This window comes from Ambystoma mexicanum, chromosome 4q (assembly GCF_040938575.1).
Source record: "Ambystoma mexicanum isolate Mex_15411 chromosome 4q, UKY_AmexF1_1, whole genome shotgun sequence".
Taxonomy (NCBI): Eukaryota; Metazoa; Chordata; class Amphibia; order Caudata; family Ambystomatidae; genus Ambystoma; species Ambystoma mexicanum.
The window spans coordinates 757,311,254-757,383,342 of NC_090928.1; positions in this window are offsets into that span (position 1 = coordinate 757,311,254).

Below are 72,089 nucleotides of genomic sequence, written 5' to 3' on the forward strand. Positions count from 1 at the left end.
GGGCCTTGCAGGACACGTGGAAAGGACCCTTCAAGATTGGGGGGAAACTTGGAGAGGTGAACTATCTGGTAGACTTAGGCAATCCTAAGGAGGCTCCCAGAGTCTTTCACACCAACCGTCTAAAAGCTTATGTCTCAAGACCAGAACTGGGAGCTTTGCTTCTAGCTTCAGCTCAAGAGGAGGAGGAGAGTGAACCTCGGCCTCAGTCAGAAGGAGTCTTCTAATCTGACTTCTGAACAACAGGAGGAGTGTAAGGTTTTGTTGAATCAATTTTCCCCCTTGTTTTCACTGTCACCAGGCTTGACACCTTGGGGCCAGCATGACATAAACACTGGTGACTGTCTACCTGTCAAAAGCAGGGGTTACAGAATATCAGGGAATGTAAGAACCCACATCAAAGGAGAGGTCAACAAGATGCTTGATCTCGGGGTAATAGAACACTCTACTAGTCCATGGTCTAGCCCAGTTGTGTTAGTACCAAAGGCAGGATCCAATGAGTTGAGATTCTGTGTGGACTATAGAGCTCTAAATGCAGTCACTAAGACTGATGCCCATCCTTTGCCAAGGACAGATGAGCTGGTGGATAGACTTGGTTCAGCCAAGTTCCTCAGCACATTTGATCTCACGTCAGGCTATTGGCAAATAGCCCTGACAGACCATGCCAAGGAGGAAACTGCATTCTCCACCCCAGTTGGCTTATACCTGTTTAAGGTTATGCCTTTTGGACTAAAGAATACACCTGCGACATTCCAAAGGATGGTTAATCAGGTTCTGAATCTGATGGAGGACTTCTGCATGGCATACTTGGATGACATTGCAGTGTTCAGCCCTACTTGGAAAGAACATGTTGACCACCTAGGCTATGTTTTGCAGGCTCTTGAGCAGGCCCAATTGATCATAAAGGCAAGCAAATGTCAAATTGGTCAGAGTAAAGTGGTCTACCTTGATCGTGAGGTAGGGGGTGGTGAAATAAGGACATTGCTCAGCAAAATAGAAGCTGTGCAAAATTTGACAACACATACTACTCAAACCCAGGTGAGAGCCTTCTTAGGTCTCACTGGGTATTACAGGAATTTCATTGAGAACTATGGGACCATAGTTTCTCCACTGAATGTAATCTCCTCTCCAAAATTCCCCAAAATGGTCAAATGGAATGAGGCGTGCAATCAGGCCTTTGAAAGCCTGAAAAGAACCCTTTGTCAAGCTCCAGTTCTAGGAGCTCCTGGCTACCACCAACCCTTCATTGGGCAAACAGATGCTTCCAATACAGGTATAGGTACAGTCCTTAGTCAACTGGATGAAAAAGGTAGGGAACAACCCATTTGCTTCATCAGTAGGAAACTGAAGGAACCGGAGACAAGGTGGGCAAGTATTGAGAGAGAATGTTTTACCATTATGTGGTCTCTGAAGAAGTTTAGGCCATACTTGTATGGTTCTACTTTCACCATTCAGACTGACCACCAACCCTTGAGATGGTTGATGCAAATGAAAGGGGAGAACCCAAAACTGTTAAGATGGTCAATCTGCCTCCAAGGGTTTGAGTTTACCATTGAGCACAGGTCAGGATGTCACCACCAAAATGCTGATGGTCTCTCTAGGATGTTTTTAACCGACTAGAGGTAAGAGACTCATCCAGGAGTGGATTAGATCCTCCTGTCCCTTAGTCTTGGGGGGGCGAGTGTTAGGGAGAATTCTCTTCTAGGGCTAATTTCCCTTACATATAGAGTCCCCCAGCAGCTTTGCTGGATTTGAAGGGATTTATTTCTTTCTCCTGCTAAGAGTGACATTCTTTTTCCCACTCTTAGACAGATTGCTGATTTGTGTTTTAGGCTATTTTTGTGCTTATGGACTATGGGGTTTTTCTCACCCTCATAGGTATCATCTTTTTACATGTGTGTTATACAGCACCCTCAGTGCAGTAACACAGGGGTGTCACAGTGACCCCCAAACATAGACTCCATACCCTGGGACTGACTACTGTCTCCCATGGCATGTAAAGTCCCCATTAACTTTACTAGTCAATACTTATGAACAAAACCAGTACAACCCATCTTACTATGGAAGTACTGGAAAGGGTTAATAGTTTTTCCTAGTGTTCATTTTCGAGAGGGTACCTTCCAGTCCCTCTCTCCCAAGTTTCTGGTTGGTGGCAGTGGTTACTACCGTAAATATTCGACCGCTAATATTTCCCTATGGGATTTTCCCATTGTTCGAGGCTACCACTTTTACTGACAGCCTCTAACAAACCGCTGGTTTATTTTATTATTAACTTTAATCTGGTGTTTTTTTTTTGCCAGAACTTTAATAATATTTCTTTCTCGTGTCTTTCTCTTAAATCCTAATCCAGGTCGGGGATCCTTTGTTCGTCCTTTTGGCGGGCTTCTGCACAGAAGCCATCCTTTCGGCGCCACTGAGTCTGGGGTAGACAGGATGTGTGGCAGGGGGAATAGGCACCCTGAACAGGGTTGCCTACGCAATCCAAGTCGCACTCGGCCTTGATAGGCTGGGGGGTTCTCCCGCCAGCAGAGCCACCCCACTGTGTGAGTGACAGCTAGGCTGTATGAATGGAACTACTGCCACCGCAGGAGCCTCTTCCACTTTCAAGGTACATTGTTCCGCCAAGCCTTCCGTTTCGTTGGATACTGCTAAAGGTGTTTTAAATCCTTTACTTACTGGGTTGGCCGTCCCTATCATCTAAAATTATCTTTTACCTTCTGCAACAGCCTTTTCAAATTGTTAAACAAAGACTTGACTGCAGCTACTAGAACATTTTGATACTGGGCACTTTGCCTTGTACCACTGACTCTGACACAGGCCTATTGACTCTGACTAAATCTGTTACAACTGCCTTCTCTAGATTGCTTCTCACCTAGAAATGTGTTGGTGCACCCAACTCTTATAACAACCTTTTTCTTCCCCCTTTTTAATATTGTGAAGTGCCATTTTGCTCGGTTTTCACCTAAGTATTGCTTATGCTGAAGTACTGCCTTGCCTAACTTGTTCACAATCTACTTGGAAAGTGTTGCTAGTGTGTTACAGAGTCTAAAGCTATATAACTTGTCCTTTCCCTCCCCTTTGAGAAATTGTTAGAGTGCCATTTCTGCTTCGTTTTCACTGTGACATCTTGCTCAGTTTTCACTCTTGCTCAAACTTGTCTACAATTTAAATAGGAGTTGTGTATACTTTTCTTGGCTGTTTTAACTGGCTTTGATAATAGTGATTTGTGTGTTGAACTTAAGAGTGTGTAAAATAAATATATATATTCCTTTTTTCTTAATACAAAACCTTGCCCATTGTTTCCTTGCTCCATAGCACTGAAGCCCTATTGTGTAAACCCTGAATACTGCTCATCTCCCTCTTGAGACAAGTCTGACTGCTCAGCCACAGCTACCAACTAAATCTGTGTGGTACAGACTGATACCAAACAGGATTTATTGCATATACCTGTAGTCCTAATCTTCTGTAGTGCTCCCTAAGGGAACTGCATAGGATTCTGCCTAACATATCACATACACGGCCTACCCACGACCGCAACACTGGCGACGAGGCGGGCGGCCTTGTGAGAGGCGCAGAGCCTGTGGGGACATTGGCACGGGTGGTTGCCTGGAAGCATCGCTCTCTGACAGTGACGCACAGCGTGGCATGACTGCTCACCCGGGGCGCGAGATCACCAAGTGGAACCACTCACCTGATCAGGAGGGCATGGAGCCGGCCCGGGCCGCGGCAGTGAGTGACACCACAAGAAATAGAGAAGCCGTTCTCATCCCCGGGCCGCAGCAGTGAAATTAAGTCAGCCGCGCATAATCAGCGAGGCAGCTGGGAGCCCCGTCCAGAGGCAGGGAAACAGGAGACATACACAGCAGAGGCGCCCCGGGGCTGCAGGCCCCTGCATTCTTAGTTTTCACAACGGATGGTGCTTGTGCCTGGGGAAAGGCGGCCATCCCTTTGAGCTGAGAGTGTGGAGGTGCTCTCAGACACATACAGCACCCTAAGGTGGATGCTCCCAGGAGCAGAAGGCCACACTAACCCTGTCATCCACAACAGATGGTGCTCGTGCCTAGGAAAGGTGGCCATCCCTTTATACTGTAAGCGCAGGTGCTCAGAGTCAAGCAGCACCCATACCCTCATGTAGGCGTCAGGGGAAGAGCCAGCGAGGTCAAGATGTCAGGTCAAGATAACAACCAGGGGGCACAGGCCCAGGGGCAAGGACAACCAGTACAGGGTCCACAGGCAATGGATCAGGTCACACACAGGCTACCGGACACGCTGGCAGCCCAGATGCCAGGCGCACTTGATGTTACTGACACCAGCAACATGGGTCCCAGATGGACCAAATGGATTAGAGACTTTGATCTATACATGGTGGCCACAGGGCCCATAGAGGACACACTCCAAATATGTCTTTTGAAGCTAGCAGTGGGCTCTGCCACACGCAACATCATCGACGAGATGCCAGCGGACTCCATTGACTCCATCCGGGACTTGAAAGACGTGATGGCAGGATACTTAACCCCACACACCAACATGGACTTGTGAGAGGCATCTCTTCCATAGCACCAAGCAAATCAAAGGTGAGACCATGGACGCCTATGTCATGCGATTACGCACAAAAATGAAACATTGTGATTTCGCCAATTATTCTAACACTGAGGCGTTACGATCTCAAATCATAGCGGGATGTGAGTCTCAGACATTTAGGAGGAAGTTGCTACAAAAGCAACGCACTTTGGACGAGATACTTGCGCTGGCCTGCACCGAGTGGGCCATTGACTGACAAGTGGAGAGCTTCAACAATCCTGCACCAGTTGAAAACATTCATAGACTGTAGCTCGAGAGGAAGTCAGAGGAGCTCTTTTGCTACAAATGTAGGTTTGAATACCCTCACGACGGTGTCTGCCCAGCCATCAGCCAGCGCTGCGCCATCTTGAGATAAGTCTATAATAATAATTATTATTATATTATTATTATTATTAAATTATTATTATTATTATTATTATGTGTGGCGAAGAAGATCACTTCAAATCGGTCTGCAGACTCTTCCGGGACAAAGGGAGAGATCGAGCTAGAGACACGCCACCCAGACCCAAGGCAAGGACCAACCCTCCCCCAGGGAGCCACCCTGGCACCCCATCGCAAGGATCATCTGGTCAAACACTCCCCGAAACAAGAGAAAGAGTCTCGGGAGAGGAGAGACAAAGAAGGGAGAGAAGAGATAGGAGGAGGTACATCATGCGCTCGAGGCCAGAGCGAAGGTCAAGGTGCCATGCATGCCATCTAGTGGAACAATTGCCATTTGAGTCAGACCCCAGCTCATCGGGAAGTTACCAAAAGAAAAAGGCATATGTCTATGCACTAGGAAATCCCACCGCCACGGCGCATAGTCCCACCCTGATCATAAAATTGAATGAGCAACGCACGGAATTCCTCATCGATACAGGGGCCACAGTTAATGTGGTCAGCAAAAACTTCTTCAAGGAGCTGCCCCAAAAGCAAAAACGGAGCCCTGCAACAGTGGACATATACGCCTATGGCGCTAAGACAGCCCTGAAGTGCCTAGGACAATTTGCCGGCATTTGCCGATACAAGGGACATGAGAAGAAGATACCCATCCACATCCTGGTGACTGAAACCAACAGTGGGTGTTTCTTAAGTTTCAAGGCAGCTGCCAACATGGGACTCATCCACATTCTGTACAATGTCATGGTCCACAAGTACGTTGACCCCGTGCATATTCAGGGGCATCGGAAAACTAAAAAACAGACAGATAAAACTACACATCGATGAGTCCATACGCCTTGTAGCACAACACTACCGAGGGATCCCTGTTAACATCCAGAAAAAAGTGGAAGATGAGTTGCACAAATTGCTCGAGCAGGACATCATTGAGCCGGCCACCGGCCCTACGACCTGGGTGTCCCCAATAGTGCTAGTTCCCAAGAAAGGATCGGAAGCAATTCAGTTATGCGTGGATAGGAGGCGGCCCAAACATGTCATTCAGAGAGAGAGACACTTGGCTCTGCGTATTACAGACATGATCCACCTCCTGAACGGGTCCAAAGTGTTCTCTAAAGGGTTATCATCAACTAGTACTGAGCCCCGAAAGCAGGAACATCACCACATTTGTCACTCATCTGGGCCTCTTTCGCTATAAGAGGCTAAGTTTCGCCGTGTCCTCGGCCGCAGAAATATTTCAAGCCGAGGTGCACAATGTTATTAGACACATACTGAACTGCCTCCTCTATAGCGACGATATCCTAATTTTCGGCATGGATGTCAACAAACATGATGGGGCTCTAATGAAGGTATGCAAGGCACTAGAGGCAGCCTAATCTCACGCTAAGCCGCGAGAAGTGCGAGTTCCAGAAGAGCACATTGAGATTTTTTCGGACATATCTTCTCGGAGTCGGGCATGACACCAGATCCCGAAAAGGTGGCTGCATTGAATAAAACCGCACCTCCGGCAAACGTATCAGAGCTGTGCTCCTTCCTGGGGATAGCCAACTACTGTAAGCACTTCATCAAGGACTTTGCAACAGTGAGTGAGCCACTAAGATGTCTAACCAGACAGGACGCCACCTTCCACTGGACCGTCAAGTGCCAGAAGGCATTTGAAATCATTAGAGAAAGGGGTGCCAAGGCAGACAACATGTCGTATTACAACCCAGCCGCCAGACAGAACTAACGGTGGATGCCAGCCCTGAAGGATTGGGGGCTATACTGGCTCAAGTGGTCCCGGGAGACCCTTCCCAAATGCATGTTGTCACATATGCCAGCAGGAGCCTGTTCGCCACCGAGCTGGCGTACTGCCAGGCCGAAAAGGAGGGTCTCGCTGTGGTATGAGCGTGTGAGCACTTCCACCTTTTCTTGTATGGCGAACCATTTCGGGTCATCACTGATCATCAGGCCTTACTATTCCTATATGGCAATCCACAGGCAAACATGCCACCTCGAATAGCCCGATGGGGGCTACGGCTGCATGATTATGCCTTCAAGATCGTTCATCAGCCAAGAAAAGGGGAAAACATGGCAGACTTTCTTTCCAGAAGGCCCCGGGAGGGGTGCACACCAGAACCCTCAGTGACGGACAGGTACCTTCGGTACCTCATACATCAGACCACCCCGGAGGGAATAGACACCGAAATTATAGCGCGGGACACGGAAAATGACACAGCTTGTCAAATCATCTGAGAGGGACTCGAATCTGGCATGTGGAGGAGGGCCAGAGAGAGGGGGAGAGCTGCCGGGGACCCGGTACATACTGAGGTAGAACGACTGGTGCAGGTGAAAGATGAACTGGCGCTCTTGGACACCTTCTCCTGAAGGACTGCAATCTGGTGATTCCACCATCGTTAAGGGCGAAAATCATCAAACTCGCCCATGAGAATCATAGAGGAATGGTGTTGACCAAGCACCTGCTTCGCCCGAAAGTCTGGTTCCCCAATATGGACTCCATGGTGGAATAAGCCCTGAAGTCCTGCCCCAAATGTAGCCTCATCACGCCCAACCGACACCCGGAGCCCTTAAACATGTCAGAGCTTCCTCAACGAATATGGAAAGTGGTGGCTGCAGATATCTTCAGGCCCATTGAAGGAGGGAAGTACGTGCTAGTGGTAATGGACGAATACTCCCGATATCGGGAGGCACAACTTATATCCTCGATAGCCGCTCGTCACGTCATCCCAGCCCCAGACCGCATATTCTATGCCTATGGAATTCCAAGAGTGCTCAAGACAGACAATGGACCCCCCTTCAATGGGCATCAGTTCAAACAATTTGCGAACTACATGCTGTTCCACCATCGGAAAGTAACCCCCTTGTGGCCTCAGGACAATGGGATGATAGAGCGCTTCATGGCCAACTTAAAAAGGGTGCTCAAAAATGCTAAGCTCACGGGACGGCCATATGAGCAGGTTCTGAACCAATTGAGGAGAGATTACAGGGGCACTCCCCATGGCACCACCGGGAGGACACCCGCTGAAGTGATGTTCGGAAGAGACATCCAAACGAGAATCCGGGAGGCCAAGAAGGGTGACCAGGCACCGGACCTGGACAGGGAAATGAGGGAACGAAACAATGCCGCCAAGGAACGCATGAAGGAGTATGTGGACCGGCGTAGAAGGGCGAGGGTGCCCCAGATCGAGGTGAGAGACGTTGTAGCTGTAAAGCAACCACAGACTCACAAGCACACCTCTCTCTTCCAGAAGGAACTGTTGCTAGTCACTCAGAAGAAGGGATCCATGATCACGGCTCAAGGCACGGGAGGTCCCGTCACCCGAAAATCATCCCACTTCAAGGGAATCCCACTGTTGGGGTCACGATGACTAAGTGGGCGAGTGATTGTCCCCATTCACTTTGCCTCAGATGATCCTTATCAAGGAGATCAGGGAGACACAGAGGACTCGGACCCCGAAAGTCCTGCAGAGTGCGAAGCCATTGGAAGTCCTCCAGAGTTCATCAGTTCACGTCCGCAGCAGGCTCAGAACAAGCCGCGCCGCTGGATTGAAAAGATGGACTAGATGGACTAGAGACCCACACCAGATGCCCACCTGTTGTGAAAGCCTGGTGACTGTTTAAAAAGAGGGGAGATGTCACGTTGATGTTTCTATGGGCACAGGGAGGCGGGTGGTCGGGGCAAGGAAAGTGATGCATGTCAACGCTCCGTGTCCGGGGTTTATTGCAGGTGCGTCATATCACATACATGGTTTAACCACGACCGCAACACAGGCACACTTAGAAACACAGTCAATATGTGCATGTTAAGCGCTGTGCTTTGGATTTTTAAACACCCCACATGGTAGCACACCTATTCTCCAGCCGATCTAGTGGAGGTCACAGTTTTTAATTCACGGCACCACTGACCAAAGTACGCTCTGCAAGACTGCAGACACATTCAGAAACACACTTGATGTGGGCGTGCTACGTTCTGTACTTTGGATTTTAAACACTCCACATGGGCAGGCAAGTGAGTAGCAAACCGATCTTCCAGCCGTTCTAGTTGACCTCAGTGTCCTACATTCACAGCACCACTGACCAAAGTCGGCTCTGCAAGACTGCACACACACTTAGAAACACACTTGATACGCCTAAGGTTTTGGTGGCTAGCTAATCAGGCGGACCCTAGAAAATCACTGAATACCCAAATCCACTGACACAGCATGTGTGTTGGCCTGTCTAGTTCCAGGGACCACTCTAAACCAGCCCAAACTTCAACAGTTGGTGCAAGGATGGGCTCAAAATGAGCATGTGTTTGCACAACCGATATTTGAGGCCTGCCTTGTGGTTCCCCAAACAGAGGAAAGGCCCAAAAATGATATGTAAGAGAACAAGACTTTAAAAAAATACATTAGTACCTTAATGGCTACCAAAAGGTTACATTGAACTACTAATGTGATAAATCAGGCAGCGTCCCAGTTAAGCCACAGCTAAATTACAGCTGGTACCAGCCTGCTCTCTAAAACCAATGTAGGTTGCTATAGCCACCCTAAAGCCAAACTGAAGTGCTTAAAAATCACCCCTCTCTTAGGAGCCAAATTGGTAACCATAGGACCATATACTAGAAAAGGATAGCAGTGTCACAGGGACTTCAGTAGAAGTCCCTCTGACCACAGAAATAAGGCAGAGTTTGTAGATGCCAAAGGGGAAAAAATGAAAAATGTTATGGGTCCCATGAAATGGGTACAGCAGAACCCCCAAAATATGGAATTAATTCTGCCCTAACACTTTACATGCACAATATTTACTTCAGCATTTCTGTATATACAAAGTCTAGGGAATACATTGTTTGAATGGCTGTATAATGTCATATGAATCCTTCACTTTCACATTGATAGGCCGATTCATGGAATTAATGTGCGCCGAAAAAACGGCGCACGCGTGCGAAAACGTGCGATTTGCAGTGAAATAGCGAAAATCGCAGTGCAAGTGCGATTATCGCACAGAAAACATTGCACATCAATTCATGGAAGTCCGTGCACGCGCAAAATGTGGGATGTGCGCTGAAAAAGTGCACGGCGCACGCTGGCGCACGCTGGCGCACAGGTCATCGAACGCTGTGCGATAAGGCCACAGCGAATTCACACATAGCGCGGCGCACATAACAAACGTAGGCGTAACACGGGGCGTCACACGCACAATGGGGAACAACTCGTGAAAATGTGGGCGTCACGGGGGAAGTACAGGAGGCAAGTGCGCAGAACGCCCACACGCTCGCCTGCAACACGTATTCATGGAATCGAATAGGGAAAAACAGCGCATGGCCAAAGACGCGCACAGGCCCATACATGTCCGCCACACGAAAGCAGGCGGTAGCGTCCCTGCGCAGGAAAAAAATGTGCGCCAGAGAAGGCCCACACGCGATCGGGCCTGGGGGAGCGTGTGCGTATGTTTCAGAGGTGTGCGAGAAGTTTCACACGCGATCGGGCCTGGGGGAGCGTGTACGTGTATTCCAGAGGTGTGCGAGAAGTTTCTCACACGCGATTCGCCTGGGCGTGTGTATTTCAGGGGTGCGCGAGAAGTACCACACGCGATTGGCCTGGGCGCGTGTCTTTCAGAGGTGCGCGAGAAGTTCCACACGCGATTTGCCTGGGCGCGTGTATTTCAGGGGTGCGCGAGAAGTTTCACACGCGATTGGCCTGGGCGCGTGTATTTCAGAGGTGCGCGAGAAGTTCCACACGCGCTTGGCCTGGGCGCGTGTATTCCAGGGGTGCGCGAGAAGTTTCACACGCGAATGGCCTGGGCACATGTATTTCAGGGGCTCGCGGGTGTTTACACACGCGATCGTGCCTGGGGGAGCGTGCGCGTGTATCTCAGAGGTGCGCGAGAAGTTTCACACCCGATTGGCCTGGGCGCGTGTATTCCAGGGGTGCGCGAGAAGTTCCACACGCGATTGGCCTGGGCGCGTGTATTTCAGAGGTGCGCGAGAAGTTCCAAACGCGATTTGCCTGGCCGCGTGTATTCCAGGGGTGCGCGAGAAGTTTCACACGCGAATGGCCTGGGCGCATGTATTTCAGGGGCTCGCGGGTGTTTACACACGCGATCGTGCCTGGGGGAGCGTGTGCGTGTATCTCAGAGGTGCGCGAGAAGTTTCACACGCGATCGGGCCTGGGGGAGCGTGTGCGTGTATTCCAGAGGTGCGCAAGAAGTTCCACACGCGATTGGCCTTTGTACGCGATTCCATTGGACCAAAGGCCCTGACAGCGCAGGCGCGTCTGTGACGTGACACGCGCGGGCGTGTCCCTGTACCCGGGGGAATGTTACAAGACCAAAAACTGCACGTCCGAGTGTCAGCCCGCGTAATTGGAGGATAGTGCCTCAGTGCGTATACGCGGAAGTGACGTTGGACGTGTGGTGCGGTTTAAAAGGTGCGTGTAGTACGTCATTTCCTTGTACGTGCTTCCCGTGGAGAGCGAGTGGGTGAAATCAGTACTTCTTGTCGGTTCACACGCGATTTACTTCACAGCGTTTCTAGTTTGTACTCCCTGTTACCTCTGTCAGTATTTTTCTGATTTTCTCTTCGACCTGTTTCCTCAAACAGCATTGACTTCTCCTTTTGTCCTGTCTCCTCAGACAGTGTACAATTCTTCTTTTGGCGGGGGTGTTGCCAACGCGCACACGTGCGTATTTTTCACGCTCTTTTCCCAGGCAGATGGTGAGTCGCGCACGTATTTACCAACTGTGCTAGCCCCGTGTGTAGCGTACCCCTTCAGAGGTCATTGTAGGCTGCGTGTGACACGCATACGTTCATTTTTGTGTTTCTGGGTGCCACAGCGTAGTGCAGGTTCCTTTTCCCACGCACGTGGTCTACGAGGGGTCGCGTGCACGTCATTTTCTGTTTTAGGGGTGCCTGTGCGTTGCGTGACCCGTCATCTTTCCCCAGGGGTTCCATACAGCCTTGCTAGAGCACTTGGGTACGAATTCCATCTAGCACCCTACCCCTTTGACCCCCAATTGCCCAGGACAATTGTCCACTGCAACTCCCATACGCACAACTCCATCAGTGCCATGGCTGGGAGGCGAGCAAGTGGTAAGGGTGGCAAAGGTGGCCGAGCCTCAAGAGGTGGGCGCGGTAGGGGACGTGGCCAGGATTTGCAGACTCCCCCTAGCCCCTCACGTGTGGAGGACCAGTCAGGGACACACATCCTCCCCCCCATGGTTGAGGGAAACGTGGCTGACACCATCCCTGCTCAGCCCTTGTTGGACCGGCCCGTTGTGGCACCTGACCTAGCACAGGGTGACTCCCAGGCTGACTTCCAGGTCGCCAAGTCTAGGCCACGGGTGGCGGCGCAAGCTAGTGTCACCAGGCCACGTGGTACAGGGGCAGCCATGTCATCTGCTGCCCCGAGTAGGCGGGGTGGGGAGGCTGCAGGGGCAGCTGCAGCTCCGTCCACCCCAGCTTTGACTCTCCCAGCAAGGACAGTGTTGGTCCCGGTACATCAGACTGAGGTTCCCCCTGCCATCATCACACTTCAGCTAATGCCTGCAGAAAGTCATGTGGTCAGTGTGCCATCACAACTACTACTACACAGTCCACCGGTGCTCCTGCCTCTAGTGTCCAGAGCGGCGTAGGGCACTCCGGATCCCCACCACCCACAAAAAGAAAGAGGAAGAGTGCTCGTCCAGTACAGGCTGATGACTCCGACACGGCTACACGGTCCGGCACGCCAAGGAAGCCTAGCTTCAATGATGCCGAACTGGATGCACTTGTGCAGTATGTGTCCGAACATGACGCCGAAATGTTGGTCACTTCAGGCTGTAGGATTACACCTGCTCGACGTCAGGCACACTGGCAGTCCATCGCGGACAGCATAAGTGCCCTTGGGTTTATGAGGCGCACAGCTGTTAAGCGCTGGAACGACCTTAAGCGTAGGGCAAAGAAAAAGCTGGCCTCAAGTCATGCCGCATCTCTGGTGACTGGAGGTGGGTCTCCACAAGAGGACATAGAAATCACTCTACATGAGCATGTTGCTGGGACCTACGTCACAGAGGAGCAGATCCAAGGTGTGGGAGAACTGCCAGATTACGAGGCATTGTCCGGTGAGTGCACATGCATGTGTGTGTGATCGATGTGTATGTTGTTTGTGGGAGGGGTTCTGGTTGAGTGCCAGGTCAGGGTGTGTGTGCCTGAGTGTTTTGGCCCACCCATGTGCTTCATCCAATGCATTTGGCGCCCCGGGATTTGGGTATTACAGTATCCCTTCTGGCCACAGTAGGCGTCTTGCACTACATCGCGCCAGTTGCCCTTGAAGTGGCATCTTGCTACAACATTGTTCCGTATTTAGCTGTGTTCATTCAGGCTGATTGTAGGAATTCACCTGGTTCTACTGCGCATCACTCTGCCCTATTGTCACATATATGACATGCCTATGGTACATGCCATCTGTGTGATGGCATGTGTCATGTATGTGTATTGGACATGCCACTCACAGGCCAATGTGTGATGGCACTGCTAGCCAGCATGCAGCTGATGTGTTGCTCTCCCATTTTGGTGTCATCAGTGTCTGACATTTTCCTCCCCTTCCAACTCATTGACAGTGCATGCATGGGAGGGTTATAGTCATGTGGGACATGTGTAAATCAAGTACTGGTACTGTAGCTTGTCTGGCCTAATAGCGTGCCATGGTGCTAATGCCTGTTTCCATTTTTTTCTTTCATGTTTTTGCAGAGGATGACGCACCTGATGCTGTTGAGGGAGAGGAGATGGTGCAGGCCCAGGAGGGATCTGAAGCACGACCAGGCACCAGTGGGGGACGTGGTTTGGTGGTGGGGGAGAACCCTCTCTTGCTGCAGGCCATACTGTCCAGGGGTGTCCCTGGCTGCACCTCCCCAGAACTCTTTTCAGGTGTTGATTCGGATGAGGCCTATGTGGATTCGCAGGTATGTGTTCATGGAAGGGATACTGTTCTGTCCGACCCACCTGCACCAGGGGTAGAGCCCACTATGGGGATGTCAGTGTTGGTAGTTACGGATGCCTGTGGTGGTTACGGATGCAGGGCCACACTCCGCAACATCTGATCCTGTTCCTGGGCCAGCAGTTCAGAGGGGAAATGCAGTCCTGCAGCCTCAGGCAGTGCCGACACAGCAAGGCGCAGTTCGCCTTGCCCCAGACAGGTGTGGTGCCCGCCAACGCGGTGGCCGTCCGCCACCAGGCAATACCGCATGGGAGCAATCCATTTACGGTATGGCCAACCAACAGGCAGCATCATCAGAAATGATTGCTCAAGCCATGGAGAGGGTGGCCACTTCCATTGTCCCCCCAGAAAGGCAGATGGAGCTACTACAGCAGGCAACAGACTCCATTTGCCAATCAGTCAGGGAGGACATGTTGGCGTCCAACAGGGACAGACAGGCGGCCCTGGACAATCTGAGGGAATCAATTTCTATAGATGCCCAGGGACAGAGGGAAGCCCTGAGGGGAGAGGTCCGGCACCGCAGGCAGACTCTTGTGGACCTTGAGGCTTCCACTGTCACCAGGACGGAACAGCTGCTGGAGCGCGTCACCCGTACGCTCTCAGCAGAGATGCAGGCAACTCGGGCGGAGGTCCGGGCAACACGTCGGGTGTTGCATGGGGATCTCTGCACCATATCCCTCCAGAACGAGGCCTTCCAGACCCGCATGCTTGCTGCCATGGAGGACCAAACTAGGGCTTTGCGTGGGCTGCCTCCCATAGCACCACCACCTCCTGTGGCAGCAGCAGCAGAGGTTGAGGAGAGCGAATCCAGCAGTGAATCTCCCACTATTTAGTAGCCGTGCAGGCCATGAGCCCATGGAGGTGTTTTTTTTTCCCAACATTCACGCAGGTAGCTGTTGGTGGGCACCCTGTCCTCGGACCTCCTGGGTGGCCACCCCCACCCCCCCCTGGCCCACACATGGCCATTTTTGATTTTTGATTTTTTGTTGCAGTGTGTTGCCTTGTGTGGCTCCCGTGGGCATCCATTGTATTCCGGCTGGGCACATGCAGGCTTGTCCTGAGTTTGGGTTAGATGCTTGGGTTCATGAGACACACACCCCTCCTGCTTCCCGTTTCCATGGGCTTGCAAAGGGTGTGCCCAAGTGACAGTGAATTACACAGTGACGTTGGACTCCCATGAGCTGTGTGGGCAGTCTGTAGTCAATACTGTGTATACATTCCTAGTGCATATTGTTGTTGTATTGTGCACTGCATGGTGTATTGATGTGTGCTTGTGCATCCATGTCTCCCTCCTAATTTGCAGGTTAATTCCTCATGTCTTCACAAGGCCGTCCACTTTGGAGATGGAGCTCATGTTGTGAGCAGTGGACTTCCAGATGTGCGTGGCAACAACACTGTACAGTTTGAGGTGGTGGATGTGCTGGCATTCTCATGTTGTAAGACTACGTATCCTTTGCCTTAGTACTGTCATGTTTATGCTATGTCGATTGTATTGTGGTAAGTATTTGGTCATGTGTGTTGTTGTTTCTACATTTATGTGGGCATATTGTGTGTGGCCAGTTTCCATTAGGGACACTGTACTTTGTGACACGTGTCATGTTTGGGGGATGACTTTGTTTGCTCTCACATGGCATGGCATGGCATGCCATGGTGTGTTGGGTGGCGGTGCTGGGGAGGGGTTGGTTGACATGGCACTGTTGTCATGTTGTGTCTTGCAAGGGGGTAATGATTTTAGAGGCATGGAAGTGTGTCTTTTGAACACAGCATTGGTGGTGTTTGTGTAGGTAGGGAAGCACACAGGGAACACTTCCAGATGTACAATCTCAGGCTGGTATGGTTGTGACAGTTGACTGTCCATTGACACATCATAATTGTCAGTTACAATCATCATTGATTGTCAGCTGGTATGTGCCAGGGCTGTGTGCACTCCACAGGGGTGTGATTTTATGTGAAGTAATTAGCCACGAGCTGCGTACGGGCTGCCTCACCCCGTGCCCTTTCCCCTCCCATGCGCAGTGGGCATGCATGTGGTTGGGGATGTGGGGGCACCACCATGTCCACGGCCAGGCCCCGGCGTGTTGCAACGTTGTGCAGGACACATGCTGCCACTATGATCCTGCACACTACTGGGGGACCGTATAACAGCTGCCCGCCAGAACGGTCAAGGGAGTGGAAGCGTGACTTGAGCACTCCGAATGTGCGCTCCACGATGCCCCGGGTTGCAATGTGGGCTGTGTTGTATCTTACCTGGGGTGGCGTGGTGGGGTTCCGAATTGGCGTCATCATGTGGGTGCTGAGAGGGTAGGCACTGTCCCCTGGGGAGGTGGTGATGGGTATCATCAGTGGGGTTGTGACATTACTCAGTATCTGACATGCATGCATGCGTAGTGGCATTTATACTCACCGAGCAGCCATGTATCGCCATGCCGCTCAGCTTCTATGTCCCGGTTTAGGGTAGCCATTCTGTAGATGAAACTGTCGTGGGTGGAGCCTGGATAGTTGGCGTATACTGAGGTGAGGATTCCCTTGGCATCACATACTACCTGGGCGTTGATGGAATGCCAGTGCTTGGGGTTTCTATAGATGTGCTCAGTTGCCCTGGGGGGACGTAGAGCCACATGGGTGCAATCAATGGCACCTAGCACTTTGGGGAATTGTGCCACCCTGTAGAAATCCTGGGCAACAGCCTGCCTTTCTGCAGGTGTTCTGGGCAGGTATATGTGCCTGTGGACTGATGGGCGATGATGATGGCCAAGACCTGGTTTAGGCAGCGTGACTGCGTGGCCTGTGACACCCCCCCCACTATGGCACTTGTATGCTGAAATGATCCAGTGGCCAGGAAGTGCAGTACATTGAGGACCTTCTCCAGGGGGCTGAGTGCTTGGGAGCACAGGGTGGTTGATGTGAGGTCATCCTCCCACTCACTGACCCGGTCGAGTATTATGTGAGGTGGAAACCTGTACCTCCATTACACATGGTCATCAGGCATCCCAAAAAGGCTGGTTCTGGGTGTAAAAATTCTGGCCCGGACTATCCTCCTCCTCCTCCTGCGGTATCCCACGGCCACTGCTGCTAGGAACGGTATGTTCATCCTGGCGTCTGAGCTTGTTTGTTGTTTGCGTGCACTTTTATGCTGTGCGGGTGGACGTACGCCTATTTCCTGCTGGCGTACGTGTTTCCGGATTGGCCACGTTCGTTTCCATGAAAACGTGTTGTAGGCGAGCATGTAAAACTTCCCGCGCAGCCCTGGAATACCCGCACCCAGCCCAATCGCGTGTGGAACTTCTCACGCACCCCTGAAATACACGTACCCCGCTCCCCCAGGCCCGATCGCGTGTAAAACCACCCGCGAGCCCCTGAAATACACGTACCCCGCTCCCCCAGGCCCGATCGCGTGTGGAACTTCTCGCGCACCTCTGAACTACACGCGCCCAGGCCAATCGCGTGTGGAACTTCTCGTGCACCCCTGAAATACACGCACACGCTCCCCTAGGCCCGATCGCGTGTGGAACTTCTCGCGCACCCCTGAAATACACGCACACGCTCCCCCAGGCCCGATCGCGTGTGGAACTTCTCGCGCACCCCTGAAATACACGTACCCCGCTCCACCAGGCCCGATCGCGTGTAAAACCACCCGCGAGCCCCTGAAATACACGTACCCTGCTCCCCCAGGCCCGATCGCGTGTGGAACTTCTCGCGCACCCCTGAAATACACGCACACGCTCCCCCAGGCCCGATCGCGTGTGGAACTTCTCGCGCGCCTCTGAAATACACGTACCCCGCTCCCCCAGGCCCGATCACGTGTAAAACCACCCGCAAGCCCCTGAAATACATATACCCCGCTCCCCCAGGCCCGATCGTGTGTGGAACCACCCGCGAGCCCCTGAAATACACGTACCCCGCTCCCCCAGGCCCGATCGCGTGTGGAACTTCTCGCGCACCTCTGAAATACACGCACACGCTCCCCCAGGCCCGATCGCGTGTGGAACTTCTCGCGCACCTCTGGACTACACGCACCCAGGCCAATCGCGTGTGGAACTTCTCGCACACCCCTGAAATACACGCACACGCTCCCCCAGGCCCGATCGCGTGTGGAGCTTCTCGCGCACCTCTGAACTACACGCGCCCAGGCCAATCGCGTGTGGAACTTCTCGCGCACCTCTGAACTACACGCGCCCAGGCCAATCGTGTGTGGAACTTCTCACGCACCCCTGAAACACATGCACACGCTCCCCCAGGCCCGATCGCGTGTGGAACTTCTCGCGCACCCCTGAAATGCACGTACCCGCTCCCCCAGGCCCGATCGCGTGTAAAACCACCCGCGAGCCCCTGAAATACACGTACCCCGCTCCCCCAGGCCCGATCGCGTGTGGAACTTCTCGCGCACCTCTGAAATACACGCACACGCTCCCCCAGGCCCGATCGTGTGTGGAACTTCTCGCGCACCCCTGAAATACACGCACACGCTCCCCCAGGCCAGATTGCGTGTGAAACTTCTAGCGCACGCGTGTTCCCGAAACCCGTAATACGCGTTCCCCGCTTTGCGTTTGCTGTTTGCCAGTCCGGTAAACTGGTACAGGGTTGGCACGGCCCTTTGCGATGGTTTTGCGATCTTGATGGCTTTTCCTTGCGCAAGGGCGTTCTTGGGGGCGTAACTGGCGCTGCTGCAGGGTCGCTGCGCCACTCTGCGCCACGTCTGCTTTTGGAGGCGAGAATCCATGAATACGCTGTGCGCGGAAATTGATTTTATCGCACGCGGCTGGCGCAGACATTCGCACGGGCACTCTGTGCGCCAGCCGCGGCGACACTTTTGTGAGGAATTCCATGAATCGGCCTGTGAATGTGCTACCAATCTTCTTATTCTGCTGCCTTTAATCTTTAGTGAGTGCCAGAGGTTATTTGTGGATGTTATTGATGTCTGTCCTTGCTCCGAATTAATATTAATATAAAAAGTAAGATATGTTAACGAACACAGGATGGGGTTCTTACTGGATATGTTGATGTTCAATTTTACCACCATAGCGAATGAGAGAGGTTGACTCTACATGAGGAATATTAGTTGGAACATGTAAGACAGCAGCAGCTTCTTCCATTGGATGTGTCATTGAGCAAAATGATGTAAGCTTCTTAGTGATGTCACAATACTGTGATTCCATATTCCTGCCTAAAGATTGCAATGCAGCAGAAAAACAAGAGCATGTAGGCTTTTTCCTCATGGATTCACGGCAGCATTTATCATATGGAGTTTTTGCGTTTTCTCTTTTTCTATGTGGTTGTATGCGCTGGAACTGATGATTATGACAATGAAGATGATGAAATGGACGAGGATGTTGAAGGTACTGTCTTCAGAATGAAAGGATGACATGAAACGTGAGCAACAGAGCTTTCATAGTGCATGTTACAAATTAAACCAAATCTAGGCACTCGTCTCCTATATACAACACAATAACAAGACCAGGCGAAAAAGGGTGATGAAGAAAGAAGGCAGTGAAAACAATGTTTTTAATTCAAACACACACTATTAATTTCTCCAGTCTTTTTTGGTTCCTATTTCTCCTGTATTTCCTCTCTGCTGATTCAGTGGCTTTAAATGTGCCAGTAATGTTGTGATGTACACATCAGTGCGGTTTTTGTTTTATTTAAAATTGGAGGTATCAGTGTTACTATCAGGTAAACATGAACAGCTATGAAACGTCAGCACCCAAAACTATTTTGCACCCCATTGTACACAGCCTTATATCATTGATACAGCATTTCAAAGGGCACTGTTACAATGTATTTTTCTGAATGGTTAATATCTGAGGCTGTTCTCAATAACCACGTGTAGACGTTTAAACCGAGAGTATACTGAAAGATATTTCTTTGCCTACTAGGTCAGCCTGCTAATTGCTTGCTTAAAGTCTTGATCTTTCAGGCATAGAATGTGAAGACACAGACTTATTTTTAACTTTATAGGTACGGAATACACTTCACTGGAGTCCTGAGGGGCTTATAAAATTGGGAATTGGGTATTGTACAAAATTACCTTCTCCCAAAAGTTTGACCCCCAATTTTCTGCACATATGTTTGTGGGGGGGGTAAAGTGAATAAAAAATGTATAGGGGTAAGGCGGTCGGGTTTGGGGGTCTCCCACCACATATATATTTGCAGAAAATTGAAAAAAAAAGAAAAACAGACTTTTGGGAGTCAAACTTTTTGGTTCGGTAACATCACGTAGATACTAAAATTGATACTACTGGAGTGCCACACAGGGGCTTCCTACATTTAATGTGCAGCTTACATTTAGCGGTACCTACCAACCCTTTTAAAATTCTTTCTAGTTTATTATAGGTGGAGTCGCGATCCCTAAAAATAGTTTTGTCTCACAATTGTCTTTATGGTTAACTTTCCTTAAATGAATATCAGAACGTATCCACTAGCAATTCCCATCCCTGAACTCAAAGCACTGATGATGTGCACCTCCCTGTTATGCCAAAAGATTGCTTTGTAATACCCTTCATTTGAGTCAATGTTCAGGGTGTTTCATTCTTCAATAGGAACAATGAGTTTCCATATTAGTACTGGAAAATGAAACTCTATTCCTCAGACCTTCTGACCTTCATTCATAAGATTACCATTCCTTTTTGGCAGTATCCATCAGATATATAATTACAGGTATTGTGAATGTCAAAAAGAATTGTCTTCGATTTTTAGGTGATCATTAAGCAAAAGAATTCATGGACAACATCCCGCCATTATCCCATCCTGCCCTCCATATCTGCTATTCGTAGATCTTCTGGGGGGCTTGACCCTGATACTTCGAGAACTACTTGATCAGGCCTTCCAGCACACTATTCCAGTCTCCCCCCTAAAACAACATCCCCAACCGTTCTCGTCAGATGTGGGGCGTAGACCTCCAACCCCATTACGATTTCTGGTGTGGATGAGAGGACTATTGTGTGTGTCAGCCTCAACTGGCTTGATCCATTGGCTTTTGTTCAATGTTGCTGTGCAACTGACCTCCAGAGCATGATAAAGAACACAGTTAGTGGTTTAGGCACTCAAGCACAGTCCAGTTCATGGTATGCAAGTGCTCCCTCAAGCAAATCTGAGCAAAAGAAGGCCATAACCAAAGACCGCTAGAAATAAAAAGAAAATAATAAACGCCAGGGTTGGGGCATGGGATGACGTCATGATGGGGTTGAAAATACATTTTTACTTATGAGCCACAATAGATGTTGCAGTGCAGGTTTGTATGTATGGAAGACACTAGGCCCTTGCTTCATTGTACAGGTAGGTTTATAACTGGCATTCCAGATACATTAGGTAACCCCAAGGTAAGTCAAACTGTTACTCAGATGACATGTAATGGACTACAGACCTCTGGCAACCCACACCCTGCCAATCCAGTACTCTTTCTCAAGCTGTCACTCATAGACTCTCCATTCACACACACACATGGTTCCATACTAACATCATAGCCACTGCCATTCCAGACTCCAGATACATAAGAGCACTACACCTCTCCCTCTGTTATACCACACACAATACAAGAGGGAACTAATAGATTGTACAACAACCCACTACCGTACACTGTACAACTCTGCATACACCCCTACAATCCAGGGTGAAATGACCAGTGTGAGAATCCACAAACTGCCAATCCCACCACATCCTAAACACAACACAATGTCCCCACACATCAACTCACAAGAGACCACCTAAGTAGTTTAACGCAAAGATTTACACCAGGAACAAAACATGAGGATTTCTGGATGCATGTCACAAACCGCAAAGGCATGACATGCGCCCGGAACATGTACATCCAGAAAACACTGTCACAGTATGGTGTAGTAACCCACAAATTACTAGAACACACTCCACTCGCTTCAGAAGTATATTACATGACTCATGCAACATGCAACTGAAAGCATGCCGTTGCATCCATGCAAATACATGTGACAGGAGTTTCACCCAGAACTAACCCTATCACAACCACACACCCACTGATATAAACAGACACCAACAAGCTGCATGCTTTACGTACACTCCAGAGTAAATACAACCCACTAGGGAATAAGGCCAAGAGATGGGTTGCAAGGATAAAAAAGTTTTACTCCTAGAAAAATACAAGTGTCAGCAAAGAACTCTGCTGCCCGAGAGCGCTCTGCCAAAAACTACACAGGCAGCACATTAAGAAGGCCCAAGGCGTCATCAATGACATCGTTACAGATAATAGAAATCCACATTGCTGGTTTGTACGAACATAACCATTGGGCCTGCTCCATAGGGGATGCCAGGCGCTAAGTGGCTGCTTCTTCCTCATCGGTCTGGCTCCACGTGGGTCAGCTGGGCTCATTTTAGCAGTGAAGGTCAGGGCAGAAATAAACTACAATGTTTCATAGCTAAACTAAACAACTAAAACAGACTATTCATCCCTGATTATTAATTATGGCAGGCACATGGGCGGCACAGGAAAGGGGTGCCATGAAGAGGGGAGGATAAAATACAGTCAAACTGACCCCTACATTTAGGGCTTTGTTGATACAGCAGTTCCCGCAACCAAGGTCTCTCCCCTGGGGTTTGAGCTCTGATTTACCCTTCACCGTACCTCAAGCTATAGGAGATGTGTGTTGCTAATGGAGAGTTATACAGCTGTGCGAGCTTTAGATCTGTGGTGGTCACCTTGGGGAGGACAGGGCCTGGGGGTCCGGTCAATGAAGTGTGGCCAGCTCTGGCCTGGCTGGGTGGGGGTCAGGATCCCATTAGCAGGTTAGTGGAGATGGATGATTGATTGATTTTTTATTTATATAGCGCCTATACACAAAGTGTTTCAAAGCACTTCAAGGAGGGAGGGAACATAGGAAAATACAGTTACATTCAGTAAAAGTCCTTGAAACAATACAGAATGTGAAAAATAACTATCGTAATAGGCCTGTCGACATTTCTGATAGTGCAAGTGCATATAACAAGTAAGGCAAGAGGTAATGGAAAAGAAGGAGAACAAAGCAAGCAGTAACATTACTATGTCTGACGACAATTGATGTAGTGCAGGTGGTATACAAGAGGAGGGGTGGGGGGCGGGGGGATATGAGTGGGGAGAAGGAGATGAACAAGGCACGCTACTGAGCAAATTTGTCGGTGACAAATTTAAGAAGCAGGGGTGGGGGAGGAGGGAGAAGAACAAGGGGGGAGGAGGGGAGACAGACAAGCTGCTATGATATGATATGATATGGCATTTGTAACGCGCCTATACACAAGTGTTTCAAGGCGCGACGAGGCAGGGAGGGGGGAACATGGGGAGACAGACAAACGATCCTACTAGGCCAGGTGTCATTCAGATCGCGCAAGTGCATGGGTAGGGGGGACGGGAAAAGTGCAGGGGGAAAGGGAGAGGGGAAAGTGCAGTACAAAGTGATTAGTAAAATACAAGATAAATAATAAGGGCCAGCTGGTGGCAAGTGCAGGATAAGTGCAGACAAGTGCTGGGAAGGGGGGCTGTAGGGATACAGAGACAGTCCCGTAGTGCAGGGGTTGCCAGGGAGGCAGTGCAGGGGAGAGTGGCTGGGCCAAGGGCTGAGATTGGCGAGTGGCCCAGTTGCTGATTCAGTACAGTTTCAGTGATTTAGCAGGGGAGAGGGGGAGAGAAAGCAGAAGCAAAGAGGAAGGTTTTGAGGTGCTTCCGGAACCGGAGATGTTTCTCCTCAAGTTTCAGGGAGGCAGGAAGGCTGTTCCAGAGGGAGGCCCCTGCTGCGGAGAGAGATCTCCCCCCAACTCGTTGCTTGGAGAAGCGACTGACCCTGAGGGAGTTGGAGGCGGATGAGCGAAGAGCTCGAGAAGGAAGATATTTAGGAAGAGAGAGTTGAAGGTATTTTGGCCCAAGGCCCCAGAAGGCCTTGTGGACAATGCAGAGGGTTTTGAACTTAATACTCGCAGCCACAGGGAGCCAGTGTAGTGATTTCAGTCCTGGAGAGAAACGTTCCCTGGGCTTGAGGCCAAGGACAAGTCTCGCAGTCCTGTTCTGGATGAGGTGCAGCGGGCGGAGAGTAGAGGCAGGCAGATTTAGATAGAGGCTGTTACAGTAGTCCAGCTTCGAGAGAACCAGGGCTCTGGAGACAGTGAGCTTCTGGGGGAAGGAGAGGAAAGGAAGGATACCTCTGAGGAGGTGCAGCTGGTAGTTTGACTTCTTAGAAACGTCAGAAATGTGAGGAGATCAAAAGTCAAGGAAACAGATGATAGGAGTAAGTGCTAGGAGGGGGAAGGCTGAGAGGAGGGAGAAATAAGTAGGACGGCGAGTAGGAAGAAAGTAGAAGAGGAGGGAATTGTGGAGGGGGAAAAGGGGTAGAAGGCAGGTAAGGGGGGGCAGGTGGGGTACACGGAGTCACGAAAAAAAAAAAACTGTCACTGCCCTGGAGCCTGGCACTGTCTCATGCTCTTCGCAGGGCACATTCTTGTAAATTATACTAGATATTTGCAACACTGAAGGGACAGGAGGGAAATGGACTTCCGTGGGAACAGGGCTCATGCGGAGCGGGTTTGGCATGCTGATGTCGGGCTGGGTACCCCGGAGTCAACTCGGGACACGTGCATTGCAGGCCATCAGCATGTCTTGTTTCGGCCTAATACAAAATGGAGTCGCGGGTAGGGGCATGGCTAGTGCTATTTGCCTAATTCTATGTGCTACAGGGCCTTTATATGTGCCCTGCGTGTGGGGTCTATCCCCACTTATAGGTTATCTCACCTCGTATGGGGTCCGCCTAACTTGGAAGCGCCTAAGGGGGTGGGATAGGTTAATTTCCATCCCAACAACAGGCACACCCAAAACATCTAATCAGGCCAGACAACAACCGCTGCCTGTGATACTTGTGGCATACAGCCGCACTCAAACCAAACCAATAAACCACCAGCTACTATTCCCAGAATTAGACTGGCCATGCCCCATGTCTTGTCACTCTACCACCCATAGTCAAACATCTGGCATTCACCCAGGCCAGACCACAGGACTTTACAAACCTGACCATGCTACATGGACATGAATACATGGAACATTTTTCTAACAAATTTGCCAATAATTCACATTGTACTAGAGCCTCAAAATAGTCCAAGTTCCATTGTGATAACGTGCCGGTCCCAATGTTCCTGTGCAAACTACCACACAGCCTCCAGTTCAAGTTCCCATGTATTGACACATGAGTCCCAAAGTTCCTGTGCGCTTACCCCACACCCACAAGTCCAATATACAAATTCCAAAAACCGACACATTAAATATATGCATTCCTATTTAGACGACCCCGCACCCCCATGTTCAAATTACACTCTACTGCAGACCACCCTGTACATAGAGTTCCATTAGGTAAACAATCGCACATAACCTAAACATGAGGGCACAATGATAATACAACAACATAATAATAACAGGTCTCATAACAGACCTAAGATTAACCCATAGCCACCCCTTAAGCTGACCTGAACCCATCCTAGACAAATGAGGCCACCATATACAACATGAACAACAGCCTTAAAGATAACATGCCTTTCACACCTAGGACTATTTTCCTTCTCCTCCTCGTCAATGCTGAGGTCCTTCAAGGGAAACACCTAGACGCCCCTACCAGGCTGCTGTTATATACTCCGCATTTATCAGTAGTAATCACAGCAATACCAACACCTTCCATTACTAGTCCCATTCCAAGATGCACATTATTAGGGCTCAGTGCCAGCCTCATTCTTTTGGGAGGCACCTCCACCGCCCCTTGGCCATAGTACCTCTTCCCGCTGGCTGCATGCTCTGCCACTACTATGGCCCATGCACCGACTCAACCTGCATTTCTGTGCTGTGCTACACCTCGCCGTGTTCTTCCTCATTACCTTTTCCGTGGCCTGGGACAGAGCACACTGCCACCGCTAATTGCCTGAACTCATGCTCTTGCGTATGTTCCCCTCCAGCACCTATGATGCCGGGCCATATCTTCTGTGTCCCGCATCTGACATGCATGCATTGCTGCCCCATGATGCCATCAGTGTGCTGGGGCTTGGGATGAGAATGGAGCTCCCTGTTCCAGCTGGAGCGTTTGGCTTCACCGGCCACATCACTACATGGCACCGGCGCTGCTCGGAATCGTCCACTGCCTCCTGTACTTGGAGACCCTCCAACGCTGCTCTACATTTATATGCACCTCAAGCACTTCATCTGGGCCGCTGCGCTGCTTCAACATGCCGCCCCCCACCTTGCTTATCAGCCCGCGCCCACAGGCACAATTCCTTGGGGTTGCTGCACCCCTGCTCCTCCAGGGGCACCAATCACCTATTGGCTGCTGCCAGCTGTCTCCCCCTTGCTGCCGCTCTGCTACACCAGCCTTAACCACTCCTTTCTGGTGTACCTTTGGCTGATATCAGTTTCTTTACCGGCTAATGAAAAGCTGATTCCCCGTTCCAGACTACAATTACCTCTTAGCTAGTGTTCTCAGAGCCGGGCCGATGCATGAATTGCCGCAGTTGCTTGTAGATGTGGGTGGGTCCTTGGAGGCATGAGCTATAGATTTGGCTTCTCCCTCCACCGCAGCACTCCTGTACCTCCTCACTGAAGACCACGTTGCCCCCAGTGTTGCAATGCAGGTTCGTAGGCCTGGAAAACACTGGACCATTGCTTCAGTGTACAGGTAGGTGTATTACTGGTATTCCAGCAGGGACGTCATTTCACCAAAATGCCAGGGGTAGCGGAAGTGACATCACACGACCCTTGACCCCTGGTGACATCACAGGAAGTGATGTCATTTGACCCCACCCCAAATTGAAATCGCGGGATGCGATGGAACGCGTTGACAAGGAAGTTCTATCACATAGCATTGTTCACTACAAGAAAGTGCTGAAAGTGTTAGACTTGTGTCACTCCTTTTCTTCTTTTTTTAAGGGGCTTTAACAAGAAAGCCAGCCACTCCTGAATTAAAGAGCCACATGGTGCTGGCCACAGCCCATGCGCTTGCATTGCAAAAAAAAAATAAAAGAATTACTGTTTTTTTTTCTTTTTTTCTAGAGGTCGCAAGGGGGACCTCTGGCGACCCCTAAATGACGTCCCTGTATTACAGACACAACAGTTAAGTCCAAGGTAAGTCAAACAGTAACTCAGATGACATGTAATGGACTACAGACCACTGGCCACCCAAACATTGCCAGACCAGTACTCCTTCTCTAACTGTCACTCCTAGAATGTCCACTCACACACAGACACACACACACCCACGGTTCCACACAGACATCATAGCGACTGACATCACAGACTCCAGATACATAAGATCACTACAAAAGGCTCCTAGTCCCATCCCTTCATTTACTCGTTTTCCCGCCCCACTGATCTGTGCATTATTCCTTTATTTTTATTTAATTGACTGGAAGCTGCATTCTTCCACAGACCCCCTTTTGCGCTTTTAGAGCAACTATCATGGCAGCAATAATGTACGTTTTCTTCTTTTCACTTGTTCACAGCAGTTGAGGTTTCATACGAATAGGGCCATCAACTTTCAGTCCTTAATGCTCCTCTATACTGCAATCTAAGCACTTATCGATTTTACTAAATCACATTTCAAACTTTCCTAAACATATTCAGTTCTTGGTGTAAAGCATGTGATTTCTTGCTCATTTCGTGGAAGACAAAGGATGGGTACTGTTAGGCAGAATTATATGCAGTACCCTTTGGGAACACCACACACAATTAAGACTATATTTTATTTATTTATTATTTATTTAATTAATGTGATACAGTCTATTTAATAAACTTTACACATATTAATAACTAAACACATATATAAACTAAACTTCAATGAACAGAATGATAACAATATAACAATATGATAAATAATGAACCATTTACACATATAAAATCAATCTAAAAGCTCAAGTTGCATGTAAAAAAAAGAAGAAAAGTGTAAAGAAAGAGACAGTACGAATTTACACAATAACGCCCACAATGCCCACTATAATATACGGACAGAAATTCAAGGCGGTAAACTATACTTAGGTCATTTCTCATAACTACAGTACCAAGGGCACTCACAGCACAGCCGATTACCTCGTCCCAGGGCAGGGGCAGTGACTGTTTTAGGATACGAGTACTAATTTCAGATCTGAATATTCAATATTTCTTCTATCCTAGTCCAGATGTTGAAGAGAGCTAACATTACTCGCATACTCTCAGAATTCATGCAGTGATGCCAAAATAATGACGTTCCGATTGATGCTAGATTATGGGAGAACTTCCCCAGGTGACATTGGATTACATTGGTCATAGTGCCACATTCTGTCAAAACATGTCTTGCTGACTCTAATACATTGCTTCCTTTACACAACCGACAGGTGCGTTGTTCCACTGGCAACTGCAATCTTCTGCCCGTGACCAACAGGATAGGCAGTTGGTCCAGCCTTAATAGAAGAATAAATCGTCGCAGTTTTTTAGAGGGGCAGAGATTGAGATACCCTTGGGGTTGCATGAATGAGTACAACCTGTATTGTACAAATGCGTAGCTTTTCAACGCGCTAAGGTGAGCAAAATTCTCTAACCAATCCCACATTTCTACCCGCTTGTCAAGTGCATTTTGAACTTGCTTAGAATATGGCCCTTCTCGCCAGGTCCATCCAATTGTAGCAAGAAGTTTTATCATCATCACAGATGGTGACTGAAGATTTTGTTTCTTGCACAATTCTTGGAAGATAGTAGTCAGGAGAGGGTTAGATGTTATGCTACGCATTTTCAAGAAGTGCCCCAATCTCCTTTTCATGACGACAGCCTTCATAGAGGGTAGTCCTAATTCCAATCGAATAATTGCCATCGGAACTCCCGGGCCCAGGCCAAGTATACGACGCCAGAATTTCCCCTCGATGATTTGAAGCCAACTAAGATCTAAGTCTAGAAGTGATTCTAGACCATAAGTCATCATAGGGATAAATACCTGAGTGTATAATTGGCGCGTACCCCAAAGCGTAAATCCTCCTTGCTTATTGGTAAAGTTGGCTATAAGAGATGTTACTTGCGCTGCTCACATTGTACGTGAGAGCTTAAGTGCCACATATTCCCCATTGGGCTCAAAATCAATACCTAGATAGCGGTAGAGTGGGGCGTATGGGATCAAGTTATTATTCACCGTGAGGTTCACACGGGACACTCTTTTGCAGGAAAATCTCAATACCTTAGTTTTATCTAGGTTAATAATGAGACCATTGGATTCGGCATACTCCCATAATACTGTGGCTGATCTACGTAAGCCACCAATAGTATGGTCAAAGATGACCAAATCATCAGCATATGCCATAACGGTGCAGGCAGAGTCCCCGATTTTAGGGGGGCAATTAAGACTATAAGTGACAGTACAAATTCACCTTTGGTACAAGCCTGTACTACACAGTTAAAGTGGTAGCGATGGCTGAGCAGCTAGACTTATCTCAAGAGTAAGTGAGCAGTATCAAATAGTTACACAAAGGACAGCAATTACTATTATTCAGACAAACACTGACTCAAGGTTTTCAAGTAAAAGAAAATACATTTATTTCACTCTTCAGTTGTTTAACATTACACTATTATAAGCAGTCTAAAAATCACACTCTTAATACACCACACCACTTCCCTTAAATTACAGACAAGTTAAGCTCACAAAATGAAGTGGGAGCAAAATGGCACTCAGCAATTTAAAAGGGAGGGAAATACAAAGTAAAGTTGGTGGCACGGTTTCCGGACGAGGTTGGTTGATACAAAAGTTAGTTTAAAGAGAAGAGAAAGACAAGCCCTCGGATTGGAGAAAGATTTGAAACACTTTCACCGTGGTTGAACGAAACGAGCAACTGGATTTGCAGAGTACCTTAATATGGAGAGGAAGCTGTAGCTGAGGCGGACGTTCCTGGTAGTCCTGCAGGCTCACGGTTCCTGAAGCGACTGTCGGACTGACAAGAAGTAGGAAGACTGGAGGGTCCTGCACTACCCAGGGAAGAAACCAGCAACAGAGCAAAGCAACAAATAAAAGGTGCGCTCCTTAAAACCCAAGCAGGGTCCGACCTTCCTGGCATTCCGGCCCACTGTAGCTCTGTACAACGAGTTCGACCAGAGGAGGGATCCTGGCTTGCAGTTTGGGCGAACTAGTTGGTCCCACCAGCTCAAGGGAAGAAGTTTCCTGGAGGATCTTCTCTTTCATCGGATTCTGAAGATCCGGACCTGCAGCAGGGCTTCACCGGACGGTTCAGTCGTTGTAGGGGCCCTCTTCCATTAGCTCCTCATTGGTTCTTTCATTCCGATGGCAACTCTGCCTTTCCAGTCCGAGAGACCTGCTTTTTATGCAGTGTTCTCCCATTCATACAGCCTGTCTGTCAATCACACAGCAGGGTGGCTGTCCTAGCAAGGACAGTCCCCTTAGTCAATCAAACAGGAATGCGACTTGGGTTACCAAGGCAACCCATGGCAGGGGTCCGAAGATCCCTCCCTCACATCCTGCCTACACAGACTTTCAGGCGCCTTAAGGAGGGCTTCTGTGCAGAAACCTGCGAAAAGTCAGCGAACAAAGGAATCATCCCCAGTTTGGCGCGCAGAGAAAAACACAAGAAAGACTTTAAAAAAAAGAAATAGTGAATAAACCCAGCCGGAGCAAAAAATAAAACGTATTTGGTCAAGCGGGTTTATGTTTGAGGCTCATATAATAGCCTAAAACAATACCATGGTTATATAAGATAACCGCGGTAGAAAAGTTAGGGTAGATACCACTGCCACCAGTCAAGTCTTGATGTAAAGGGAGCGAAACAATGCTCCAAGAGACACAGACAAAAAGGGATAGGAATGAACCCTTTCCAATACTCTATGTAAGATGGGGTGTACTGCGTCTGTAATTTAAAGTGACTAAAGTAAAGTTAATGGCAACTTTACCCTTTTCTGGGGGACAGTAGTAAGCCCCAGAAAATGGAGTCGGTGGGAAGTCTCAAAGACAACCGTGTGTCACTGCACTGAAGGTGCTGTGTAACACACATGAAAATATGAAGCCATGGAGTAGGTGAGGCTCCAGTGCTCATGATCACACAAAAAAGTGAAAACACACACAGCAAAACACATTTAAGAGTGGGAAAAAAGGCTCACACTCTTACCAGGTGATAAAAATAAATCCTAGAAATCCAGCAAAGCTGCTGAAGGACTCATTAGGTAAGGGAAATCAGCCATTTATGAGAATTCTCCCTAACACTCTCCCCCCCCAGACTAAGGGACAGGAGGATTTAATCCAATCCTCGATAAATCTCTACCTCTAGTCGGTTAAAAACATCCTAGAGAGACCATCAGCATTTTGGTGGTGACATCCTGCTCTGTGCTCAATGGTAAAATCAAACCCTTGCAGGCAGATTGACCATCTTAGAAGTTTTGGGTTCTCCCCTTTCATTTGCATTAACCATCTCAAGGGTTGGTGGTCTGTCTGAACCACAAAGGTAGATCCATACAAGTATGGTCTAAACCTCTTCAGAGACCACACAATGGTAAACATTCATGCTCTATGGTTGCCCACCTTGTTTCTGGTTCCTTCAGTTTCCTACTGATGAAGCAAATGGGGTGCTCCCTACCTTTCCCATCCAGTTGACTAAGGACTGCACCTATACCTATATTTGAGGCATCTGTCTGCACAATCAAGGGTTGTTGATAAACAGGAGCTCTTAGGACTGGAGCTTGACAAAGGGCTTCCTTCAGGTTTTCAAAGGCTCGATTGCACTCCTCATTCCATCTAACCTTTTTAGGGAATTTTGTAGAGGCGATCACATTAAAGGTAGAAGCTATGGACCCATAGTTCTGTATGAAATTCCTGTAGTACCCAGTGAGACCTAGGAAAGCTCTCACTTGGGTTTGAGTAGCAGGGGTGGCCCAGTTTTGCACAGCTTGTACTTTGCTGGGAAATGGCCTTATCTCACCTCCTCCTACCTCATGACCAAGGTAGACCACTTTACTCTGACCAATTTGACATTTGCTTGCCTTTATGGTGAGATGGGCCTGCTCAAGAGCCTGCAAAACATATCCCAGGTGATCAATATGTTCTTTCCATGTAGGGCTGAACACGGCAATGTCATCCAAGTATGCCATGCAGAAGTCCTCCATCCCATTCAGAACTTGATTAACCATCCTTTGAAATGTAGCAGGTTCATTATTTAGTCCAAAAGGCATAACCTTAAACTGGTAGAGGCCTGTTGGGGGTAGAAAATGCAGTTTTCTCCTTGGCATGGTCTGTCAGTGCTATTTGCCAATAGCCTGAGGTTAGGTCAAATGTACTGAGGTACTTGGCTGAACCAAGTCTATCCACCAGTTCATCTGTCCTTGGCAAAGGATGGGCATCAGTCTTAGTGACTGCATTTAGAGTTCTATAGTCCACACAGAATCTCAACTCCTTGGATCCTGCCTTTGGTACTAGAGCAACTGGACTAGACCATGGACTTGTAGATGGCTTGTTGACCTCTCCTTTGATGTGGGATCTCACATGTTCTGACATTCTGTAACCTCTACTTTTCACAGGTAAACAGTCATCAATGAGAATATCATGCTGGTCCCAAGAGGTCAAGCCTGGTGATAGTGAAAACAGGGAGGCAAACTGATTCAACAGAACTTTGCACTCCTCCTGTTGTTCAGAAGTCAGAAGAGAAGAGAGATTAACTCCTTCTATTTGTTCATCTAAAGGTTGGCCTCTGAGGAGGTCAGATAGAAGTTCAGTCTCCTCTTCCTCTTGAGTTGAAGCTAGCAGCAAAGCTCCTACTTCTGGTCTCGAGACATAAGCCTTTAAACGGTTGGTGTAAAAGACTCTGGTAGCCTCCTTAGGTCTGCCTAAGTCCACCAAATAGTTCACCTCTCCAAGTTTGCCCACAACCTGAAGGGTCCTATCCATTTGTCTTGCAAGGCCCTCTGCCTTGTTGGCACCATAACTAGTACAAGCTGGTCTTGAGTAAACTCAACCATGCTGGCCTTCTGGTCATGCCAATGTTTGACCAGAGCCTGACTTGCTTTCAAGTTATCACTTGCTTCTGCCATCATGTGTGATATTCTCCTCCGGAGACCTATCACATAGTCAGTCACTCTGACTGGCTTGGGGGAAGGAGCACTCTCGAATCCCTCTTTGATCAGGGCCAATGGACCGCTGACTGGATGGCCATAGAGAAGTTCAAAGGGACTGTAACCAACTCCCTCCTGAGGGACCTCTCTATATGCAAAGAGAAGGCATGGCAGTAGAAGGTCCAACTTTTTCTTAAGGGGTTCCTCTAAAACACCTATCATGTTCTTCATAGTAAAATTAAACCTCTCTACCAGTCCATTTGTCTGTGGATGGTAGGCTGTAGATAACTTGTAAGTGACACCACAGTTTTTCCACATGGCCTGCATGTGGTGGGACATAAAATTGGATCCCCTGTGAGATATCACTTCCTTAGGAAACCCTACTCTGGTAAAAATACCAAGTAGAGCCTTAGCCACACCCTGAGCCGTAACAGTTCTCATAGGTATGGCTTCTGGGTATCTTGTAGCATGGTCTACTACAACCAGAATAAACCTGTTCCCTGAAGATGTGGGGGTGTCAAGGGGACTGACAATGTCAATGCCCACCCTCTCAAAAGGAACTCTCACCACTGGTAGAGGCACCGGGGGTGCCAGATTCTTGGCTCCACTCTTGCTAGAGGTTTGGCAAGTGTGACAGCTCCTACAGAATTTTTCAACTTCTGCACCCATTTTAGGCCAGTAGAAGTAGAGAGAGAGCCTTTCCTTGGTCTTTTTGAAACAACTCAAGTGACCAGCCAAAGGTATCTCATGGGTTAACTGTAGGAACTGGAGTCTGTTGGCAAGGGGCACTACAATTCTTTTGCAGTCCCCAGGGATAGACTCAGTCGGTTCACTGTAGAAGAGGCCATCTTCCCAGCTTAACCTGTGCTTCCCAACTTCTTGCCCATCAAGTTGGTTAGCAGCCTGTTGTCGAAGACCTTCAAGAGTAGGACACTCTCTCTGTCCTTTGCTAAAGTCTGCCCTGTTGGGTCCACCTTCTGCCAGTAAAGATTGCAGCTCAGAATGGTCAACAGGGTCAAGATCTCCCACTAAGACAGTGTCTTCTTCCAGATCAATTCTTCAGATACTGGCTCAACCACACAAGGTTGCACCTCACAGTCTGCCTCAGCAGGTGGAGTAGTCACAGGTGTGACTTTGGGCAATCTTGGGGATGTCCTTGCTGGTAGCACAGGGCTGCTGTCTGACTTTTTCCTTGAGGTCTTGGGTTTCCCCTTTGCCTCTGTTTTCTTAGAAATGGCAGAGAGCAACTTCTGTGGAGTGGGAGTGATAGTTTCCTCTATCAACTCCTCTAGAGAGCCTCTCAAGGTTCTCTCCCTTTCAGACCTGGTGAGCTCCTGTTTCCTTTTACTGGGAGGCCTGGGGGTGCTTGACACAACTCCAAGAGTTTTCAGGTCATTACCCAACAGGACTCTCCCAGGTACTTCACTCTGCACACTAACAGGTATTTTGACAGTCATATCATTACACTGGATGAGAGCTGGTAACTGGGGAAGCATTTGCACAGGGCCTCCAGCTAACTTGGTGAGGCGTTTGGGTGCCTTAGCAACATCCTCCACCTTGAAAAATGAATCATCTGCCACAGTTATGCTGGCTCCAGTGTCTCTGATGGCAGGGGTTTCCTGACCATTCACAAGAACACTATGTTTATAATACTCTTTATTATTATCTTGGGATGGAATTATTTATGCTTCTAGATTCTGTTGTTCGCACAAGCCCATGGACACTAAAGAAACACTAGCTGAGACTCTCATGGGTTCATCAGCCAGTAGGTGAAGGTTTCCACTTGCCATAGGTACTTCTTCCTCTGGGGAAAAGGCTAAGGAGACAGTGTGGACCCGTGAAGGTTTACCCTTGCATCTGGGATCCCCTTTCACATGGTCAGTTGACCCACAAACATAACATTTCCCAAGTGTCTTGATGAATGGGGGTTTGTTCTGACCTCCATCTGGTTTGGGTCCAGATGATGCACTAGCCTGATTTGGTTTCCCTTGTGGTTTACCCTTATGTTGTTGTTTGTGGCCCTCTTTTGGATTGGAGGTATTAGAATTCTCTTTGTTATCTTTCTTTGGCTGTTTCCCCTCATCCTTTTTATGAGTAGCTCACAATCCTTGTGAGTAGCCCTGTGGGTAGCCCACAAGTCAGTAGTCTTAGCTAGCTTATTTGGATCTATCTCCTTAGCGTTAGGAAAGATTTCATATGTGTATGTAATTTTCCCTCCATGTGTCAACCCCCAAACATTTTGCTGCTGTTTAGACACCACTGACTGACTTTGCCAGAGAAGCACAGCCTTCAGCTGTGCTCCTCTGGGCTTTCGCTCACTTTTTCATGGGGAAACTGGCATGCCCTTAACACAGTCAGTACTGGGAGACTTTGTTTCCCTTAGTCCTTTTCTCATGTTGCAACTTTTGTGCAACATGTAACAAGTGTGCAATGTATCTTACCATACAGCACACTTGAGTCTATAGTCATTTCCAAAGGCCCTTGATACTCTCGCTGGACTTTTTATGAAGTGTGCAGATGCGTCATGGACAGGACTGGTGGCAGCTGTCGTTTCACATTATTTTTAACCCTTTCCTGTCGTGTTAACCACGTTTGGCACGAATAGGGGGCCTGGCTCCAAAATGGCCATGTCACGAGGTTCTTTGTCCTGTCCTTTGGCCATCTTGCCCCTTCACCTTCCCCAGGTCGAGTCGACCCAGGCCAGTCCTTATTTGGTCATGCATTTTCCTGCAAATCCCAATCCTTTTGCAGGCTTCTGCTTGCTTTATGTGTGCGCCTCCAGGATGTGGGCTGGGATGTCTGGTCCCAATACACATCCTGGGTGCCAGAGAGTCTGGAGTGTCCTGAATGCTTGAGACCACCGTGGTCTGTGATTGGTCCACATATGGAGTGAGTGTTTGTGAGCAGATCTCCCATTGGGTCCTCTCTGTTTTGGCGCAAAGGCAACTTTGGATAAGAGGAGGCTGGAAACACCACTACCAGGTCGATCCCCTGAGTTCTCACTGAACAAAGGATAGGATCCAAGTACCCTGCAACTACAAAGTTGAGTCGAGGAACCGCTGGTGACCCTCTAGAAGGTTTGGCACCCTCAGCCCGCTGTCGTCCCATGGGACCCCTCTGCATCTGGTCATCCTAGAAGGTCTGCGAAGATGCTTCGACCCATTGGAATAGTGGGACCAACTATTCTCGGCACCTTCACCAAAGCCTGCAAGTAAGCTTTCTCAGAAGTGTCCCTGGGGCAACCAGTGGGCTGACCAGCTTACGCAGGACCTTTGCTCTGTCTCCACCATCGTTTCGAGGAGGCCCTTGAAACTTGGTCTACGGCTAGCTCTGTGTCCACGGCACCCTCACACCAAATTTCATACACTTGGCATTCCCAGGTCAGAAGTGAGACAAGTTTGTTTGTTTGTTTATTTTATTTGTATGGCGCTCCGAACCCAGAGGTAGAAGGGCGCTTAAGAATTTGGTTACAGAGTTGAGAAGTATCTGTGTGTTGCATACTTCGTACAGGTTTATAATATATACATATAGATACAGTGGTCAATAAACAGAACATATGCAGTACGTACAATATACAATTTTCAGAATAAATACAGTGTCTAAGCCAGTATCCGCACGGGTCTAGAGTTAGTGGTGTTATTCTTTGTTTAGCAGCCAGCTGATGACCTGCTTCCTAAAGATCTGGAAGGATTCGACAGTTTTGATGTTAAGCGGTAGGGAGTTCCAGAGTTGGGGGGCAAGCACTGTGAAGCTTACCCCTCCAGCTCTTTTTAGGTGGAACCTGGGCACTAGTAGGCAAAGAGTGTTGGAGGATCTGGTGAATCTGGTGGCAGGTTTCAGGGTGAGTTTATTAGCTAGATAAGGTGGTGCTAGGTGATTGAGGGCTTTGTACGTGGGGCAGATGGTTTTTAGATCAATTTTTTGGCGTATGGATAGCCATTTGCAGGCTTTCCTAGTAGCAGAGATATGCTCTTGTCTGGGAATGTTGAGGGCTGCGCGCAAGGCGTTATTTTGTATTACCTGCAATTTGTTGAGTACGGATTGATTAGCGCCTAGGTACAGGCTGTTACAGTAATCCAGTTTGGATTGTATTAGGGCCCTGACAAGGGTGAGGCAGCTGTTAGGTGATAGGAAGGGTCTGCTGGCCCTAATGAGCTTGCCGGTATAGGCAGCGGCTGAGGCGGTCATATTGGTGTGTTTGCTAAGGTTGGTGTTGGCATCTAGATAGAAGCCAAGGGTTTTTACGCTTTTGGCTATGGGAATGGAATGACCATCGATGGTGATGTTATTATAGCTAGGGTCAAGTTTAGTTAGAGTGTTGGGGGAGCCGACGATTAGGAGCTCTGTCTTCTCATCATTCAGGCAGAGACCATGGGAGGCCATCCATGCCTGAATGATGGAGAATATTTTGTTGATCCGGGCGGAGTCTTCTTGGTAATTACCAGAGATAGTGAGGAGTATTTGGGTGTCATCTGCGTAGTTTGTGTAGGTGACACCCAGATGGTCCAGTTGGTCAAATAGAAGCTTTGTAAATATGTTGTACAAAGTGGGGGATACACAGGAACCTTGTGGGACCCGCATGTGATGGGGATGGGGTCTGCTGCAGCTGTAGTGGAAAAGACTCGTATGGTTCTGTTTGCCAGGAAGGATTGTATCCATGTGATGGCAGGGGAGGAGAAGTGGGCTGCGGTGGCGAGGTGATTACAGAGGACCTCATGGCTGACCAGGTCAAAGGCCGCTGAGAGGTCTAGGAGGAGTAGGATTGTGGCATTGCCTTTGTCTTTAATTTCATCAATCTGGCTTTTGAGATCAACAAGGGCGGTTTCAGTTCCGTGTTGAGGTCTGAAGCCAGATTGACGTATTCCTAGCAGTTGGTTGGATTCTAGGTATTCCTGAATTTGGATGTAGGCGACTCTGTCCAGGATTTTCAGTAGGAAGGGGACTGTGGTGATGGGCCTGTAGTTTGTGGGTGTGGCCAGGTCGAGGGATTGTTTTTTCAGGAGAGAGAGAACCCATGATTGTTTTAAGTTGGTGGGGATAGAGCTATTGGTGAAGGATAGGTTGATGAGTTTGGTGATGAAGGGGGAGAGCTCTCTGGCTGCATCTTTTATGATCTGAGCCGGGCAGCTGTCTCCTTTACAGTTAGAGGGTTTCAGGGAGGTGATGATTTTTTGAACTTCCGGGATGGTGACTTTTTTGAACGAAAAGCCTGCGCTAGTGTTGTTAGGTGTGGGTAGGCTAAAGTTGGTGACATTATTGTTGAAGAGTTGTTGCCGTTTGTTTTCGATTTTAGTTTGGAGTCCTAAAATTTTATTGTTGAGGGCGTTCTGGATGTTGGTGCACCAGGATTTGTCTTTCAGGCAGGTTTCCGGCGGCGAAATAGGGTTTTCTAGTTCCTTCAGAATTTTGAATAATTCTTTAGTGGAGGATCCTGCCTGAGTGATCCTGGTGTTGTATGTATCTTTTTTGGTCCGGATTATCTCGTTTTTGTAAAGTGAGGATAAGTTAGTGAGGTTGGATTTGTTTTCCGCAGTGGGGTTAGTCTTCCAGGTGTGGTGAGCCTTAGCTTTCTCTTTCCTGAGTAGTTTGAGCTCAGGGGTGTACCACGAGTTCAGATGAGCTTTGGGTTTAGCTTTGCGTATTTTCAAGGGGGCAACGGTGTCCATTGCTCTGGCCATGGAATCATTGAAGGTGTCGATCAGCAGGTTTAAGTCAGCGTTAGCTGGGAGAGCGTTGAGGGTAGGTAAGACCAGTGGTACTAGGGCTTCAGCAGTGATGTTGCGTTTATTCCTGGTGGGGCATGCTGGTGCCATGGGGTGCTTATTGGGCAGTACCTGATTGGTGTTAACCTCAAGGGGGATCATGTGGTGATCGGTCCATGCCAGAGGTTGGGGGTCTTTGCAGGTTGTGTTGCAATTGTGGGTTGCTACCCAATCAAGGGTTCTGCCTTTTTGGTGGGTGGGGAGTACAATGAGTTGAGTGAGACCATGATCGGTTAGGACATTGGCTAGGGATGCAGCATGTGCATCGTTTGGGTCTTGGTAGCCGAGGTTGAAGTCTCCGAGGATCATGATTTGTGCTGTTGGTTTGGAAGTTTCGGTGATGAGGGATGTGATGTCTTCTTCGAAGGTCCCAGGGGGACCTGGGAGTCTATATATGAGGTGGATGGTGATTGTGGCTGTGGGGGAGGTTTGTAGTTTGGTTGTGAGTAGCTTGCAGGATGTGAATGCGACTGTGTCGGTTGGTCTAAGGCCTAGGGCGGATTTGGAAATGATCGCTACGCCTCCACCTCTGGCGTTTGGTCTGTCTGCTCTGAAGATAGTGTATTTGTCTGGGATGGCTAGCGATAAATAGGGTCCGGACGCCTCATGAAGCCAAGTTTCTGTTAGGGCTAAGAAGTCAAGGTCATTGGTAAGGATGATGTCTGTAATTTCTGTGGGGTGGGCAGCCAGGGATCTGACGTTGAGTAGGGCGCCTTTTGGGGGAGGAGTGGGCTTGTTTGGTGCAATGTGCTTTGTATTAGTTTTGGTGTAAGGTCTGGAATTAGGTTTAGAATTTGTGGTGGGGAGCCTGGAGCCTAATCTGTCATTGCGGGCTGTGATGTTGGGAATAAGGGAGAGGGGGGTTGGCCCGGGCGGCTTAAAGCGGGTGGGAGGTTTGGTGGTCATTTTGGTTTGGTAGACTTAGCAGTGGGACTGTGGTGGCTGTTGGTAGGTAGGCCATGGATGACGATGGATGTGGATGTGAGAGGGTGGTGGTGAGTGGAGGGGAAAGGGGGTGTGGAGGGTAGGAACGGAGTGGTACAAGGGATAGGGTGGTGTCTGGGGCACCCTAGTTTAGCCAGGCCGTCGTGGTGGGCTATGTAGCTATTGTTGCTACAAGGTACATTGTCCTGTATTAAGCAGAAAGGGAACATGGTTAGGGCGAGCCAGAAGATCATGGTCTGTGGATAGCGGTGGAGTCTAGTGGCGCTGGTGGGGAGCAGGCCAGACTAAGATAGATGGTGGCTGGTTAGAGTCGGGTAGAATTGGTCAGGTACAGCCTGTGCACTATAGTATCTAGATTGGATACAACTAGTTGTGAGGTTGGAGCATACAACAGGGGCACCTAGATGTGACAATTCCTGACATTGACTAAGATGCATACATCAGGGGGCTCCTAGGTGTGACAATTCCTGACATTGACTAAAATGCATACATCAGAGGGCACCTAGGTGTGACAATTCCTAACATTGACTAAAATGCATACATCAGAGGGCACCTAGGTGTGATAATTCCTGACATTGACTAAAATGCATACATCAGGGGGCTCCTAGGTGTGACAATTCCTGACATTGACTAAAATGCATACATCAGGGGGCTCCTAGGTGTGACAATTCCTGACATTGACTAAAATGCATACATCAGAGGGCACCTAGGTGTGACAATTCCTGACATTGACTAGAATGCATACATCAGAGGGTCGGCTAGCGACCGTAGGGTACGACACAATTCTAGTGGTCTGTTAGCGACCATAGGGTACGACACAATTCTAGTGGTCTGTTAGCGACCATAGGGTACGACACAATTCTAGTGGTCTGTTAGCGACCATAGGGTACGACGCAATTCTAGTGGTCTGTGTGTAACTGCATTGCATCACAGTATGGTTCGAGAGAGGTGTGCAGCCGTGAGCAGTGTGTGCGGAGGACTAGTTCTGAGTACAATTGTCATATAATGGTTGGGCAGCTGCAGTGACTAAAGCAGTGACCGTAAGGCACAACACAGTCTAAATGTGGTCTACTAGTGACCATAAAGCACAACACAGACAAATGAGGTCAGTTAGCATTCATGAACCACACAGGTATTAGGGTCTATAGATAAACCAGCACTTGCCACCGGAGTGAACGGGCGAGTGCAGAGCGAGGCAGCAAAAAGGAAAGGGTGTAGAAGATTGAGTGATATATTGTGCGTCTTAGCAACCAAGGCCAGGTAGGCTGCAATCTATAGCTAGAACGCCTAAATTCAGAGTCCCCGTGGGATGCTATAGCACTTAAGACAGTGTGGTTGTCAAGACTGTGTTGTACGAACTGGATGACCATCCATCTAATACACTGGCACAATGGGCATAAAGTGTTGGGTATAGCAGAGTGCTGGTTTACTCACATGGCCAGGTGGGTATATGGATGCTTGAAAGCATTGGCTCATCAGTGACGCCTCGTTAGTCGATAAAGCATATAACGGAGGCCCAGGATAGTTCTGCAGACGGGGTAGCGAGTTTTCCGGAGCCTTCACTTGCCAGAACTAAGGGGCAGTATCTGTGGCCGGACCGGAGTAAACGCGGTTACCATGTTGCCCTGCTGCAGAAACATCCTTTGCAAGTCTGCTACATTTCTGACCCTCTTGCCCCTGAAGCCCGCTGCAGTGAAACTGGGGGGATTCATCCACCCGGAGTGGAGAAATTGGCACTGTCCCATTTGGGAATCCTCGCTGGATCTCAGGAACTAAAAGGTGCCGAGATGTCTTTTTTGCCGCTGTCGAACCTGCAACCGAATTAGACTAACCTGCCGAAGTTTGGGGCTCCTTGCCTCAGGGACCGGTGAGTACTCTTTACCCCAACCGGTGGCCCCTAGCGCCAGAGTCCAAGTTTACGCATGAGTGGCCCCTGGGGGGCCCCTCTCCTGTCCACTGCTATTGCGAAATAGCGACTCCATCCCGAACTCTCAAACTGCCTCTGCCTTCAAGTGGAGGTCCTTCTTGAATAGTGGAACTTATTCTTCATCGCCTTATCCAACTTCTGGAGCTGCTAGTGACCCCTGAAGAGACCCTGTTTTGCCCATTGGAACAACTGCGTGCGTTTGCACTACATGTACTATTGAGCACAAGGCTTCTCTGTTCTTAGGGCTTGGGCTACCTCTTAGGTGAATAACTGATGTCGAACTGGGTCTAAAGATTAACTGCACTGCCTGTTTCCTTCCCCTCTAGGTGGTCAACATATTTTGTGCAGTCGCCCTTTTGAGACCCTTCTGGTCTTGTATATATATTGTGTTGAGTGTGTTGTATTGGTTTACTTAGTGTTACTGTGATTCTTTTCTATAGTCTATGTTACAAAGGCCTTGTAATAAATGTGTCTATATTTTTAATATATCACCTTTCTGAAGCAATTTGTATGTGTCTTTGCTCTGTATGCTCATTGAGGTCCTTCAGTCACCCTCACCCCTCCTGAGATTTAGTCTTGACCGCCTGCCATATCTACCCTGATTGGTCTGGCTTGACCAGAGGGTACCCTGTTCCAAGAAACTAGGTTGGCCTTCTGAACCTCTGCCCCTCGCGGCCAGAGTTCAGAAATCCTTCTTAACACTTAGAATAAGCCAAGTGCTGTTTGAGCTCAGGAGAGCAGACATCAAAAATAGACTCCAACATAACAAGATTTCTCATTCCTTCATAAATGTTTACTCTGTAACCCTTAATCCAACTATCTAAGTTTTTCAAACACTCACATACCCAGGTAGCCCAAGTGGTAGCATCATGCTTTTTGAGGGTCCTAAACCTCTTAAGGTACTGGGAAGCGGTCTTCCCAAATCTAGCAATTAAAGCTAGCTTCACACACTCATAATCAATCCTATATACCCTCCCCCAACTCCATCACAACATCAGATGCAAGAGTGGGTACCCTAGAGAAGAGCCAGGGAAGCAACTGATTCCCTGTAAGACCTTGAATACCATGGTTATATTCAAACATTGCCAACCAATCCAAAATATCAAGCTTAACCTCATACATACCCACAATATCTTTAGGCATGTGGGTTCTCTTAGGACTGGAAGACCTAAAAGACTCTGAGAGAGAAGCATTTTCAAGAGACAATCTTTTCATTTCTAGTTCATGATTCAACTCCATTTCTCTGAGTTTCAGTTCTTGGTGTTTTTGTTCAGTTTGAGCATTTAAACATTTGAATTCCAGTTCAAGCCTCATTTTCTCTAGAGCAATGAATTCAGGACTGAGTGTAGGACCTGTGGGGGTCCCAGTGGACACGAGTTGAGGTTGCTGTGCAGGCAAGTGGGCAGAGAGGCTTACATTCATAGACACATCTACCTCTTCCAACTCATCATTGAGACAGACATATCATCCTCAATACTTTCCACATTTGCTATAGAGTCAGGCATTTCAGACCCACTCCCCAGACTTTGGTTCTTTAAAGGCATGGTCTAGTAAAAAATGTTATTGTCCCTACGGGTTGGCCATGTTTTTTTAAGCCTAAGTGGCTCGATTTTAGAAAACCTTCCTACGGACCTTACCCGAGTTTTCGTCCATTAAACGCACGCAAAAACAAGCACCAGGGAGCCGCCATTTTCTGATAATCCTATCTTTTCCCCCATCGCCCTGGCTGACCTGCTTTTGCGGCACTAAATCAATTCCCCCGCCCCTGAGCCTGTCATCAGCAGACTCGTACTGCCCATTTACCAACGCCAAAGCACGTCTCGTGTCAACATTCGCTGCGCTTCAGCTAATGACGTGTCGCCATGGAAATGGCAGGACGCCTCTTTGCTCAATAAGTATAAACAGACCGTTTCACGAGACACAGCAGCATATTTTCGATTCCATTCCTCTCTCTGTGTTACTTTGAGTATTCTGTGACTCGTTTCAGTGCTCTGGTCAGCTACCTTCGCCGCTTGTAGCCCGTGTGAACACCTGTACCATCTCGGTAAATTATTTTACTCTGTTTACCACACAATGGCTACAATAATGCCCTACATGTACGAGCCCGAGTATACCGAGGAGGAACTACTGAAAAGGGAAGCACACGAAAACGATGGGGATTCGGACGGCAGTTGGCAGGACGAATCAACAGATGAAGAGCCTGGGCCTAGTCGAATGGACGGCGTCTCCACCTGGTGCACATGCAATCGGTGCGAGCTAATGCCAACTGAGGACGAGAACTGCTGCTGCCGAGAAAACACAGGATGCCTGGCCTACATTTCGGAAGGCGAGCCACGACCGCAATGCATCACCGAGCTGCCAGACTTCAGGGCAGCCTGCCTCACACGGGCCGTGTTGAGAATAATGATGGTGCTTATGCACGAACTTCGCGCAACTGTTCGTCCTCGTAATCCGAGTAACGAGTAAGTATACTCTGCTTGTCATGCCACTCCTATTTCATGATCTTCTACTGTATCCAAAATTACATCTACATATCATTGTAACGCATGTAAGTCGTTCAATAGTGTGCATTGTCTAGATAGCATTTGTCCGTGCAGAATGCCATTAGTTACAAGAATTGTCATTGACAACAAACGTTTATTAAACTTATCTTGGTCATTTAAAAACAGTTTGTTTCATTCCTTTTCACAGGTGGTACAGGCTGGTGGCCTATCGTTCCTTTACATGGTGGCTCCACGGGAGGCTTGGACACCGCGTTCGAAGAGTGATACCCGCCTGTGGCGTTCGTGCCATTAGAGAAACGTTCCCGAGTGACAGCGGTCAGTACAGGGGATTTTCTCTCGCTGTGCTGCAACCTGACCTGTATAATCTTTAAAGTCTTGTATTTTTGTGTCATGAAAATAAGATACAAAATCAAACACCACATATATTTTAACAACGTTTGTTTCGATTTTTTAAATGAATCAAGTGTGTCTCCATTCAAGGATGGACGTCAGACATCTGTGCTCCGAATGGGTGAAGGTCTGGTCGCTGTGAAGCAGGGTGGTCACTATCTATCTAAGCTAACATAACATATTCTCGATAATGCATGCACTAAATAACACTTGTTCAAAGTCTTTCAGTAGGTTATGTCTCTATAAAAGTCACACATATATCTATACTAACAATTACCATTGGATTATACAGGCCTTAGGGTCTTGACCACTATAATACACCGGTTGCAGTGTGGGTCTGTGCTCACAAGAATCTCCGGTATGTGGCATTTGTTATTGATAAGCAACGATATACTATCATTGATATAAAGGCGATATACTATATATTGATATAAAGGCGGTTCGCGCCGGTGGATGCGCGCTGGCATGGGGGGCTGTCAGAGGCGCGAAAGGCCAAGGTGCCAAACTACATGTACACTTCAAGAGGTGTCCCATGCCAAGGGGCCATCGGTCACATGGCCTCCTCAGACCCCGTGTCTCCTGCCAGGCCTCCCCTTGAAGCAGGCCGCCCCCCTGCAATCCACATAAGTGTGTCTCAATTCAGCAGTCTTCCTGTGCCTTATCTGCACGCCCCAGGCCCATCCATCCCACCCCCCTGTATCAAAGGCGGTTCGTGCCGGCGGATGCGCGCTGGCATGGGGGGCTGTCAGGGGCGTGAAAGGCCAAGGTGCCAAACTACATGTACACTTCAAAAGGTGTCCCACGCCAAGGGGCCATTGTTCACATGGTCTCCTCAGACCCCGTGTCTCCAGACAGGCCTCCCCTGAGGCAGGCCGCCCCCCTGCAATCCACATAAGTGTGTCTCCATTCAGCAGTCTTCCTGTGCCTTATCTACACGCCCCAGGCCCATCCATCCCACCCCCCTGTATCAAAGGCGGTTCGCGCCAGTGGATGCGCGCTGGCATGGGGGGGTGTCAGGGGCGCGAAAGGCCAAGGTGCCAAACTACATGTACACTTCAAAAGGTGTCCCACGCCAAGGGGCCATCGGTCACATGGCCTCCTCAGACCCTGTGTCTCCAGCCAGGCCTCCCCTTGAAGCAGGCCGCCCCCCTGCAATCCACATAAGTGTGTCTCCATTCAGCAGTCTTCCTGTGCCTTATCTGCACGCCCCAGGCCCATCCATCCCACCCCCCTGTATCAAAGGCGGTTCGCGCCGGTGGATGCGCGCTGGCATGGGGGGCTGTCAGGGGCGCGAAAGGCCAAGGTGACAAACAGCATGTACACTTCAAAAGGTGTCCCACGCCAAGGGGCCATCGGTCACATGGCCTCCTCAGACCCCGTGTCTCCAGCCAGGCCTCCCCTTGAAGCAGGCCGCCCCCCTAATACCATGACATACATACGTCATTCATTCACAAACACACTCCAGTTTCTAATACTTTAAAAACCACTCGATATGTCTCATGAGAACATCTTTGTGCTTTGCAAGTCAACTCCTGAACGTGCTACCTGGGAACCACTGAGATCTATGCTAATCTGCTCGTTGTCGTTCTATACGTGAACTTCTGTGACCGCTTCGAGCATACCCATCAGTGCGCTACCTGTGGCAATCCACCTTTTCTCCCGCAACATACTGCTCTGCTTGCTGAATCCAACTCTTTGTTGGTCAAGGTAAGGCCATGTATCCTGGTCATATTTCGCAGATTTTTAAATTTCTATCTATTTGCGAGTAGAGTACCCAATAGTGCTATGTTCATTGGTCTCATTGCTATTGACTTGAATTTCCATTGCTATGCTAACAATAGATCTATTTATTTTCATCTGTGTCAATTGTCATCGAATTGCATTCTTCGGGGGTCCAGTCTATGATGTAAGCATGTTTCCCTCTCGTGCAATACAGAACATCCAAGGGATGAGTCACATGTTCAGTTTTTAGTCACATCATTTATACATTTCTGCAATTTATGCAAATACTAAGCCGCACATAATGAACTGGTATAGTTCCTGCGACCAAAACAAACCTTGCATTGATCATTTTATGATTCATTTACTTTTGTATCAAATCTTTATTCTTGAAGATTGTTTAATAATGTCGATATTTACTTTTCAGGTTTATCAACAATGCCTGCCTTTTCGATTAGCGGTTGCCCTTCGAAGACCCATGCGAAATCTGAAGGCACTACAATGCATGTTTTCCCGAAAACTGTTGATCGAATAAGAGAATGGGTCAGACATTGCGGATATCCACTGGATGAGCTGGAAAGTAGAGTCCAACAAGTCTTACAGGACAAGAGGGGTGATCGATACCGCATCTGCAGCCGGCACTTTTCCTTGGAAATGTACACAACATCTTGGGTAACAAAAAAGAAAAAACGGCGAACGACACGGAAATTGCTCGAAAACGCTATTCCCACTCTATTCGTCCACATTCTGCCACCGGTGAGTCAAGTGTCCGGATTTAGCTTTAGGCCTTGCTGTAGTGTGTAGGTATCCGAACTGATTAATTGATATTGTAGGTGTTCTATCCCTTGTAATAATTTCGATATTGATATGATTGTATAGTTTTTTGAATAATGACATTTACCAATATATTCTTTTTCGATTTCATAACCCACAAACGCAATGTATATATATGGGAACAGGGAACTGTGCTGTATTGAGCATTTTACAAGTATTCTGTCGCCTAACATGGCTATTTTTAATATTGGCATTTCATTATCAATCATTAATTTACCTTTACAACTTCTTGACTATCCCTTGAATCTGAAGCAAGAACATTCTACATCCTTGACGTGGTCGCAGTTATCAACCACTTCTAGCGCGTATCAGGTAATCTTACTAGGCTAATCCGCTACAGACCTGTTTTATGCATGTCAAGTAATATTTTTATTTTATCGTGTAATCATTTTACCGAATGTTTGGTTAGTGCTTTCCAATTGATATACACCTTAGTTATCGTCCACTGGTGTTTGTTTTCGGTTATAATTAGTGTTATCCATACTAATGCAAGTACTGTCTTTCAGGGAGATGCTGAAGCGTCCGCCACATCTACAACATTTCTAGATGTTCTTCAACAGCCGGAGGTATGGATACTGACAGGTCCATTTAGCGTCATCATCAGAGCTGGAATTCTTGTCGTTTGATTGTTCTACACAATGTTTCATTCGTGGTTAGCCGTTGATATGTACCTGTGCTGTCGACCCCAGGTGTGTGTTATGTTTTCACTATTGTAATCCTCACTAATGCAAGTACTATGTTTCAGGCAGTTGATGGAGCGTCAACCCCTGCACTTGATGCAGAGCCTGACATTCAAGTAATTCCAGGGGAAGTGGAAGCGGGACCATGCGTATACGAATCGGCGCAACAGCTTTCGGAAGTGCGCACTACATTTGCAACATCCATAGATATTCTTCAGCAGCACGAGGTATGGATAATGACAGCTCCATCATGCGTGATCATATAACGTGATTCCATTTGCTATACTTTCTTCCCTATTAACGCAAGTGCTGTGTTTCAGGGAGACGACGAAGCTTCCACTACAATCACAACATCCAATTTAGATGATGCAGATGTAAATAAATCGGAGAAATAAGTCGATGAAATGTGATCATATTTAGATTTTCCTTGATTCTTTTGGACAATGCATCATTTGCGGTTATCTCTTTATATGTACCTGTGCGTTCGACCCCAAGTGTGTGTTATGTTTACAATATTGAAAACCATACTAATCCAAGTACTGTGTTTCAGGGAGACGACAGAGCTTCCACCACAATCACAACATCTCATTTAGATGATGCAGATGTAAAGGAATCGTTGAAATAAGTCAATGAAATGTTATCATATTTGGATTTTCCTTGATTCTTTTAGACAATGCATCATTTGTGGTTATCTCTTTATATGTACCTGTGCCGTCGACCCCAAGTGTGTGTTGTGTTTCCAATATTGAAAAGCATACTAATGCAAGTACTGTGTTTCAGGGAGATGCGGATGCCTCCTCTCCAATACAACCATTCATGGCAGTCCATGCAGAGCCAGAGGTATGGATACTGACAGTTCCATCGAAATAGATCATCACTGGTCGAATACCTGTCGTTTGATTGTTGCACACAATGTTTAAATCGTGTTTGGCTATTGAGATGTACCTGTGTGGTCGTCTTCACGTGTGTTTTATGCTAACAATATTTTGATACATAGTAATGAAAGTACTATGTTTCAGGTAGACGATGGAGCCTCATTCCGTGCTGTCTATGCGGATACAGAAAATATAGTTGTTGCAGCGCAAGAGGAAGGGAGGACATGCGGAAACGAATCGGAGCTACAGCGTGCAGATGTTGAAGGTCGAGTCAAAAAAGTTGCAAAGAAAAAAAAACAAAAAAGGTTAGTTACAAACAGTTCATAACTTTAAAAAAAATGTTTGTGCTGGGGACTATTTTATGTTATTTTCCAGTCAATTCTACTACACTCAATCTTGTGTTTAAACTGAACATCCCTTTTCCAATCTCTCCTCCAGTTACCCGTGGGTGTCAGAACTATACACACACAGACAGTGAAGCGAATGAGAGATGTGGCTTGCCAAACCGTGTACACTATGGAGGAACTATTAATTGAGGCGAGGCGTGTTCAGGCTCGAGATGCTCATGTCCAATGGCCAGAACATGAATTAACTGTGTTTGGAGACTACAGCAAAGTTGCATTGGACCATAGCTACAGTGCGACCGCACCACCACAAGAAGATGTTATTGAATGTATTGAAGATAGCTCTGAAGTAGTTGCAGATCAATTTACACAATCTACACCCGCCAAAAATTTGCCACCAAAAAACCTGTCGACATTGTTGTGTTCTCCCATCAATGTTGAAGTAATAGATGTCGAAATGACAGAGAATGAACCAGCCGCAGCATCCATAGACGCATCAGAACTTGATATCAGCGATATTACTTTCCAATGTGTTGAAATCTCCACAACGTCACAGGCCGAAACAACGTTGACGCAGGATGACAGTCTAATGAAAGAGAGCAAATACATTGTATTCGACAGTTGTTTGATGGAAATTATAAGTATGCTGAAATGTGTGCATTCCATTAGAGGGAAAGTATGTGGGAAGCCATTGATTAATGTGACTCGTCAAATAAAAGGCAGTAACGTCAAAATAAATGCCGCCTGTAGATTAAATCATAGGTTCTCATGGTCTGCACAACCGATGCTGGGGAAACTGCCAGCAGGCAATCTACTGTGTGCAGCTGTATCACCTTTTAGTGGCTCCAGTTTTAGAAAGTTAGAGGCTTTCTTTCAGTTTGTGGGACTCCATTTCATTTCTAAAGCGCTGTACTACATATACCAACGTGATTATCTGTTTCCGGCCATTAGTGATGCTTGGAAAATTGAACAATTGTCTCTAGCAAGTACATTCAAAGGCAAACGATTCAGGCTAGCTGGCGATGGACAGTGCGACAACCCTGGATTTTCTGCCAAGTACTGCACCTACCACTTTCAGGACATGGATAGTAAAAAAATTGTGAGTTCGGTGGTCGTGCAGGTAACACAATGTACATCGTCAGTGGCCATGGAGAAACTAGGATTTATAAAATCAGTGGAATATCTACAATCAAGGGGAATGCACATCGACCTCATAGCCACGGATAGACATGTTTCAATTGCAAAGACAATGAGAGAGCAGTTCCCACATATTAAACATCAATTTGACGTATGGCATCTTGCTAAATCAATCAATAAGAAAATCTCGGCTGCAGGGAAAAAAAAAGGTTTTGAAAGTATTTTGCAGTGGTCATATTCTATCACCAACCATCTTTGGTGGAGCTCAAAAACTTGTGAGGGGTCAGTGGAAATACTACTTGAAAAATGGCGGTCACTGATGCACCACTGTACCAACGTTCACCGCTGGACAGCAAATGAACATTTCCATCAATGTGAACATGGCCCTTTGTCCCCAGAGGAGGCACGGAAGAAGAAGTGGTTGATTCCATCTTCACCGACACACAAAGCCATTGAGAAGATTGTTTTCGACAAAACTCTATCAAGAGATTTGAGAGGACTGACAGAATTCTGTCACACAGGAGATTTGGAGGTGTTCTACAATATGTGCCTAAAGTACAGACCAAAGCGCTTGCATTTTAGCTTTCGGGGCATGAAACATCGCACTCTACTAGCGGTCTTGGCCCATAACAGCAATGTCGGACGTGAACAATCTAGGACTAGGGGTAAAGTAAGGATGCCTCGCTACACTAAGGTGTTTTCAAAACGAAGTAAGCAATGGGTGATCAAACCAGTCTATGATGAAATGCAGTTCGGCTTTGTGAAAGGCCTTATTGGTGCTGTGTTAGAGAAGCACAGATATGGAATTTTGGACATTTCTGTGCAGAGCAGTGATCCATTGGCACCGAACATTGCGACTGTGCCATGCCCACCCGAAGCACAGCTGATTGTGAAGTACAAATCCCGGTTTAAATAATTGCAATACGATTGTCTTTTTGTAAATAAATGTTATTGTGCAGTGTACCTGTAAACCTAACCCCTACCTTCACCATCATGGGTGGCGAACAAGCTGGGTGTCATCTTTGAATTCTCTCTATTCACCTCACATATGTGTATGTATATATTTTTCTCATGTCTCATCTCATGTAAATGTAAATGCTGCGCACTGTTAACGGAGGGGAGGCTTGCGTATTGCAAATAATAAAACAAACAAACAAACAATAAATCTCACTTGTAACTCAACTCCTGTGGTACTTTATACTTTCCCTGACCTTCCGCAAAAAATTAAATGTCTCAATTTGGGCTGCAAAGCTCACAGACAACGGGGACAAAATTGGGGCACTTAGAACGCGCCAGCCAAGCGGGCCGTGGCATTTGGGAGAGAAGCCAGTTCGCATTTGCACATTGGGGCGCACTACATAGACGGATTCTAAACTTCAAGTTCTCACAGATGCCTATGCTACGTGATGTTGCAAATAAAGAATGCGAAGGACAGCATCCAGATGAGGCCCACAAGTCGCACTGGAAGTATAAGGGTCTATTGTTTTTTTACCTTGAGACAGGGACCATGCCGAAAGAACTGCATTTGAAGGGAGTGCGCAATAACGTAAGAGACGATAAGGCAGAAAATTCAGAAACTAGACCGAGTTTCATTTTAGTTCAGTATATGAAAAATCATTGTCAAGAGCACGGTCCGTTTTGCAGACTGCATTACGAAGAGACACAATGGAAATTTCAAATATAATGTAAGTAAATCTTTACACGCTTTTATACCGGTATGAAGATTTAATGAATGGATGCATGAATAAATGAATGAATGGAGAGCTAGGAAAAGCAAGTAAAACGTGTTCGTAGTGGGCACATGGGCATGCAGGTCCACTGGTCTCACCGAACTCGGTCCTTGGCCCAGCCACTTTTCCTTGCACTGCCTACCTGCACTACGGGACTGTCTCTGTATCCTTCAGCCCCTTCTCCCGGCATTTACCTTGCACTTGCCACCAGCTGGCCCTATTATTTAATTTGTATTCAACTAACCATGTACAGCCCTTCCCCATGCGCGATCAGAAAGACACCTGGCCTAGTAGGATCGTTGTCTGTCTGCCCTTGTTCCCCACCTGCCTCGTCACGCCTAGAAACACTTGAGTATAGGCGTGTTACAAATGCCATATCATATATCATATCATTCCTCACGCATGTAGACTAACTGTCGTTTATCATTGTGTGTTTGCCTCGATTTATCTTGTTACTTTTCGCATTGATTTTAGAGACGAACATACTCCATTGAATTATCCTTGCAAGCAAATAGTTTCTGATCGGCCGTAATAAATAAAATGAGTAATATTAATGAAGTTCGGCTAGCGAGACTAATTATAATTTTTTTGTTTTCATAACAGGTATTTGATCCCATTCTGCCACTGCCATCTGTTTGAGACACCGGCGGATGGATTCTTCAGCAGACACCTGCAGCTCCGTGTCAACAACTGGAGCACGATCACCATATTATGGGACGATCGCCAAGAGCCCACATGCCCTTATGCTGTACTAGTGGCTAGAAGCAACATATCAACCTTTAGGCTGGACTAGTGCCTAGTTGATGGAACAGCCTTGCGGTTCACCGTGCTTCCAAAGTGATTCTTTTTACGAAAATGAACACCCTGTGTACCATAAAGGAACAGCGCGTGACTCAAGATGAAACGGAACAGTTATTGCGGATACAGATAAAAGAAAATAAATGGCTTCCGGAGTTCATATGGCAATTGCTGAATATTCTCTAAACATTGAATGTCAAATAAATGTACTTTACCAAATGTACCGTGTTGCTGTTTCATTTTAAAGTACAGTTTCATATTCCGAATTGTGGCGCGCTGTGTTGTGAGTTGATCTGTGTTGGTTTCCGGGTTCTGTGTGGAGTCGCGCAGAAGACGACAGGGCGCGTTTGCCTACGCAGCACAGTAACGTCACGGAGAGAGACGGGGAATATGAATGTTTTGATAATGTCAGGCTCAGGGGCGTGGGAATTGATTTAGTGCCGCAAAAGCAGGTCAGCCAGGGCGATGGGGGAAAAGATAGGATTATCAGAAAATGGCGGCTCCCTGGTGCTTGTTTTCATGTGCGTTTAATGGACGAAAACTCGGGTAAGGTCCATAGGAAAGTTTTCTAAAATCGAGCCACTTAGGCTTAAAAAAACATGGCCGACCCGTAGGGGCAATAAAAAATTTTACTAGACCATGCCTTTAACAACTTTTCAACTAATTCAATCTTTTTGCCTTTGGCAGAGAGTTTCCTTTCATTACACATGTTTCTTAAATAATCAGCAGTGTAGCTCAGGAGGGTCTCCTGACTGTGGCTTTCCATATCAGACATGATTAATATTGCTTTTTAGTGATGTTAGCCTTGTGGTTAGTTGATCCAAGGTAATTTTATCCTCACCGCTGTACACCAGTGTTAGGCAGAGTTATATGCAGTACCCTTTGGGAACACCACACACAATTAAGACTATAAGTGACAGTACAAATTCACCTTTGGTACAAGCCTGTATGACACAGTTAAAGTGGTAGCGATGGCTGAGCAGCTAGACTTATCTCAAGAGTAAGTGAGCAGTATCAAATAGTTACACAAAGGACAGCAATTACTATGATTCAGGCAAACATTGACTCAAGGTTTTCAAGTAAAAGAATATACATTTATTTCACTCTTCAGTTGTTTAACATTACACTATTATGAGCAGTCTAAAAATCACACTCTTAATACACCACACCAGTTCCCTTAAATTACAGACAAGTTAAGCTCACAAAAGGAAGTGGAAGCAAAATGGCACTTCAGCAATTTAAAAGGGAGGGAAAGACAAAGTTAATAGAAATTAAATCAAACCAACAGGTAAGTACTCAGGGCAATTGAACAAGAGAAACTACAGAGATAGAAACAGGTAGAAAAGGCTTAGGGCCAAAGTCAATGGATCAAAAGTCTTTTGCTCAAGATCACTCAGTTCAGGGTAGTTCGCGGTAAAGTTTGTGGCATGGTTTCCGGACGAGGTTGGTTGATACAAAAGTTAGTTTAAAGAGAAGAGAAGGACAAGCCCTCGGATTGGAGAAAGATTTCAAACACTTTCACCGCGGTTGAACGAAACGAGCAACCGGATTTGCACAGTACCTTAAAACGGAGAGGAAGCTGTAGCTGAGGCGGACGTTCCTGGCAGTTCCTGCAGGCTCACGGTTCCTGAAGCGACTGTCGGACTGACAAGAAGTAGGAAGACTGGAGGGTCCTGCAATACCCAGGGAACAAACCAGCAACAGAGCAAAACAACAAATAAAAGGTGCACTCCTTAAAACCCAAGCAGGGTCTGACCTTCCTGGCTATCCGGCCTACTTTAGCTCTGTACAGCGAATTCAACCAAAGGAGGGGTCCTGGCTTGCAGTTTGGGCAAACTGGTTGGTCCCACCAGCTCAAGGGAAGAAGTTTCCTGGAGGATCTTCTTTGTCGTCGGATTCTGAAGATTCGGACCTGCAGCAGGGCTTCACCGGGCGGTTCAGTCGTTGTAGGGGGTCCTCTTCCATCAGCTCCACGTTGGTTCTTTCGTTCCAGTGGCGACTCTGCCTTTCCAATCCCAGAGACCTGCTTTCTATGCAGTTTTCCCCCATTCATACAGCCTGGCTGTCAATCACACAGCTGGATGGCTGTCCTGGCAAGGACAGTCCCCTTAGCCAATCAAACAGGAGTGCGACTTGGATTACCAAGGGAACCCATGGCAGGGGTCCGAAGATCCCTCCCTCACATCCTGCCTACCCAGACTTTCAGGCGCCTTAAGGAGGGCTTCTGTGCAGAAGCCCGCGAAAAGACAGCGAACAAAGGAATCATCCTCGGTTTGGCACGCAGAGAAATACACGAGAAAGACTTTAATAAAAAGAAATGGTGAATAAACCCAGCCAGAGCAAAAATAAAACGTATTTGGTCAAGCGGGTTTATGTTTGAGGCTCATGTAATATCCTAAAACAATACCATGGTTATATAAGATAACCGCGGTAGAAAAGTTAGGGTAGATACCACTGCCACCAGCCAAGTCTTGATGTAAAGGGAGCGAAACAATGCTCCAAGAGACACAGACAAAAAGGGATAGGAATTAACCCTCTCCAATACTCCATGTAAGATGGGGTGTACTGGGTCTGTAGTTTAAAGTGACTAAAATAAAGTTTATGGCAACTTTACCCTTTTCCGGGGGACAGTAGTCAGCCCCAGAAAATTGAGTCATTGGGAAGTCTCAAAGACAACCCTGTGTCACTGCACTGAAGGTGCTGTGTAACACACATGAAAATATGGGGCCATGGAGTAGGTGAGGCTACAGTGCTCAAGATCACACAAAAAGTGAAAACACACACATAAAAAAACACCTGTAAGAGTGGGAAAAAAGGCTTCCACTCTTACCAGGTGTGAAAAATAAATCCTAGAAATCCAGCAAAGCTGCTGAGGGACTCATTAGATAAGGGAAATCAGCCATTTATGAGAATTCTCCCTAACAGGTACATGCCGTGGACAGAGAAGTGTAGGGCAGATCTGGAGGACTTTATATTGACAACCATGGAACACTTCTGACTAAAACACCGGCGGAAGCATGAAACAATACCTGCCAGTGAGAAGAACAGGATGGTTAGATACACGGTTGTGGTGATATAGGATTGTTGCCACACATTATATCATCAGGAGTACATTGAGTGGCTGTACGGTGAGCCACCTCAATTTATTTCTTCTGCTCGTTAAACACTACTTCGAATACTTGCTAACTCGTCTGAATATCTGTGGTCTTAACTTTTGGTATTATGCTCTCTACATTTTAGGAGTAGTATCCTGGGCCATCCTTTGAAGAACATTATATGAAGACTTACCGTTTCCTTCCTACTGCTTGTCAATACTCAATAACTGTCAAGCTCCTGTCTACAGAACAAAATGTATGTCAGACATAGGAACTGAGACCAACGTTACACACTTATCAGCACAATGAAACAAAAGCCCACGAGTCAACAATATCTCTGTTGCCTTTCCATCCCAACATATTCTGTTACCTACCAGTAACACCTGGCCCTTTCCAAGCTTATACAGACATTGCAGCTGGGGTGGTTGAAGGGAGCCATCATTTCCAACTTGATCCTATTCCTAACCCATAAATCAGGGCTTATCCCAGAGGCAGTTGTAAGGTGTCTGGCCAAACTGCCAGGCAGTTCCACTTCCCACACTTCTTGGTGTGTGACCCAGTCCCAGTTACATCTGTCCCACGTGTGAGACATGATTCTGTTGGTGGGGGCCCATATGCCTTTTACTGGTTCCTTTGCTGTGGAGGTGCACTCTCGACGGCCACAGGTCCATCTGCTCTACTGCCAGAACCATAAATCTCTTGAGGGCCATAGGTCTTTTGGCATTCCCAAATAATTTCCCAGGGTTCTGGAGCAGCTGTTATTCCTCACATCTTCTTGAATGCTCAGGAGTTTCGAATTCAGGTAGTCTTGCACCTCTTCACTAGCAATTTCCCATTGAAGCATTTTTCCAGAGGACATTGCTTTATTTATCAATTGAATCAGAGCATCTCTCCTAAGCTAGTTAAGGGTTCCAATCACATGTAGCTCGCCAATGCTCATGCTGGTGAGTTGTGCCCTAGAGATAAGTCCTGTTGCTCATTCTAATCGCCCTAAACTTTCATCTTACGTTTGCCCCTTGTATACACCCCAAGCTGCAAAAGCAGTATTTGCACCACTCCAAATTTGATCAGCTACTTCCCTTTTCATTCATTCCCTGTACAATTCCTCAGACTGCTGCTGCAGGTGGAAAGTGGCCCCCACAGTATAGCTAGAAAGCTGTATTGTAACCTTAAATGCAGACAAGGGGATGGTAAATATCATTGTTGCTAGAGTGGTGTTTAGAATAACAAACTGAAACCCTGATCTATTTATCATGCTCACAGTGTTGTTAGGTAAGGGTACTGTATCAGAGTATCTGCTCTCATTATTATTCTGCACCCTTTCTTTCGCCACTGCTGTTGTTTTAGTCAAATAACAGTACCAGTATATGGTATTCAGAATTTCTTTTCTTCTTAATCTAGAGTGTAAAACAAAGTACCAATAATACATTAGGTCTGAGAGATCGGACAGTTCAGGGTACATTTCAGAAGCCAGGGTTAGTTTCGTAACAGGGGTTTCATTCTTTAACAAGACATTTGGGCTGGGGCTCAACATTGAGAACTGTTATTCAGTGTTTAAGGCACAGAGATAGTTTTCATCAGAAACTAGTTTGAGAGTACCTTGTATATAAGGGGTCCTCCAAAATATCGTAATAAGTACTCAAAAAAGGAGCGCACACCTGGAAAGAAGTAAAGCTGTTTATTACAGCTGGGCGAGCACAAATCAAATAGAACACTGGAACATAACCTGCAGATGAGAGCTGAGAAACTGGCATACAGCTAACATAATTTTTATACTGCTAATACAATGTTCATGGAGTTAGAAACTGTTGCACTTCAAAAGTTGTGTCTTTGCAGTTCCCACAAAACCTACTGTTTAAAATACATCATATCCCTATAGCTAGATATACTTTAGTAAAACATGATTGGACTAAACAGATCTGCCGTCTGTTACCTCATCTCCTCCCCATGTGGCACCACATTTCTTCTCACTCCTCCCGCAAACAGTTTGCAATTAGTACAAATATTTGTGCTGACCTCCGGTACTTTATTAATCTGCAAATTGTCAGCACCACAACGGAAGGAACATGAGACACCCTCAACTAGTGGGAAGGGAGACATTCACATGGCAACTGCAAGATAGCGACCTTCGCAAACATTGTAGTGGACATTTTGAGGGCTGGTTACTTCCCAGGGACACCAAAACCTACCGTCTGATTGGTTCCTCAAGGAATGCCACTCCAATCCACCTCCCCCTTCCCATGCCTGCTTGCTGAAGGGCAATTAAGACTACCTTGGTGATATGTGTGTGGTTCTCTGGATTGAGGTCGACTTCCCCAGCTCCCATAATCAGCCGTGGCACTGGCTCGCCAACCTTGATTACATCACCCAGTGCTGTCTCAGCGACTTTGGTCAGCTGGAGACCAGCAGCTTGAGCTCAAATTCCCCACTCCCTAAGTCTTTGGTATACAGGTCAAGTGTTTGATGGAGGCCTTCAGGGTGAAGCCCAACCTGTGGCATCCCTGTAGTGTGTATTTACCTGTGGTTTCTCCTTTCTCGTACTTGTGCATATGAGTTCCTTGTGTCGATGTTATAAACACGGTATCCTCCACCCCTTGTTCCCTTCCAGGCCTGATTTGGAAGCTGACTACAGCTCCCAGAATCCCCTGTTTTCCTCCTTAGGAGGTGTCACAGCCTACCCTAGTTATTCCCTCAATTGGTATGTGAGCCCCCCTATCTGGGGCTGAATCAGCACCTTTATTACATTCCCCCCTTCGATCGATCTTTTAATCAACACCTTCTTCCCTATCATTTTCCTACATTGTTCCTTGGGCATCCATAACCGTGTTACCCTGTTCATGTCCCCTCCTTCTTCCTCATACTCTTCAAGTGTGTCCCCAATTATTAGACAATCCCATCCATCTAAGGAGCATGCCACCCAGAAAGCATCATAATCTTCTACATTTGGTGGGGGTGCTACAAAAACCAAATGTACTCCGTCCACCCCCTCATTCATTCTGGGAGGCTGTACTACTAATTCATTACTATACTCATCAATGTCATTAGCAAACATTATATACCGTGCTTTCCTCTTGTGACAATTGTACCTGCCGATGAGCCACTGGCCGACACAGATAGCAACGAGCATCGCAATGACCACTGGGACAGTCATTTTGAACATAGCCGCTCGCCTCCCTGGCACCCAGGCAAATAGTGCATCGAGACAATTGTCTGGCATGGTATCATGCATTTCTTTGACAATTTTTTCATGTAAGGTGCGTATCTCGTCGACAGCTTCCATAAGTGTCCCATTGGTGGCATTGTTGCCAGGTATTGTGGTGCAGCAGCTGCTTCCTATCTTGTGGCAAATGCCACCCTCCATTTCAGTCATTAAATTAAGAATTAATCTGTTTTGCAGGACCATCAGGCACAGGGCACAGAGCTCCTCTCGCACTGCGTTCAGTCCTTTTTTGGTTGTGTTTTGCCAACTGGAGCACCTCGTACTGGGTTATCTGTCACCATTTAACATTGGCGGCTGCTTGTACCCTGGAAGCAAAACGGGCGTAAAGAACACAGATGCTTTTCTGAAAAGTTTTAAATGCTGTGCGATTGCATCCAAGCTCTGTGTTGATTCGGCCGATATGTAGTTACTGTCCCTTTTCTTCCTTATCATTTGCTGTGGCTTGTCTCTCTCTCCTCCTTCGGCTCCCTTTCCTTTTTCTTCTCCCTTAGGGTAGAAAGTTTATTGAAAGGCAACAAATCAGCTGGGGCACAACCAAGGCAGGGCTGTGGATGGTCACTAATGCACAAATATCCCTCCCCAGTCTGGTGGCAACTGGGCATAGGCTCTGGACCCGCATGCCCATCAGAAGTCCATTACCGCTGCCGCCCCTTTCTGCAATGCCGAGATGCTCATTGTCCTCTCGCAGTCAGTGTTCATCCCCAACGTGATCGTCCATGCTGCTCAGAAACCCAAAGAATGCTGTCTGAGCAGTCAGTTTTATGTATACTGGGTGGTGTTTTTCATCTATCCATGTCAAAGCACATACATTGACATTCCATATTTCTTTGCATTCGCTATTTTATTCACTACGCATTCTTCATATCCCACCAGCCCTTCTGCGTGGCAGTGCACAATCCCTCTTTCCATTTCCCATTGTGAAACACTGAACCCCCTATTTTTTTAGGGGCCTGGTGTGGCCCCACATTATATCATGTCCAGTCGAGTTCTTGTGATATATTCTCCTGCGGGTAGTAGCCATCTGTTTCCCCTCTATGCCCCTTCGGTGTGGTATTCTAGTATCATATGCTTAGTAGCTTCTTCCTGAACCATGCTTTCAAGCTGGATATAGTTATCTGCATATACCTCCTCCCTTTTGTCTATCCATTTCACTTCTACCGTATACCTGTGAAAAAGTCCTCTAGTTCTACATAGAGATAAATACATCAGGCATCCTCCCTCCTTAGCTTCTTCTTGAGGCAAGAATTTTATGGGTGCCCCGGCAATGTGTGGGATTAGCAAGAGCACATAGCAGCTGCCGTTGGTGCTCCATTGCCCCGCCCTCTTCATCTCATTGTACCACACATTCTCAGATGCTGTGTCTCCTCCCTCCTCAATGGGTTCATAGAACTTTTCAAAACTAGGTATACTTCTCTTGATGCATGTCTCCCTTGTATAATCACCTAATGCACCTTTATTAGCTTTATGCAATAAAGACCAGAGAAAAGAAAGAAGACAGAATATAAAGAGACAAAACAATCCTACCCCTATCATTCTCATACTAAGCTTATTTTTCTTCCCATTTCCCCCATTGCTCTCTTGCCCATAATCTTCTTCATTGGTGGGACTTCTATACATTCTTATAGCAGAAAAGGAAGCCAACGATAGTTGCACAATATGTATTTATTTATTAGATATTTGTATGGTGCCTATACAGCAGAAAATATTTCCAGGTAGCCATCAAATACTCCCCTTTAAATGGCATTTCTCCTATCTTCTTCCATTGCGCTGCTGTTGACTATGCAGATGTCGTAGATGTGCGTCCATGCCATTCTTTCTTTCACTTTCACCGTTGTTGCCATTGCGTATATGACCTCGTAAGGGCCAGAAAACCTAGGTTCCTTCCACTTCCATACAGCGTTATGGATGAGGATTTTCCTCCTCCCCGTGGGCACTTGTCTGTCCTTCAACATTGGTCGCCCGACATGTTGAATAATGGTTCTGGCGGGAAATGTATTTTAGGACATGGGTCATTTCAGTCAAGTATTTTTTAATCTCTTCTCCTAGAACCTCTGCTGTTGTATAAACGTCCGTAATTAAATGTGCAGGAGGGACAGGCACATGCATCCTCCTCTGTCGGGTGTCGCCTCGGGACTCACCAATAAAAAATTACAAAAGTATTCAAAAAGGAGTGCACGCAGGCAAGAAGTAACACAGGTTTATTCAGGGCCCAGACACAGCTGGGACAGCTATATTCAAACAAATCGTGGAACAGAACTGTGTCAAAAAGGTACTGTTAAAGTAACACCCCCAAATCAAAACTTTTAGAACAATCGAGCTAATTAACATTAGTAACTTTGCAACATGAAAAAATCTCCCACATCAAGCTGATTGGTGCTTGCACATTATACCCTTATAGAAAAACAGACATTATGTTCCGTAATTGGGTCCACAAACCGTCCCACACCGCTCTTAACTATAATTTGTGACGTCACAATCCCACCCCCACTTCCCACATTATAATGACAATGCATTTACTTTATTCATCTGTCCCTGTCATCTCATCTACATTCTCATGAGAAACGCTCTCTACCATGACACTGTCAGAGCCTGGAACCACGGACATACTGCTATACAAATGTTGCATATTAACAACTATTTGACCTTCTTCCCAGGCGAAACGTGCCGAGCGGATATTTGAAACCTCTGTGGTTCTTTTGACTCCATCTAAAATTCGCGTTTTGCAAATCATTTTAAATTATAAAATTGTTATGACCTCCTTGCCTCTCGGCAGGACCCATGGGTCTAATCTGTGACCTTGAAAAAATAAGAAGAACTATTGTTTGTTTCTTACCATACCAGCCTGGGATTGTGGGACCTGCGATGTGTTACCAGCTAATGCGGCTTCGTTGCAGATGAATAAATAAGCTAACACACGTTTTCTGCAAAAGCATGCTGAAGGCCTATTGTCCCCATTTCAGCCTAGCCCTAAGTTTGGTTATACTTACCTGTGCCGCTGCATATCTTTTATATGTAAGTTACTTTTATTTTGGGCTTGACTTGTATAACGATTAAAAGGAGCCCCCTCCCCTTTTACAGTGTTACTCTTGCAATTGATAAGTGCATACCTTTTTACTGTGCATAACTTACATTATTCCCCCTTTTTATTGTTCTACCAATAACTAACTCTTTTTGTGCCTCCCGTTCCCTTTCTGCTACTTTATCTTTGTGAATCCACATTTTTTCCAATCTTGTCATGTCTCCCCCAATCTCCTCCCAACCATCCAGAGTTTCGCCCACCCAATACTCCCTGTTCCATCTTTAGGCATCCAAAATTGTTGATAGTTTTCTGAATCTGCTGGCTGTGTTAAGACCCACCCCTCAGGATCCTGTTCTTCATTTTCCTCAATTACTTTGTCACCACCCTTCTTTTCGGTAGCCTTTTTATCACCACTTAAAGGAATAGTGCGCTCAAAAATGTTACTGTACTGAGCGTTCGGGCATGTGGTTTAAAGCAATCTGTGATCAATCATAAAAACATTTCCTATGCACCTTACCTTAGTTTTCCTCACTTATACACATGCGAAATCAAGCATCGGGGTGCGACCATCTTGTTCTAATCTTATCCATTGCTGTATCAGCCTAAATTGAACTGTCCTTGCAGCACTAAATCATATCCCCCGCCCCTGAAGCTGACATCAGTATTCCTAGCGATAGTCTCCACCTATTTTCATGTCGTTAGTGGGCAGCATAACCAAACGCGCCCAGTCATCACCTACACATAAACGTCAGTTGGCGCAGAACCCGGACTCTCAACACACACATCCTCTCACAGCACAGCACGTCCCAAATCGGAATAGAAACCACTATTTTTAAAGGAAACACCAATACTCTGCAATTTATAATGTGCTTTTATTTCACAATACACACTCCGAGAACATCCGCCAATTTCGATTATCAACCAAATTTTTTATTTCGTTCTGTTTGAGCACCAAATCTTTATCATGAGGCACACAGTGTTTCTTTCGGTAGAAGAAGCACATTCGACGCACCTTGAAGCGCAAGGCTTCGGCATCAGCTTCTTGCTAGACCACCATAAAAGATGACAGGTTGCTCCTTGTTGCTGGTACCGCCAAAGGGCATATCGCTCCTGGGCAATCGTCCCACATCAGCCTAATCGTGATGCATCCATTTAGGTATATCTTCCACTGCCTGTTGAAGAAACCTTCACTCGGTATCTAGAAACAATGACATTCGCAGAAAGGAAGAATGTATCTGTGTAGAAAACATAACAAAAATATATTTCAGTAGCCGTTCTTTATTCAAATGTATCCATTTACCCTTTAATTCTGCACCCGGTGTAACCTAATAATGAACACAAACCAGAAACAATGAAACACAGAGAAAACATTGTGGAAAGTTGGAGTCTATGGTGTGCTTGAGAGGTTATGCTGTGGAGTATGTTTAGTTCGCAATGGGATGCGGAAGCTGACGGATGAATTCGAACAACACATAGACGACATTATAACGGAATATTAGCAATGAACCTGGGGTTTTGGTGGAACCTAGGGGAACCCAGACGTGGACTCCATGCTCACTGTGCTCACAGAGGCACAGCTACACCTCACTGATGAGGCACAACAAGGCTGAAACACGTGTATGGGGTTGCTGTAGGTACTCTAGTTCAGAAGGGAATTGCCATAGCCTTTCGATGCTGGACTGCACATGTGCCCGGGGCAAAGACAATTACATACAGGTTGTGTTTGTGTGTCGTCACAATATGCCCCAACCAACAACCCATTACAATGTAAGCAAGCAATACCGGTCAGAAAATGAAACCTTGACTTGTTTGTCTATAAACTCGTCTTCATTAATACGTACATTATATTTGGTATTGCCATTCTCTTGGCGTAACACAGAGTGTCCGCTCAGATCAACGGTTTTCATAAAGTGAAATTACATGTTCCTTTGTCCAGTTTTAAAATGGTGAACCTTATCATTTTTGCAGGTATTACACACCTCCCGTCCTTCAATCCATAGCGAATACTTTTATTCCAAGGACAAACAAAATTTTTTGGAGCGCCTATGCTAAGTTTTGTTTTGTTGAAGGAAAGCCACAAATCAAAAACATACGGTGCAAGACGTGTCGTTGTGAACTCCCCACAAGCAACATCAAACGCAGTGACCTTCACTCCATGGGAGTGATTAGCATGGCCGACCAACGTGGCATTTGAAATATCTTCGAAAAACAAACAAATTGTTTGCTGGCATCCACCAATGACGTGCTATCATGAATATTTTTTACTCTTCTATATTGATAGTGATCTAGTTATTTTATGACAACAGTTCCAGTTAGGGTCCTCCCCATTGTCACGTCTGCGTGCGCCCTGTTTTTCGCAGAGGAATGTGCTCTGCAGATAACGTGAGACACTGACAAGTCATTAATCCAAGTGCCTTTCCATCTCCACTGAACTTCCCGTGCACTAACAAATGTAGGAGGAGAGGCAGTATATCCCGCCCCCCTGCACCATTCTCGTACCGGATAAATGACGTATAAGCTAGGGGGGAGACATCTCCACCCCTCCTGTACCTATTTGCATCACCCATGTTTTCATATAAGTGTATGAACGCTGTGCTAATGTGTATACTTTGAACTCCATTTTGTGTCCTTCCAAACGCCATCTTTTTCTAGGCCCACTGCCCCTCTGGCGAATTTGCTCACTCTCCCTCTTCCAGCGCTGTGCTCAGCAAGCCCCCACAACCTCTGTCCTCTGTCAACTCAATGGCCCTCATTAGGACCTTGGCGGAGGACCATGGCGCTATTAGCACCATGGTCCATGGCGCTAAGCTGCCAACTCCGCCATGGGGGTTGGCGGACTTACCGCCCCATTCCGACCTTGGCGGGGCGGTAAGTCCCCAATCCCCATTTACCCTTCCCCATTCCCATTTTTGCCCCATAGGGCATAATGGGAGTGGGGAAGGCGTTAATTACGCCACCGTAAATTACGGTGGCGTAATTACCAACAAGTCCCTTAGCGCCATGGATTTTTCCGCCTGCAAAAAGCAGGCGTAAAAATCACCATGGCGCTACGGGAACTCGTACTCAGGCGGTAAGGGGCGCCATGGTTTACGCCGGCGTAAACCCCTTACCGCCTGGGTCCTAATGAGGCCCAATGCATCTCCTGTTCTCACGGAAATGCAGCTATTCCTTTTTGCAAGTAGCAAGTATCGAGCCCTGACAAAATGTGTTCATCCAAGAATGTCAGACCAAGGCCTGCTTCAACCTTAGTGCCCCATCCATCTCTGCTGACGGACTCATGCCCTCTCCACCCCCTCCCTGCCAGGCCGCGGTCACCTGAACCCATGCCCCCTATGCCCTTTAAACGCATCTGGTCACCAGACCCTACCCCCGCACCACCTCCAATTCACCTACCATATACCTAATATAGAGTGGTCATATAGTTTGGTAACAGTAACACCTATCCCCACTGTGTTTGAAATCGTAAGACTCCAAAGGACGCAAATCAAAGATCTTCCCTTCTGATAAGGCATCCGAAGGAACGAAGGAACGACCCCAACACATGCCCCCATAAAAAAATATGGGTCAGAATGCACCTATTTCACACCAACAGCCCCCTTTCAAGCAGTGTTTTGCTTACAGTCATTAGTTCTTGCATGCCAAGTTTGGTATTTAGCTCAGTCAGATAGCTGTACTTCATCTCTGTGGAACTTTGCCCGACCTTCACCCCACTGAGAGGAGCCCAGCTGACCCATGTGCAGCCTGCAGCCCACCGGATCTCCAAGACACCAGCCAATCCTGTGAAGCCAGTCCCTATATCTATATACTGTATCCATGTCTTCCTCCAATCCCGATATAACACTGTGCACCTATAGGGAAACGTCAGTAGTGACGTTTCGAGGACTTATAATGTACTGTTCTTGTAATGTTCGGCAGAGCGCTCTCAGGCAGCAGAGTTTATTTGATTATATAAAATGTGGTTCCCTTGCAATTACTCTCCTCATCTTATTCTCTAGTGGGACATGTATTTATTCTGTCTATTTGGACACATGCATGCTAAGGCAACTGCAGCCCCCGCAGTTGCTTTCATGCTGATATCCATCTGACCCTCCTGCGCTCTAATCAGTGAAGGACCCACAAGAGCTGGCCGAAAGCATGAAGGGGGAAAACACAGAGTTACACTGTGTGGCATCCTACAACAGGCACTTCTTGCAAAAAAAAGTTGACAAAGAGTATACATTTTAAAAGACAATTTGGACACTACGGCCAAGCAACCACAAACATGCATGGGATTGTTCGAGATATAAATTAATAATTCATAAACCGGATTAAATGTGCACAATTAAATACTTCTTAATACTTTTAATAGCTTTGAAAATCGAGTTTAATAGCATCGCATTGTTCATGTACAATGTACAAACATTGCGGAACATACACCCTGCTGCTAATCATTTATACCGGGAAGTCAACTGTTCAACGAGGTCGGCTTTTGCATGGCTCGTTTACAATGGTTTGTGGCAATGTATGTGTTCTTGGAACAAAATCAGAATTGATTCCATGAGTATGCATGGCCTACACAGTCAAAGTAAGATCTCTCACAAAATCGAATTCCATTTCCTGGTATATTGGCTTGGCAACCCATTTTTGCCTTCGTTTTGCAAAGGCCATTGTGTAACGAAGTATTCCAAAGTTTCCTGCAGTTCTCGATTGTTCTCTGACTAGATTCTCGTTATGCACTAATACCGCTAGTAATGTTCTAGATTGCATACCGACTATGCCGAAATGCAACCTTTTGGGTCTGTACTTTAGGCACATATTGTGGAACACCTCCAAATGTCTGGTGTGACAGAATTCTGTGAGTCCCTTCAGGTCTCTTTAAAGAGTTTTATCAAACACGATCTTCTCAAGAGCTTTGTGTGGAGGTGAAGATGAAACCAACCACTTCTTCTTGCGTTCCTGCTCCTTCAATAAAGGTCCATATGCACATTCATCAACATGTTGGTTTTCTGCCCATTAGTGAACGTTGGAACAGTGGTGCATCAATGAGCGGCATTTTTGAAGTAGAATTTCCACAGACCCATCACAAGTTTTGGAGCTCCACCAAAGATGGTTGCTGAAAGACTGAGACCACTGTAAAATATTTTCCGAACACTTTTTTTTTGTTAACCTGCAGCTGTGATTTTTTTATTGACTGATTTGACAACGTGCCATACATCAAATTGATGGTGAATGTTTGGAAACTGCTCTCGCATGGCCTTGGCTATTGAAACATGTCTGTCGGTGGCTATGAGGTCTATTTGCATTCCCCTCGATTGAAGATGTTCGAGGGATTTTATGAAACCATGTTTCTCCATGGCCACTGAGGATTTACATAGGGACACCTGCATGATCTCCGAACTCACAATTTATTTAGTTTCCATGTGCTGAAAGTGGTATGTGCTGTACTTTGTTGAAAATCCAGGGCAGTCACACTGTTTGCCAGAGAATGTCCTTTCAATTGATATTTGTCAATTTTCCAGGCTTCACTAATAGCGGGGAATAAGAATTCTCTTTTGATATTTGTAGTACTGCGTTTTAGCAAGGAACTGAAGTCCCACAAATTGACAGAAACTGGACAACTTACTAAAAGTCGAGCCACTGAAAAGTAAAGCTGCTGAACACAGTAGATTTCCAGCTGGCACTTTGCCCAGCATCGGTTGAGTGGACCATGAAAATGTATCATGAAGGTGGGCACAGGTGGCTTGGATTTTCAGGTTAGTGCCTTGTAATACACAAGTCACATTCACCAATGGCTCCCCGCATATTTTCCCCCTCACTGGATGGACACATTTCAACATCAGTATAGTCTCTACCAGGCAGCTGTCGAATACAATGTATTTGTGCTCCTTTATTAGCCAATCGTCCTGCATGAATGTGGTTTGTGACTCAACTGTGGTGGACAAATTGCCCAAACTAGATAAACTGTATTCGAGATCTTTGGCAAGTTCCTCGGTCAATTGCGTTGAAGCTTCAGTCTCTGTTAGTTCAGCTTGTGTTATTTGCACAAGAATTGGAGAAACCATCAACATAGATTGTTTATTGGGTGGACCTTTTTTTGCGGGTGTAGATTGTGCCAAGTGGTCGGTGAGGAATTCAAAAGCATCTTCATTATATTCAGTTTCATCTTGTCGAGTTCTCACATTGTAGCAATGGTCCAACAGCACTTTGCTGGCTTCGCCGGTCACATTCAATTCAGTTTCTGGCCATTGGACATAAGCATCTCGAGTCTGCTTATTGACTGGACCACGCAGCACCTCAAATAGTAGTTGCTCCATGGTGAAATCTGTTTGGCACGCAGCATCTTTGGTTTCATTTGTTGTCTGTGTCTTGAAGTATTGCGAGTAATGCATGCTTCACGTATAAAATTACGGGGCACCCCATAGTTATTGTGGAAGCCTTCTCAATTACAAATGAAGCAGCAACAAGTGCCTGCTCACATGGGAAATAAAAGACCGGGAGGGACAAGGGATAAGGCCCTCTCCCCACAGCCAGCCACCACCCCCAACAGAACAGCTCCTCACGCTGCAGGCTATTAGAAGCACTAAGTGGGGGACTACCCCAGGGACAATAAACAGGCGTAAGGCCTGCCAAGGAAATGATGTCGAAATGATGTCAAAATGAGGATCGAAAATGAAGGGAGGAACAGGACATGTAAAATCACTGCTGGGCATACAGGACCAGGAAAAAGAAAAGGAAAGGGTTGAAGAAACACTGGCGGACATTCACTTGCCACCCCCTGGGTTTACCGGTATAAAAACTCCACCCACAATCACCAGAGAGGACTTCATGGAAATGCTTTCCATGCTAAAACAGAACCTCACAGTGGAAATCAAGGCACCAAAGAAGCTATGGCCAAGACAGTGGCAGAGCTGAACGCGCACATGGTTGGGCTAGAATCCAGAGTGAATGAGGTTGAGAACACCCTATGCGAACAAGTTCATGATCAGGCGGAGCTCAGCAACAGGGTACTGGGCATAGAGGGACAGTTGGAGTCGATCTGGATGAAACAGGAGGACCTCAAAAATAGGTCCTGAAGAAATAACTTCAGGACAAGAGGAATACTGTGGGACATTCCAGGCCAGGACCTCGCAAATTATGTGAGGGATATGTTTTGAAAGCTCCTAGATCTTCCGGACTCAGCCACACTGGAACTGGACAGGACGCACCGAGTCTACACATCGATGTAACTGCGCTGCAACCTTCTGCCTGATGTGCTGTCCAGAATCCACTATTTTCAGCAGAAGGAGCAAATCATGACAGCTGCCCAGAAACAAGAGCCGGTTCAATTCCATGGCACACACATCTCACTATACCAGGATCTTGCTCCCCGCACCTTAGATAACAGATGGAAATTGCATGTGGTCACAGTCTGGCTACAGACTCACAAGATCAGATACCTATGGGGTTTCCCCTGTGTCTTGATTGCCTATGATTAGGCATGACCATGTGCCTCTTATCTCCACCTCATTTGAGATTGTGAAAACAGACCCCTGGTCATCAGTCATTCATGTCAACACTCACCCTGTCTGTGTGTCAGCGCTAAAAGACAGGCATGCTTAGGTTCATGTGCTTATCAACATGATTAAACATATACAGCCAGAAATTGTAACGTTCTTGGACTCAAAGAGATGCTACTTTGACGCATTACTCTGAATTATATACTTGACACATGAGTTATTATGTTAATGCATTTAATATGACCCCCTATATCCTGAGGGTTCTTATTTTCATTACACAAGCTAAAGCAAAAGCAGATATAAACATAACATCACAGCTATGAACAAGATTGTTATGTGGGCTAAGAGCATGTTTGAATGGATAAAAAATAGAACAAGTGGTGGTTTTAGTTTAACAGCAAGTGTAACCTTTCTCTCTCATTTAACTATGCTACACTATATTACATGCCATCAGTCTCCATGCACACAGCAAGCCCCCACCTGTCACTCATGTTTAGAGCGGAGTGTGCTTTAAATGAAACAGCTCCTTCTTGGGCTGACGAGTTCTGCTTAGCTGGGCCTCACTGTCTTGCTCCTATGCTGCTGCTGTTCTGTTCTGCTCTGCACTCCTCCCCAGCCCCTCAGGCTTCAATGGACTGGCAAGTCTGCTGGGCTTCCTCTTTCGTGCTTTTTGTGCTTGGGCTTTATATGTATCAAGCAACATGGTTTCCCTGCACTTGTGCCTTGTCATATCTGATATTTTGAACAGTGAGGACTTGGGCTAGTGTGTCACTGTGTTCGTTGAGTTAAGCCTCCTATGTAAAACTACGTTAGGTGGGTTTTTGCACCTCACAGTGCGATCTCTGCACCTGTTTAGTGGATGCCTCCACTGTACTCTATGGCATTCTGCTATCTGTTGTGAAGAGATATTTCTGTCACTTGTTACTTCTTATTCCCCATGGTACTCTATGCGCCTTAACGATGCTTGTGTTCGTATCTGTCCATTTCCTGTTTTTGAATCCTTATCAGATATAACACTTCCCCTTGTGAGGTCAAACGGCTGCTCTCAAATAACACATAATGGTGTGAAGTCAAAGCTCACACCTAATGGTGTGCAGTTAAAACAGGATGTTAGCTGTCATTGGTGGTCTGCTCATCTGCCAGAACAGGAAAGCACCACTTCCTGGACATCAGTGCTCTTGAAGCGCTTATGAATATTTGTTCAGCAAGTGTAGCACACTAACCGTCTGTGTTAAAGTGTGCTGTATGTTTGAAGAACATCTTTCATTGCTTAAATGTCTACAGGCCGCATGAGATATGAAAAAGCTGTCTTACATTAGGCTATGAAAAAGTTGTCTTACTGGGTTGGCTGGGTTCATGTCACCTGCAAACTCCTGTTTGAATTCTAAAATCGCAATTGGATCAGAGGAGGAAGCCACAGACGATGAGCGAGACCCCAGACGACCCAGAGAACCTCGGAAAATGAATCTGAGCCGGAACAGCAGAAGCAACACAAGGAAACCAAGATTATGGCGAACCCCAGGGGCAGCAATTGCTGCAGAAAGGGAATAGCCATGGTAGGAGTGTCCGTCATGGGACAGATGGAAGCACAGATCAACTGTCCCTGAAACACCTAAGCCTACCAAGCTTACAGATCAATCAACATGCATTCCAGATGCGTAAGAAGACACACACACATGCCACAATAGAGATGCACTGCAGGGGGGAGGGGTTTGCCATGAGTGAATGGCACCCAAAGGAGAGTCATTACAAATGACAAAAAGTTGGTCTCTCACGGCTCGTTCTAAGAGTTGCGACATAGAGACAATAGTGTGCTTGGGATTTCACCTTTTGTTCAACATTTGTATTACTGCTTCCACACAACTATGGCTGCTCAAACAATATGAGCCGACACAGCTCTCCCGAGAAATGCATTTGGGCCCCAACTAGGCAGATGGCCCATGATGACGGCCCATGAAATAACATGACTGACCCTCAATGTGCAGGGCCTCAACTCGCCAATGAAACGAAAAGCTGTGCTAGAAAGGCTCTCTGACTTAGAATTGGACCTAACCTTTCTGCAGGATACCCACCTGCTAAAACAGGACAAAACGAGGCTCATAACCAGAGGGTTCCCAAAGGCGTACTGTGTGACAAGTGGCCTTAAAAAAAGGGGAGTAGCCATTCTGGTTCGCAAAGGGACCCCACTATGGATACAGAAGTCCTACGAGATGCCCAAGGCAGATATGACCAAATCAAAGGAAACCCGCAAGATCATAAAGCTACACTGGGTGGTGGTATACGGCCCAAATGAGAAACGAGCAGAATTCTTGCGGGGATTCACTGAGACATTAGCGAACTTCATGGAGGGCGAAGTGATATTGGGAGGGGATTTTGACTGTGTAATTGACCCGATGATGGACAAAACTCTACTAGCATTGACAGAAGTAACTATTACGCTATGACGATGCTTTTGAGAGAACTCCTGCTGATAGAGACATGGCATTTCCTTCACCCAGGGGAGAGGGAATACACCTTCTACTCGCCAGCACATGGGGACTTCTCAAGGCTAGACATGTTCCTGATCTCCACCACCCTCATTTCATCGGTTAGGGGAATAGAAATCTTACATAAGGCACTCACAGACAACTCCCTGGGAAAACTAGGAATGGATTTTGGTCAGGGCAACCCCCGAAAGAAACCTCCATGGAGATTTAACAATCAA